The sequence below is a fragment of the Manihot esculenta genome, chromosome 17 (genome assembly GCF_001659605.2).
Source record: "Manihot esculenta cultivar AM560-2 chromosome 17, M.esculenta_v8, whole genome shotgun sequence".
Taxonomy (NCBI): domain Eukaryota; kingdom Viridiplantae; phylum Streptophyta; class Magnoliopsida; order Malpighiales; family Euphorbiaceae; genus Manihot; species Manihot esculenta.
This window is the reverse complement of record NC_035177.2, coordinates 29,915,904-29,986,877: the sequence shown is the minus strand read 5'-3', so window position 1 is coordinate 29,986,877 and position 70,974 is coordinate 29,915,904. Positions and strand designations below refer to the sequence as shown.

Sequence of the window (70,974 nt, the reverse complement as noted above, 5' to 3'; positions counted from 1 at the left end):
GCTCGTGGGGCGCAGGCTTCCGTCGAGGTTACTTGTCGATTTTCTCCTGAGCAGTAATGTCGTTTGGTTTCACGTCTGCCGTTTACAATTGCATGATTTTTTTTTTTGATGATTTCTATTAAATTAAATATGGAGAGATTTACTATTTAATTTTTAATAATAATATTATTATTATTTATAAATTAGTTTTTATATTTTTTAAAATTTATTAAAATATTTTTTTTATTTTTTTTATTAATGAAATAGTTTTTTTTATTAATTCCATTATTTTTTATATTAAAATTGTAGTAAATAAAAAGAGAAAATTTTTAAAATTCTAAACTACCTTTCTTATGATAAGTGAATTCACTCCAGGTGTTATATTTAATTTTATAATTCAATTAATAAAAATGATGATCTAAAATTCAAAGAAATAAGGTTTTACAATGGATTCTGTAAAACTGGAAAAAGGTTAAACATAAAGGAAAGTATTTCTCCTTTTATATGTTTCTTTTTGTCTGCTAGTGACGTGCTAACAGAACGTATATCATTGGACCACCTGTCTCTGCTACGTTGATACGGACGTACGAGAGAATTAGATCTCTGCCCCATGCGTAACGGTCTTTGATTTTCTCTGTACGCTGGGTCCACAAGGCAGATGGATGAATCTTATTTCTGGTTCCGGATTGGGCCGAAAGATAGGAACAAAACTGAACCCAAAGGGGATCGGTCCGAAAAGCAGTGAAGGCGAGGCCGGCCTGATTGAGAAATTCAGAGAGGTCCGATATCAAGACTCGAATGAGCCTAACCAGTTAGTACAGAGGATGTGTGGGCTTTCGGATGATGAGCCGTTATCGTGGGTTTGACCCCTGACTGGGTGAGAAATCCAGCCGTCATAAAAAAATAACAAATTTTATTTAATTTTATAATTTAATTAATAAAAAAAACAAATACTGAATCAATAGACAAACCATTATTTTAATTAGAGAGTGAGAATAAACTCAAATAATATGTAAAATCAACAATTACAATCAATGAAAAAATTCAAATACAAGAAACTTGCTTAAAATTTTTTAATCAATCACCCAAATCAAATCCAAAATTTAATTTACTTGCCTAGAGAAGTTATATACAGTAATAAGAAATGAGATTGATTGGAAACAGAGGAGAGAGATTGTAACCAGAAGCGATAAACAGCCCCACCCACCATAAAAGGGGAAGAAGAGAGCAATGGTGTGTTCATGAGTGCATAATCTCCAAACTCATCCATCAAAACCTCAATCGAAAACAATTCATGAAGATATTAGTGTATATTCATCCACAACATCGACAACAAGAGTAGGGAATACGATGGGCTGGCTAAGACGAAAGTCTATATCAAAGAAATCAATAGTGGATGAATCAGAGAAAAATGAAGGAGATATCGCAATTTGATGAATCTTAAATATTTTATTAATTAAAAAAATGTTAATATAATTAAAATAATAATTTTGTTAAGTTTTTTTAATATGACCTTAATTTTATTATTTATTGCAACTAAAATATAATTATAGAAACGGTTCAAATAAAATTTATTAATTATCTACGCTATCAAATACATTTATTTATATATGAGTCTATTAATTTAGAGTGATATGAAATGAATTTAATTATTATTAGATTAAATATTTACATTTATTTTATATACTTTAATTAATTATTTATAAATTTTGATATAAAATATTTAATATAATAATTATTAAACTCGTTTTTATACTGTATAACTTATACCATACTCACCTTTTTTTTAAAAAAAAAAAAGAAAATAAAAAACTCATCCTTCGATATGCGCAAGGATTACTCCGCATGGATGTTTTTCTGAATTTTGAAACTCAAGGATAAACATTAATTCTCACAAAATGTTTGGTCAATTATACCACTTTCTCTTATGTGGCAGCATGCCATTGGCCCAATCTCATGAATATACCACAGACTAGGAGTAGGACCAAACAAGAAATTCCCTATTCAATTTTTAGGGAAAGGGATGGAGAAAAGAATAGGGAAGAGTGACAGGGTTTTCAGAATTTACCAATATACTTTTTTTCACTCGTTGCCATTTTTTTGGGTTTCACAATTTCGTTACTGCTGGTTTTCTATCTCGTCTGATTGTCGTTTACTTTTTCCTGCCTTTGAATATAAGAGGGTTTTGTTTGTTCCTCTCCCTTTCGTCTCCTCCTCGCCGTTAAAGGAGGGAATGTTTTCTCTTGCGTTTGATCTGTTTCTTTTTGATGCTTTTATTTTCAGGTCTGTGGCGCTGCACTGGGAGGAAGGGAAAGAAAGGGAAATTCCCAAATTTTTAACCAAATTAACTTACAATTATCTCTAACCCAAAATTTTTCCTAATTTTTTTTGTATAAACAATAAATTTATATTTTATAAACATTAAAACTATTGTTTTAATATTTTTTAAAATTACGCTCAAATGATTGTTTAACTAAAAATTACGGATGGATTAAAAAAAAAAAACGGACTAATTAAATTCACGTATAACTAAATATCAACCAAAAATTTAAGAAGGTAATTGATCTTCACTCTGAATATTCTATATGCACAAGCTTTGACAAAACATTGTTCAATTGCAGCCACCAAATAAAAAAAATTGCCAGAAAATGGACAAGAAGTGCCGTCAAAGAAACAGGAAACTACGTTCTTTACTAAGGCCTGCAAAAAAATTTGCAAGGCATCGAATTCTTTCAACAGGACAAAAATGGTTATCATTGGCATCAAAACTAGTACTTTTGCTATACTATGCTCCTCTGCGATAAATATACCAAAATTCCTTCCCACTCTCTCCAAAATTGATTCCGTTTATGGTACAAATACATAAATGCCAATTTAAATCTTAACATTGAAGTAATCTGGATCAAAATGATGCAACCTCACGTACCCATCTTCACCTCCACTTGAGAAACTACAAAACCATAAGTAAAACATACATGAAAGCACTAAAACATTAGATTCTTGATAAATTCTAGATAAAGTTACCCTAAGAAAATTCTTTAATTTTGGTTAATATACGTTTTACTGCAGAATCTGCAATAACCTAACAATTCTATGACAGATATTCATCCAACAGCAGCCATGCAATTTCAAATAACGAATGAGATGATTCTGTGACATGTTTTCTTATCAACCAACCACTACTGCTCCAAAAAGAGCCACAAAAGCACTACAAATAATGAATGAAGTTCTTTCAGTAACAGAAGTGTTGGGATTAGAAGTAAAACTGGATCTCATAGTTTAGAGCATTGGTGGTTGTGCGAGACATGCAACACTTCCGTCAATTCATTCAAACTTTGTGTAATCACATAAGTTATTTAACAAGTCTACTGGCCCATATCACTTGGGTGAAGCAAGAAATACAAAAGCCACAGATCTCTCCGGCAAAAACAGTGGCGTCTTTTTTTACAGGTAAGATAGACCCACACACACAGATTCTTCCTCTTGCTCCCCTTCCCCAGAATTCTGTCATTGCTATTTTCCGCTATTACATAGTGCAAATATATTTTTTGACCTTACAAACACCAGTTAAAACTATTTTTAACCCTCCCCTAGGTGAAACATAGAATCAGGTGAGAAACAAATAGAAGAGATGAACACAGAAAACCAACATGGACATGGAATCCATCAAGGCATTTATACACCCAACCATTAGAAATTTACCAATATACATTTACAGATAGCACCTATCATGATTTAAGTTAAAGGACAATTGTTGATTAGCTGGATATATAAACCAGGGTGTAAGAAAGAATTACTCTTATGAGAATGGGTCTTGACTTGAAAAAATCAATTCTCCCACCCAGCTACTTTATCACAGTACCAGACAAGCCCATCAACATTTCCAAGTTTACCACAAGGAAAATTTATCCATTCAGGCCACAATTTTCAGGCATAAAAAAACTAATTTAGAAAAAAGAATCAAGGTATACCTAACGGGTTGCTCTGCAAAATTACCACTGATATTGGTATATTATTTCTGCCTACACTAGACCTGACACATTGACCTCCCCAACCATAATCAAAATATGTTGGCATACACAAGCAAACAAGAACACATAGGAAATCTTGAACTACCTCAACCTAATTTTCTGCATATGTCAACCATGAAATATATAGCCTCGCAGACAAGACATAGATGGGGAAAAACACTTCAAACTACCTAAGCATGCAATAGAGAACTATAATTATACAAATTTATCTTAAATTTGATAAACTATATATCAGGATCAGATTATGGTCTCCCTCAGAAAAAAGTACAAAAGAAAAATTCAATACCAATTCTATCTGATACTAAGATTGACCACACCAATTTATGGATTATAACATAATAGGATAACAGAAAAATATACCTTTTCCCATCCGGGTTGAAAGCCAAAGCATTTATAGGTCCAAAATGACCTTTTACACCTCCAATTTCTTCTTGAAGAATCTAAACAAGGAAATTCAAATAGCATAGACTTAACAAGTTGCAAATCACATATCTTCATCATAAAGAAACATCATTGGCATGAAAAGTTAACCTTGTCATAAAATTTAGCTTCAAACTTCCCAGCTCGGTGATCAGTGGTAGTGACTGCAGAAGCATGCTGACCACCTCCAAGCACAACCTGCAAAGCAAAAAAGGGTAGTTATTTACAGCAACATTTTGTGAAGGAGCAGAGAAAAGAAATGAAACAAAATGATGCACGAGACCTTCAATCAACCAATGATGTCATCTGCATAAATTTGTCTTCAGCCAATTCAATCATCAAACAACCCATTGACAAGTGGGTAACCACAAAGTGAATCCTAGACAAGGAGAAAATAGTCCACTAACCTTTGACACCTTAGGCCAAAGCACTCCAACCTATCGGCATCAGGTTTAGCCCCTTTCCCCTAACACTATATGTTAGTCCTCATCCACTAGACTAAATGCTTGATCAAGAAAAGCACTGAAAGAAAAGGATTTTTTTCTTCCTTTTCTTTTTTCCCCCTTGCGCATAGTAAAATCATGAAGAGTAGTCCGCAAACATAGGATGCCCACAGTAAGAACGCTGGAGGCTGATGATAAATCATCTTGCATCAGATTATGAATAGGTTGATTCCCAACTTTGATTTTCAAGCCACTTTATGCTAATAAGACTAATTCAATCTCCAAACTACAGAAGATGGAAATGTTGAGATCAACTTCACCTGAATACATATTCTGTGCTTCTATTTTTTGCTTGAATAGAATTCAAATTTCAAACACTAACAACATATGTACTAAATAGAACTCAACAACCAAACCATTTTTAATTCATGGGACAAGTTAGCATGCTCATCACAATCTTTAACCATACATAAAGGTCAAACTACTGACCAGATACAGCATGAGGGTCAAACTAAGTACAGCACAAGATTACAGAGAGAGAGAGAGAGAGAGAGAGAGAGAAAAGAGGGATGGCCTTTCCAATAAAAAAACTTTTAAGACTTCTCTGATCAGCATAATTCTCTGATGCATCACCTATGAGAAAATGATGAAAAGGATTGCAAATATTCTATTATAACATCAGTAAAATAGTCAATAGTGAACTTACATGATCAAGAAGAGGAGACAATGTAACAGCATTGACTGGACGTTCTGTCACATAGCTCTTGATAAGAGTCAATGTTCTGATGTCCCATAGCTAAAAATTTCAGATATACAATTAATATGAGAAGGGCAGTTGCATCCACATTGTTGAGAGAAATATCAGAAAGGACAGTAAGATATACAAAATTAATAAACATGCAGCTAGGTGGACATTATACCTTAGCAGACTTATCTAGAGAACCAGTAATGAAGTGTGAACCATCAGAAGACTTTGTAAGAGATGTTATTGCCTTCTTATGCCCAATTTCTCTATCTGACTCTTTCAGAAGCTTCCCTGTCTGCAAGTTTCACAGAAGAATAAAACTTTGAAATTACACTCAAACAAATCCTTAAGCTGCAAATTTAGCTGATACGCTTTCCATTTTTGAGCCTTACTAAATTAACTTGAAGCCTATTTCTTAGTTTATTTTGATAGAAAGCAATACTTTTTCAACTTTCCCTAGTTTTACAAATCAAGATTTCATAGTCTTCAACTTTATGAGCATAAGGTAATATACACCCTTTCTACCTGTGCTTGTTTGTTACAATAAAATTTCATTTCCCTGCCATCTAATGGAACCTCAGAAAACTTGCAATCTAGCCAATGATAGTGCGTAAAACCTATGTTACTTGGACCCAGATACGGATGTCAAAAATGGATACATATCCCTAAGTCTGACTTGTCAACTTTCTAAATAGAAAATACAGCGAGATGGATCTAAGTTTAAATATGGTCTTGAACGCATTATGTTATATAAAATTAAACTCGAATTAAAAATATAAAGTTATATAGTAATAGTTATAGTTTAAATGGATGATCAAAAAGAACAAAATAACTATATTTTATCTAAGTTACGTGCTCTTCATCTTGATAGAAAAGATTGCTCTTCTAACTATTGTATAAATATGTCACTCAAAGTATCCGAATGTATAAATATGTGTTAGACACATATTCCATCTCATATCCCATGAAGTGTCGTATTGACACGGGTACGGCATAGCAAAATGAAGAGTCAGATCATCAGAGCTTAAAACACAAGAAAAACTCAATATATTGTTCAAGTACCAGTTTTATAATTAGCAATAATAACAAGAATAACTAAGCCTTAAACTAAAACTAGTTGAGGTCAACTATATGGATCATTTTGCCATTCAGCTACAGAGACCAATTCTACATCAATATCCAAAAATTATAAATCTTTTGATACAACCCTCTCTATTTTCCACTCATTCCACCACTAATCACACCTCTATACCAGGGATTAGATACTCTATGTCAAACATGACCAAACCATATTAACATACCCTCTTATCCCCAATGTATGCAAGATGTATTATTCTTAACCTTATCCATTGTTGTAATACCAATTCTGTAATTACCAAATCTAAAAAAACTAATTATAAATCATTTGGTCTTTTTTAAGAATCCACAAAGCAATCAATTAAAAAGGCATTAATCTGCAGCTATCCTACACATTTTGGCAGTTCATTTTTGTCCCACCCCTACCCAGGCTACATCACTGCAAAAGTAAATTATGCACATAGGAAGCCAATTACCTCAGAATCCCATATGCGAATTACAGCATCCTCTCCAGCACTTATGATAGTCTTGTTCAGGGGTCCCCAAACAGCTCTGTTAATTCTTCCCTGAGGACCCTTGAGAATGAGCACAGATTCACCGGTCTCTGAAAATGATCCCAACAAAGTTAGATGGACAAACGCTATGTACAAAATTATCCTAGTATAAACAACAGAGCATCCTATCATCATTAAACAATTTCAGCATCTATATCATCATAAATAATCAGCATATTAACACATGTTTGTAAGAGTGCATGATGCCTCAGTCAGCCTGGATAAAAGAGAATCTCATAATTTATGTTGCACACAGTAACTCAATAACTTTATATTATACCCCTGCCGCCTCTTCAAACCAAGTCAGAATCCCACAAGACAGAGGGCTGTTGCTAAAATACTCATTATAAATCTCTAAAATCTACCAAAAAGCCTTGAATATGAAGTGCATTCTGGCTCACAAGTCAGCACTGGCAGTGCAGCTAATTGAACAATTGAAAGAAAATGTCACAAAATTCAGTTGGGAAGGAACAAAAAAACAGGGAAGAACTTGGCAATTGTTTCATAGGAAAGCCAAAGTTGAATAATAAAATTCGCACTTCAAGTAACAATGTATTATTCATAGGCTAAGAGATCATCCGCTTTGCAATTCAAGTTTATTGTTACCATGGTATGAACAACATGGACCACAGAAAATGAAGCACAGTCATCGCCATAAAATAAAAAGTATAGCGTATAATAAAACTTACGGTCACTGGGATCTCTTGCAATGCGTTTTACATGAATGGCAGAAGGCAATTCCATAAAGGGATCAGTAGTGATAACAGCAAGTTTATCACCAGCAGAGAAATCCACAGCCCTGGCAGGCGAGTCAAAGTTAAAGGAATACAACTGAGTTCCTGTTTGAACATCCCACAACTTTGCTGTCTGGTCTGCACTTCCAGTAATAAGGCGCATCGAATCTCCTAATTTTTTTTCCACAAAAAAAAAGTGTTTATTGGTGCTTGCAAAAGACAACAAGATGCACAATTTGCATAATTGATAAAAAAAATTCATAATTTCAAATATTTCGAAACAATAAAACATTATGTTAGTAAACTATGAGCAAAAAATCAACAAACCGGAAAAAAAAAAAAAGCAAAGGAAATCTTCAAAGAGAGACAGAGGAGACTTGCTTGAAACATCGCAGCACCAAACGGCGCCATTGTGGCCGCGGTAAGTACCCAAACGCTCGCCGTTGTCTGCGAACCAGACGGTGGGAGTGTGGTCTTTGGCGCAGGAGAACAAGAGATCACCTTCTCTGTTATACTTCAAAAACGTTAAGGGCCTTTCATGCCCTTTCATCAAAATTGGTCTCATCTTTATCTGATTCTGATACGCACTCCGAATCAGAAAATAGAAAATTTCTCTCGAGCTCCCCTTAACGAGCTCACTGACAGCTAAGCTAGGGTTTAAAAGAGGAGCAAAGAGTGAGAGCAGGATGATGGGTCTTTGCAAGCCCATTTAAAGGCTGAGGCCCATAAAATGTCTGTATGATATCATAATAAACTAGTGGGAAAATTTTCTCAAGTTTGATCAAAATCACAACTTAGAATATACTTCCTACGAAAAATGATAATCCGAATTATAATTCACTACTAAATTTTACATTCACGGATTATCTCCCTCTAACCATTTTAAGATGAGAATCTCTTTCTTTGAGTTTTCTTTTTCTCAACTATCAGCCCTTCTTCTGCTATCCACATTAGTTTATATGCATCTCAAAATAAAGGGAACCTCTCCTCTTAATCCAGCCATGGATATACCCTCCCTCCCACTGTAGAGTTGGCTGTAAACAGATTCTTTTGATTTTGGATTTTTCTCGTATATTTACTTTTTAGATAAGAAATTTTTCTTTAATTATTTAATGTTCTTGTTTTGTTGGGTAAATTGGAGGTCATCTGTAAATTTATTTCTTTAATCCGAATTTTCTTAATCATTTTCTTTCTGCTGTAATTGACGATTGAATTTAATGTTTTTCATTCTATTGGGTTGATATTATATTTTGTTAAATTGTGATAGAAATGATAAACTGAAATTTGGAATAACAAAGAGAGACAGAGAAGGGTGAGAAAGAACTATATAAATTAACAATTATGAAATTATGAATTATTTTGAACATTCTGTATGTCATCTAAACCCATTGATATCCACTTTACCTAGAACGTTAACGTTCTGTTTGACAATAATTTTGTCAGTGGTAACAATCCTAGGAGGCCTTCTTCTGTTTGTATTTCTTGGCCCAGACAATGTAGATGAACATGTTAACTACGCTGAGTCCTGCTAAGAGCCAGAAATAGTAATCAAGACGGCCCTTATTCAAGTTGTCAGGAATCCATCCTGTCTTGCCACCTACTGTTGTGAAGTATGTTACCATAGTCAGAATAAACGCGCTCAAGTAATTGCCCAAAGATGTCGTCAGCAGCGACAATGCACTGCATAAACTCCTCATGGCGTCTGGAGATTGTTCGTAGAAAAACTCAAGCTGCCCGATAAATGTAAAGACCTCTGCAGCACCTACTAACATATATTGGGGGATTTGCCAAAAGATACAAAGAGGAACAGTTGCATTCTCATCGACCACCCCAAGCTCTTTAGCGAGCTGCAGACGCCTGATCTCTACCACCGCAGCAGCAGACATGGACAAAACCGAAATGAAAAGGCCAATGCCCATCCGTTGCAAATCAGAGAAGCCCCTCTCTTTGCCTGTAAACTTCCTTGCAATCGGAACGATGAATCTATCATAGATCGGCACCCAGCAAATAACACTGATGACATCAAATGTTGACAAGGAGGCAGGAGGAATGGTGAAAGAACCAATTGTTGTATCCATCAGCATTCCTTGTTCCACAAACATTGTAGACATTTGGGCATAGACAGCAGAAAAAACAATTCCTGTGGCCCAGATTGGAAACATGCGGACCAAAATCTTCAATTCCTCCACCTGTGTGACAGTGCAAAGTCTCCACGGATTGGAAAAGTCCTCATTTTTGGCCTCGGTATCTGAAATTACAGCAGCTTTATCAAGGTACCTGCAAAGAAAAAGGTTTGTAACTTAAATTCTTTCTAGTATTAGCTAATGACTGTGCACTAAATAAACTTCCACACAAATAAAACAACATAATGTCTGACTAAAGATAATGATGCAGATTAGGTCCGAATGAACTCATTAATACAGGGCCAATCATTAGGGAGATGGATCAGATGATACACTTTCCTATATCTGTTACACAAGTCAGATTAATAAACCTATAAGCTGAGAATATTCTACGAGTATTATGTTTAATCTCCAATTTTCTACTAAGCCACACAGGAAAGAATTAACCAGATAAGATAACCTCAATGGAACATTGTGAAAAGACCTTTGAAAAATGAAGATCAAAGGAAAAAAAAATGGATCTAATATATATCCATTAAGGGCCAACGCGAACAACTATACAAGCACAACTTTGCATGATTATCTACCGCTACAAATTAAAATAAATAGAAAGTCTTCTGCAACTAACATGCACAATTGACTCTACTTCTATAGACTTTTAATCCTCACTTATTAAATGTTTGTCAATCTACGAATCCAAATTTAAATTAATGAACTGTGCAAAACATAGGGTAAATTGAAAGAATGAACAAAACTTAATAGGATACTCTTGAAGAATAGGATACTTCATTGCAGGCTTTTTCAAGCATGACTATAAATAAATAAAGCATTTAGACTTCAGAAAAAATCATTCTACGTGCTCTGCACAGAAATTCTAGAAAGCCCATCATCTAAAAGAGCTTAATGAGTTGAGATAAGTAGAATAACTAAGAAGTATGACGAAGAAGAAAATTACTTCAATTCATTACTATGCTCCAGTTTTCTGCTCCCTTCAATTGCCGAGCTTCCGTCTTGTGCTTCATATAGGAGACTACTATCTTTAGGAACCTCCAGATTCCTCTTATGGAATGATGCAACCAAAACCTGACACATCCTTGTAATAGGACTCCCCCCTGGTTTCTGAAATCTATAGAGGGGTGTGCCTGAAAAGAAGCTAGCAATAGCAATGCCCATAAATAATGCAGGAATTCCAAATCCCAGACCCCACCCAGCATTGTCTTGAATATACACCAGAAAACTACTTGATACAAGAGCGCCAATATTAATAGAGAAATAAAACCAGTTGAAGAAAGATCCCTTCTTCACCCTCTCCTTGGAATCAGTGTCATCAAATTGGTCAGCCCCAAAGGATGAAACGCATGGCTTGATGCCTCCTGTCCCAAGTGCAATCAGATAGAGCCCAAAGAAGAATACTGCATACTGAGCTGGACTAGCAGGAGGGCAAAGAGAACCCGTACACTCAGGTGGCTTTAATGCAGGAACTGACGCTGATAGAGTCAAGGTACACATTCCCTATATGCCAATTAACAACTATTAACCTACACTTCAAGATAGCATATAAAACACATCCGCATACTAGCAATCAATTCAGAAAACAAGAAAAGTAAACTTCATTGAACATAGTGAACATGTGCTAAGTCTATTACAATTCAAAAAGTTACCATAATTTCATCAAACTTCCATTAAAAGTTGGTTTAAAATCTCATAGGTTAATAGCACAGTCAACGAAATAAATGGAGTTTCCCCAATTAGAAAAGTTTGTAAAATACAACTTTTTTTAACATTTGCAACATCAATGCTCATTATGGCTCAACACAACTACTGAAATAAAGGAATTTGCATTTAATATGTTAGAATACCTTTAGGCCTCGCTTATTCTAGTATTCTACAGCTAAGGTTATAAAAAATTCTTAAAAATTGAATTAAATAGAAACAAACGCGAGGTTAGCTCCATCAGCTTGAGCAATGTAGTGCCACCAAGAGATAAGTGGCCAAGCAATTGAAACAAACTGTATAGTAGCCAAAATAAAACTAGAGAGTTTAGTTAATAACTTACAATTAAATAGATTGTGGAGAAACCAGCTATTGTCCAATATCTTCCCCAATAAGCATCTGCCAGCACAGCTCCAATGAGGGGTGTAATATAGCAAGTGCCTGACCAGGTGGTAACATTTCTAGCAGCAGACACATTTCCTTCATGCAACTTATTGGTAAGATAAGTAACAAGATTAGTCGAGATCCCATAATAAGCCAAACGTTCACAACATTCAGTACCTGTATGTCATGTGGCAAACATAAAAAAAAAATGATGGGATTGTGATTTCTATATAAGAGAGCAGTATGAAGACTGAAGAACAATAAAAACAGCACCCAAAATAAAAGGACAGGCTTTCCAATTTCCAGTCTTCTCCTTAAGGATAGGATTGCCATGGAGGTCAACCGAGCCATCACCCGTATAGAGCCCATTGCTTTTGTTCTGAAGATAATAATATGAAACATCAACATAAATGCCGTGGTGCAAGATAATTGGATCATCGAATGAAGTCATCATGCTTCTATTCATTAAAATTATGCAAATTCTCTTAACTTCTTCCAAAAAGGAAGTGATCAACTTATCAATCACAGAAGGAATTCAATGATAGAAACTAGAGAGAATTCCAGAACATGGAAACAAGACTAGATGGGCAAACCAACAAACAAAACTATCCATTGAAAAAACCCAGAAAGAAATTTCATAACTTGAGGTATTAATTACTCATTACAGCATGATCTTTTACCCAATTCTAAAATACCGAACCATAATGAATCCACAAAATTGACAAAAGATAATCAGCTACAAGAAAGAGAGAAAATAGAGACCTGTTCCAGGAGGCCGTCCTCCAGAAGAAACGTCTGCTCCTCCACCGAACCCATGTTCTGAATTGGGCACTTAGTTTCTTCTCTGTATTTAAAGATTCTCCGGTTGAATCAGACGGAAGAAATGAGAAGATACCGATGAAGTGTGGGCCAAGGGAAGTATAGATGACGTAATAATTTTGATACTCGAGATGGAAAGTATGACGAATTTTTCTTGGTGTGCGCAACGGCACATCCCTTTTGCGTCCACGTTAATTTCACTCTTCTAAATCTGAATACTTGTTTCCCGGCCGGCAACATTGGAAATCGTGATGCAGACATTATTAAAACGGTTTTTCTATTCATTAAAATACAGTTATTAATTTTTTTTTTATAAACACACATTAAATTTAGAGATATCACTGTATTATTATCAAATTATTATTTTTATATTAATACAATAAAAAAAAATTTTTTTTATAATTAATAATAAATAATCATATACCTTTTCCACTATAATTTTTATTTTATTTTTTTATTCATATTTAAAAAATATAATTTTTTTATTATATTTATCTTAAATATATTAAAATTAAAAAATAAAATAATTTTTTATAAAAAAAATTAATAGAACAAATTATGCATTTAGCTAAAAAATTAAAGGGGTAAATGATGGTAGTAGCAAATAAGGAGTGTAGTCTATGGGAACACATGGCAGTTGTGCATCAGCTGGAAAGCCCAAATAACTTGCAAACCCAAGAGATTGGGCTCGTAGAAAATGGATTGAGCCGAAAAACGTTGGGCTTTGAGCTTCAACTCGGGGCGGTTCATAACGCCGTTGAACAAACTGCAATTTGGCTCAGGAAACGAATCAAAGCGTAAAAGAAAGATTGAAGTCAGTACCTATAAGCAAACCAAAATTTGTTGTTCTCACTGATAAAATAAAATAAAATAAAACACTGAATCCATAATTTTTTAGCCTCCATTTGATAAATTTCATAAGAAATTCAATTATTTTTTAATAAATTTATTATTTTGAAATAAAATAATTTAATTTTTTTAATTCAAAATACTTTCATTTTAAAATATTTAATTCATCAATTTTTCTTTTGATATTCAGATTATTAATTTTGGATAAATTACTACTTAATACATATAATCTATAATTATATAATTTCATCTCTTTTATAATTATTTATATTTTATATTTTAATTTTTCTCTTTGTCCTTCCCTCTTTTGGTGGAGAGAGATAGAGGAGAAAACAAAATACAGATAGGAGAGAGACAATTAGAGTAAATTGAGGATGAAATTAAAATTAATTATAAAATTAAGTGATAAAATGATAAATAATTATAATATTCAATTATTAAATAATAATTTATATTTAAATAATAATATCAAAATGGACGGAAAATATCTAAGAGTACAATAGAAACAAAACTGATCAACTAAATAATTTAATTTTCAGATCAATTTTAATATATAATAATGAGATGTTTATGTTATTATTTGGTATGCAATTATTTTAATGAAAAGAATTAAATTTTTTTAAACATTTATATTCATGAAAGAATTTATTTATTTGAAATCAATTTAAATATAATAAAATTTAATTAAACTTTTTTATATTAGATAAATTAATAATAAAATTTAAATTAATTTAATTTATTCATCATTTTTATTATTTTTAAACAAAACATAAATATTTATTCTTATAAATAATAATTATTTATTCTTCTAAATAATAATTATTTTTATCACATTAATTATTATTAATATTTTTTAACATTTAAGTCTGAATTTTATATAATTTTTTACTATTATAAATATAAAAATAACTTTTAAATTAATAAAATAATATAATAAATATTTTAATATTAATTATAAATATATTAAATATTAATGGTTACTATTAAATTAAAATAATTTTTATAAAGGGAAATTATTAATTAAAAATTAAAAATAAAAGAAACAAATAAAGAGAATATTGATTTGCTAATTAAGTAATTTTGACGTAAATAATTTTAAATAAAATCATTTGTTGCAAAATTTTAATAACTTTAACAAATTTTATTTTTAATTCAAAATCAATTCTCATAAAAATTTAAGATAATTAAATTCTTATATTATTGATCTTTTCAAATATAAAAATTTAAAAATATATATTTTTAAAAAAAAATTAAAAAATTCAGCATTATTGGGTGATATCCTTTTGTATTTTTACATTATTAACAAAATTAGACTCTTATTCTAACTTTACCTGATAAATTATAATTTAACTTTTATGTTTAGTGAAATATATATTGATGAGTTAAGATTCAGAAGTCGCTAAATAAAGATATTTGTATAGTAATTTGATTTAAGGGGTAAATTAATGAATTGAAATTAATTTAATGGAGAATAAATATAAAAATTAAATGAGAGTTAATACATCGATAAGTTTGAGAGTTTAAGTATTTTTGAAAAAGATAAAAATTGTAACACTCCATTTGGTTATTTAATTAATCGAGCCGGAAATATCACATTTTTCAATAATTCTCTTATATTTTTTATTTAATTTATATCATATAATTTATTTTTTTTATTTTTACCAAAAATTCAGCAGAATTTCCTCTAAAATATGGGTTTAATTTCATAGTAATATCACATTTCTATAAATTTCGACCTTAACCTCTAAACTTCTTTTAACATTAACATAATTTCAATTCAAATCAAACACTTCATAAACTATCTTATTAATCATTACACAAAAACTTATATTAATAATTAATATTTACACCAAAAATTAAAATTTTTAAATATATCTAATTCACGAACATATACAACTTATCTCTAAATCTTTATATACATATCATATTTTCAAAATCAACTTTATATAAAATTTATAAAATATATAATAAGATAATTAATTATATAACTTTTGTTGAATTGATGCAGATCTTATCTACTGCTCTTTGGATGATTGGATCCACAACCTACACGAGAAAAAATAAATTCCTACGTGTTAAGCAAATTGCTTAGTGGTACTCAACTTTTTCTTTTTAAAATAAAATATTTAAATCAAAATTAATTTATTAACAATAAATCAAATAAATGACATTAAACTATATTACAAATAATTTAAAATAATTCTAAATTATATTATTATTTTATATATATACATATTTGAATTTCATAGTTTTTTTCAATAGAAAATTTTATTTTATCTTAATATATTTATTTTTTTTATTTTTATTTTTTTTAACCCTTGTAAATTTAAATGAGACTGTTAAGTCAGACAAGGGAACTATATTTGTAGCGTACAAAGTGTCAAATAACTGTATGACTCAATAGAGTTTTTAACGGTAGTGGTAAAATATATCAACGGTACCTGTAGGGTACCAATTGGTGTAACGCAAGATCTATATATGACATGTCACACTCTTAAATTAATTCACAATTTCCACCAAACTTACTATAAATAAACTTTAAATAATTTATATGTTTAAACATGGAAACAAAAATTTCAATATAGCATAACTTTCAATTATTCAAACTATAATAGTTTATCATATTATAATTATGTTTTTAAGTATTGTGATATGTAAACCTATTAATTTAATTCAACTACATAAATTACAAATTCATAATTTAATCATTAATTAATTAACTATTATTATTTTTATTATTATTATTATTATTTCTTAATCTAATATTTTTTATTTATTTATCACGATATATCATATTTCATTTTTTTTTAAAATTTTTATCCAATAATTTTCTTTCAACCCTAATTTAAACTAATTTACAACATTTAACATATAAAAAGTAATATTCTTTATTTAGACTAATAATTTTTTTTTCGTTACTATATCTTAGCCAAATTACATCCCTATCAAATAAAATATAGACATTCCACTTGTTCATAACTTGAATTTTGGTCAAATTACATATTAATTTCAAAATTTTCTATCTATTAAATTTATCATTTCTTCAAACTTTGTTCATGTAATATAACTAAAATATTATTCACTTGATCTAGTTCTGCTAAGGTATAAAATTTTCAAATAAAACATGATCAATAAATTTTTGAATGAGCACAAACCTTAAACCTTAAACCTTCCAAAATCTTTCGCAAATTTAAAATTTTTTAATCTTCATTTCATTTCCCTTTGAAATTTTCACTATTCCCTTTTATTTCTTTTTCATAAAAAATAAATAAATAAATCATATTAATAAAATATACTTTATAAATATTCACGTAAAATTGATAAGAAATATTTCTATATCAAAACTTTTAACATACCTTTAAATTTTTCTAACATTTTATTATTATTCACTCTCTCTTAATCTTAAATTTTTTCTTTGATTTCTCTTCTTTTTTTTCAAATTATATCTTGAAACATGATTGAGAGAAAATTAGTAATTGATTGAAAATGAAAATTTGAAAAAACTTTAGTATAAAAAAAAAATAGAGAAATGAGATTTGGTCTTGTTTCAGGGCAAAAATAGAAAAATTTAAGATGATGTTCTTTTTCTAATATTTTATTTTCTTCCTTCCTTTCTTTATTTATTTATTTATAAAATTTATTTATTTAAGTGGTTTCAATTTTTTTTTATATAATTTTTTCTCTTTTTTTATTATTTATGTTTTTATTTTTATTTTTTATGAGATGTTACAAAGATAGTGAATTCAATTTGTAACAGCCCGACCCTTTCACCGGCACTGTTACCTTTTATGTAATAGCCCGACCCTCTCACCGGCACTGTTACCGTTCACGGCCCAGGACTATCCCTCGCCTGGCCTCGGACTTTCCACTGGCGTCGTGAACAGCTTTTAACATCCATTCACTCTCATGGGTTCCTGGCATGATTTGTCCCCTTGGGTTCTCGCATCGCATCCTTCCCCCAAGTGGATTTGGCCCAAATTTCCCTTTGAAAATTAGGTCGCCTCCCCCACTACTCGAACCCTTGACCTCCCACTTTAAGGGAATAATCTGGTGAGAGTGAGTACCAATTGTTCCATCAAGGGTTCGAGTAGTGGGGGAGGCGACCTAATTTCCAAAGGGAAATTTGGGCCAAATCCACATGGGGAGGGATGCGATGCGAGAACCCAAGGGGACAAATCATGTCAGGAACCCGTGAGGGTGAATGGATGTTAAAAACTGTTCACGACGCCAGTGGAAAGTCCGAGGTGGCAAGAGGTCAGGCGAGGGATAGCCCTGGGCCGTGAACAGTAACAGTGCCGATGAGAGGGCCGGGCCGTTACACAATTAGTTAAAAATATTCTCTTTTCATGGTATGCTAAGGGGTATATATTATGGTGACACTGATATTTCTTGTGATACATTTTATTAAGTATGATTGGAAGGCTTTTCAAGATATTTATCACACAATTCATTTAATATTGAGCAGTCAACTAATAAATGCAGAGTCGACTAACTCATATTTTAAAAACACGTTACATCGATATTGTTGATCGCACGGGCTTTTAATATTAGTTGTCGCATTAGTTTTAAAAAATACATATTTTCACTTCAAATTTGGACAATATTACGAATATCCATGTTGGCATATCATAGGTTAGATTTTCTATTGCCCCGACACACCATCTTAACAATCCCTTTTATTCACATGTTATTAAATATACATATTAATCCTTATACTTTTAAATTTAATTTTTAAAATTTTATCTAACGAATAAAATAATTTTTATTTTAAAATTTATATTTTTTAATTAAAATAAATTCTTATATTTTAACAAATTGATAGAAAATATTATAATTACTAATCATGCTTATATTTATAAATTAATCTATATATTTATTAAATTTTAATATTTTACATGTTAAAAATAATTAAAAAATTAAAAAAAAATTGTCATGACAATAGAGCTTGAATTTCAAAATGGTTGAAAAACTATTTGAAATTTTTTTTAAAAAAAAAACTTTGAAATTGTACAATTAAACTTTAGTTTGATTGTTAAATATTATTGAATAATATTATTTTATAGATTTGACCATTGAATTTGATAATGAAGTGGAGACATGTTTTAATTTAAGCAGCATAAAATGAAATTTTCTATTCATAAAAAAAAAAAATTCAACAACAATCAATTAATATCATTCATTTTTTTAGAACGTAGACTATCTGATTTACTATTGACAAAAAAAAGTCAAATTTACCTTGAATTGTATGATGAGAATTAAAAATATTAAAATTTTATTCATCAATATAAATTTAATTCTAAACTTTTATAATAAATTTAAATAAAATAAAATAATATAAGTAGAGTATAATTCACATTTTAAAATATAAAAATTAATATAATTTAAGAAATAAATTTTAACATTTTGTGATTTATTATTTGAAAAAAAAAATATTTCGCATTTTTATTTTGTTTTCTTTTAAATAAGAATGGTTGATCCTAAAAAAAAACTCAAAATAAAAGAAGGTTAACGTGTAACAGCCGACGTCGGAAAGCAACGGTATAGATTCGCCGCGTCCTCAATTTCAGGGCGGTGCGTTTCCATCCGTCGCCGTTCTATTTTTTCCGCCTCCTGGAAAGACCTTTCTTTAGTTCTTATTGAAGCTTTGACTTTGTTAACGATAATCTTTTTTCCCAAATATACCACCGCCTGTTTATACTTAATTACATAACTATCCCCTCAAAGTTGAAATTGTAATGGCACCGCCACAAGTGTATTGTTTATCCGAATTTTAATAAAATGATAAATTTAATAAACATTATATATCCTTACTTCAAGGTTTAACCTGGTGGAAAGTGTATCCTATAATCTTAAAAAGTTTAAGATTCGACTCTCTCAATTCCTATTTCAAAAAAAAAAAATAAACATTATATATCCGTATTATGAAAATAATTAGATGATTAATTTTAAAAAATATATTAAAATATATTTAAAATTTTAAAAAATCTACCGGTTACTTTTTCTTAGTTATTTATATGAAATTAAGTAATTAATTAATAAATTTTTTCATATTACATAAATTTTTTATATTATAAAGATTAAATAGTAAATTTTTTAAAAATTGATTTCTTTCTCTTACAAAAATCTTAATATCAAAGAAAGAAGCAACTTTCGTTTGTTCACATTCCAACTGTCTTCTGTTGTTTATGCTTTTTTATTGGTTGAAAGTAGGGGCGGGTAGTATTCGGTTCAAATCGAAAAAATCGATCGAATTGAATTGATTTAAAATTTTGATTTAATTTTTTATACATTTCGGTTCGGTTCGGATTTTAATTTCAAAAATTTCGGTTACTTCAGTTAGGTTCGATTTTGATAAAAAAAAAATCAAAAAAACTGAATCGAACCGATTAGTGATAATAATATATTTTTTCAATAATATAGAGAAATTAAATCATATTAAGATTAAAATATTTTAATTAAATTTTAAAATATTAAAAATAAAGTGTAAAAAATAAAAAAAAATTATTAAAAATGGAAACCGATCAAACCGAATCGAATCAAACTGAATCAGACCGGTTCGATTCGGTTTCTGACCATAATCGATTCGATTCGGTTTTTATAAACACTAAAATTTTGATTTTTGATTTATTCAGTTCGGTTCGGTTCGGTTTTAAACCGAACCGACTGAATGCTCAACCCTAGTTGAAAGGAGCTTCCTAGTAGAGCCGTAGATAAAATGCGAATCCTTAAATTCCAATTTGTCTAGTTCCTTAATTGTTCCATGAGAGGAACATATTCTTCAACCTTTGTCTAGAAAAAGGCACAAACGTGAAATGCAATGTAACAACACACAAATGCAAATATTTTTTTTTTCCAACAATATTAAATCTTAATATATAATGTGTCTATTGAAATAGCATATTTTCCTTTTCTTTATTTATTTTAATTACATGGTATTTTTGCTTGCATTTATAGATAAAATTAATTAATGCATTTGAATTGAAACTTATATTCATGTAAAAAAAAATTCTAATAATGACAATAATAATATAATTCAAACTTTTGACTTTTAGATATAAATAAATACATAATTACGAAATATAAAAAAATAATTTGAAAATAATCCGCCAAATAGAAAATAATTTGAGTAGTTCTTAATTTATTTTAAAGTGTAAAAAGCTAGTGAGGTTTTGAGTTTAAATCTATTAACTACTAAAATATTTAACTTAATAGTCATGCTCTCACTTTTTTCTCTTTCTTAAACCTAACTCTTTATTTTTCTTTTTTATGGAAAACGATCTGCGTCAATTGACTATCAATAAAGAAGAAGATATTGTTGTCCCTATTAAGAGATCCAGTGATTTCTGTATGGTAAAAATGTTTTTCACATACAATTCAATCAATCTTCAGAACATACAGATCTTTTTTGCAGATTTATGGCATCCTTTAGAGGGAGATAATGATGCTACTGAGAGGATGTTTCTAACCACACCCCTGCGAATGTTAATTTGACAAATAACAGTGAAGCAGCTCATTCTGTCAAAGGTCGAGATAGCCGAAAGTAATGATCGTCCTATGTTGAAACTGCCGAGGACTCGCCGAGGACTCGGCAATCTTTAGACAGTTAATGCACTGAAATATTTGGTTACTAGTTATTAGTTACAAGCAGAACACTTTATTTTTTATGAAAATAAAAATTTTAGCTCTTTGTCACTGTTTGCTATTTGCGACATAATTTTTGCCTTTTAATGACTGCATTCTTATGGACTGTTTGCAAGTGAATCAATCTCTTCACTCTCCATATTTAGATATTTCTGAACAGGTTTGATTTTGAATGATTGTGAATATTTATTAGATCTTATAACTGATATTTCTGTTAGATGGATTCACCATCATATCACTATAATTTGCTCATATTTTGGTTAGAAAATCTATTAGACATGATCGTCTCTCTGTTTGGAATGATATATCTCTTTATTTAATGAAATTTTATTAATACAATCAATAATTATGCTTTAAAAAAAAAATTAATAACGAGGTGTCCCGTATCGTGAATGAAGAAAAAATCAAAGATATATATCGCCTCTCTTAAAAAACAAAAGACACGAGTTACTCATAAGCTCTACCAATTCAAGATAAAAGCATATATTCTCCAAATTAATATGGTCATACCCAATAATTTATATTTTGTTTGGTTATATTGTCAATTAAATACAAGTAAAAATTAGCAAATTAGACCAATAAAATCTTATTAGAAATTTGAAACAGTTTCATCAAACCCTTAGTTTAATATACATTTCCTATAAGAAAAAGAATTGAATTTTACTAATATAATTTAATTTATTTTTACTCGTAAAAAAAATTATTTGTTTAGAATTAATTTAAATATAATTAAATTCTTTTGAATAAAATAAATTAATAATAAATTTAAATTGATTTAATTTATTTATTATTCTTATTATTTTTAAAATAAACATGAATATTTATTTTTATAAATAACATTAATTAAAAATCATTGTTAAAATTTTTATAATATTTAATTTTTAAATTTTACATAATTTTTCACCATTAATAATTATAAATTAATATTATTTGTTAATTAATAAAATAATATAATAAAATTTTTAATATTAATTATAAATGCATTAAAAATTAATAGTCAATATTAAATTAAATTAATTTTTCAAAGAGTAGTTATTAATTAAACAAATAATAAATAAATTTAAAATTAAAAAAAGGGATAAAAAGGAAAAAATAGAAAAAGAGCTCTACAAGTTAATTAAGTAATTTTGATCCAAATAATTTTAAATAAAATAATTTTTTACAAAATCTTAATTATTTTAGTAAGATTTATTTTTTAATTTAAATTTAATTTTAACAATAATTAAAAATAATTAAATTATTACACTATTAGTTTTATTAAACATAAAAATTTAATAATTTTTTTTTAAATTCTTTCAAAATTAACTATTCTAAGGCTTACAAAATATAATGCTAGAGAGACTGATCGGTAAGAAATAAAATGAGATGATATAAAAAATTTTTACTTATGAATTTTAAGTTCTGTTTGTAGAAAATAATTTGTATTTATAAAATATTTTTCATTAAAAATATTTTTTATTTAATAAAAAATATTATTCAATCAAATAATATATTTTTATTATTTAATTATAATATAAAAATAAAATATATTAACAATCTTTTGAAAAGAATGTTGTTTTATTAGAAAATATTTTTTGCCTTGTCTAGTTTTTTTTAGTGATTTAAAATTTCATAAATTTTCTTTTGTAAAATCATTAATATCTATTATGTTTATTTTTTGAATAAATATATATATATATTTATTAATTTAAAATTATTTTTAAAAAAAATTATAGCTGTAAACAAAATATTTTTATTTGCCAATTAATATAATTATATAAGAATTATATGTATATTTTTACTCGCTTAATTATATAAGTTACGATTATTATTATTATTAATGGACTTGGCTAAAATCAGCAAAATTATAAAAAAAAAGTGATAAATTAAAAAAAAAAAAGAGTAAATTGGGATTTTTTTTTCTTATAGTTATGAGGCCTGTATTTATTTGATTTGGTTCTATTATACTTATTTTGGAGTAGAATTAAAAAAAAAAACTATATTCTATTAATTTTAAATAATATAAATAGAATGCAAAACATTTTAGAGGATGAGAGATTTTAAAAAGCTTATTTTTTTATATTATTATTATTAATAAATTGATTCTTTTTTTTTTTTTATAAAACTCATTAAAACATCTCAAAATTTTCATTTTATTAGATATTTACCTCTTATTTGAAATAAAAAAATTTTTACAAATATTTATTTTGATTTAATTTTTCCTATTAATTTTCTTGTTTAAAATAAAAAAAATTATTTTTTCATTTATAAAATTTTTATTTAAAAAATATGAAAATATACATAATTGTATAAAAATTTATTTAATTTTTTTTATATAAGATGATTCATATTAGAGAGAGGGTAAATATTTTTCATCAATTTTATGAGTACCATTTTGCATATTTCACTAACGCTGTTTTGAAAAATAATTTTTAATTATGTTATATAATAAAAAATAAAACTAAAATGTGATTCATCAATCTGAAAAAAAAAAAAGTTGAAGTGATTCGCGTCTATAGACGGTCACTTCAATTCTAAAGTCAGTAACTCTTTAGAAAAGATAAGTGTAATATATTATTTTGAGTTTAGAATGATCGGGTATATTTTTATTTTTATTCATATTTACTTTTATATTTTATGAAATTAGTTATTAAGTCTCGTGAAAATTCGATGGATATCAACTAATAAATAGAGAATTATGCAATTATATGTGTAGTGAGAATTTGTTAAATTATATTCGATAACTTATAAATAAATTTTTTATGAATATTTAGCCATTCAAAAAACGGTGAGTTATGGTGTAGAACAAACACTATGGTGTTCGAATATTTTTTCTATACGTAAAACTGTGTATTAATTTATCATATTCTTATTACGTTATACAATTAATAACTTATTTTATTTAATTATTATGTGGCACGGTTATTATTAATATTTTTATTATTTATTTTTAAAAATATATTAAAATATTTTTATTGTAAAATTTATATTTTTTAGAGTATTAATGGCTAAGTAGATAAAGTGATAAAATTGTTTAATGAAATAAAAATTTAAAGGTATTTTAATAGTTTTTAAAATTCCAAAGATCTAACTTTTTCATAATAACATTATCTAAAGACTTTTTAATATAATTAAAGTGTATTTTAAAATTATTTACCTTGGAATTAATATACTTTTTTTTTTGTCAACCCGGAATTAATCTACTTAGCTAAAATGGTTAGCTCTTAAGCTGATTTAACATTCTATAATTATGAATCTAGAATTGCAGTAGAAAACAAAAATCAAAAACTGAAAAATCCAGAAGTTAGAGAAATTGAAACACAAAAGGCTGATTTAACCTTTTTTGAGTTTAAAGGAATGAATTTTAATATTAGATATCTTCTTTTACAATTTCGTCAAAATAGAAAAAATCAACGCAAATGATCAATAGGCTGATTGTTCAGAGTCCCACAAGATTTATATAGATGAAAAAACTCTGTCAAGAGTTATGAATTAATTAGAGATTCTGAATTTCTAATTTCACCCAATGAAGTAATAAAATTTCCATAATTTTATGTGAAATTAAATATTAAAAAAAGGAAAAAAAATATAAATAGTGAGCTTCGAGATCATATACATGGAGGTAGTATTGGATTATAATTATCTGGGGGAGGCTTACCACAGTTTCTCTGTGGACTTTTGGCTCTCCCCAATTAACTGTCGAACCGCCTTATTATCAGATTATTATTTTTTATTACTTTTAGTCAATTAATAAAGAATTAATGAGAAAAAATATTTTATTTTATTTTTTATAATTAAATTATTTCATTGGCGAAGAATTAAATTAGGACTTATTCCATTTGTAGTCTTGGTCTTCAAGTTCAGTAGCTTTACCTTTCATTCATAAATAAATCGGAATTTTTCAAGTTCAGTAGCGTTGATGGTCCTTTTTGACTATTTCCAAAGCTCCTTTATGAAAAATTCTTAACAATTTTCCCGCAAATTGAAGCTAACAAGTTTCTTCCATGCTTTATTTATAATTTTACATCAACCCGCCAATTGATTTAACAGGTAAAAAAATATTAATTTTTTAAGGCATGGAGGTTCGTAAAAAGTAAGAAGCATCGTCAAAGATTGTGTTGAAACTTGCCTTAATAAAGCCACAGAAATTTACATGGACGCTATGGAATTGAAAATCTTTTTTCTGTTTCGGTGGGTAAGATCAGTGGGTTCTGCAATGCCAAAGCAAAGCAAAACCTGTAGCCACAAGGTAAACCAGAGATTATTTTGTGAACCCCAAAGGTGGGCCAGCGGTTGGTTTCACAAGAGCCATTTCATTAAATCAGACGGTCTGTAATGGGTATTTGACCTTTCCATGATGTTGCCATTTGTCGAAAAGTAAACACACAAACCTTTTCAATAACGTGGTCAGGTCAAAGTATGTCTCCTCTTTCAATTCCAGAAAAGGGAACTGTAAGAATAGTTTCCTGTTCCTTTCTTCTTCTCACACGTCAAAGAAAAATCATTTCTTTATTATTTGCTATCCCCCACTATAAATACCCATCACTGGTATTCATCCTCTGTCTCCAATCAAACCAAATTCACTTTCTTGTTCTTTAAATTCTATTTTCCTGCTCTTTTTTCTTTGTCAGAAGACATAACCATGGTGCTCTCAAAAATAGCTTCACAGTCTGATGTCTCCGTCCACTCCACCTTCGCCTCTCGCTATGTCCGGGAGTCGCTTCCAAGGTAATTAATTGTAATGGTGGTTTTTGTTTATTGTGCGTGTTTTTTTTTGTGAGGTCTTGTGGTCGGAATTAATGGTGGTGCGTTGATGTGTAGGTACAAGATGGCGGAGAACTCCATACCCAAGGAGGCTGCATTCCAGATCATAAACGACGAGCTGATGCTGGATGGGAAGCCGAGATTAAACTTGGCTTCCTTTGTGACTACTTGGATGGAGCCTGAATGTGATAAGCTTATGATGGACGCTATGAACAAGAACTATGTTGATATGGATGAGTACCCAGTCACCACTGAGCTTCAGGTATCTCTCTTTGCAGAAACACAGAGACAGGAACCCACAATTTTTTAATAGAAGAAATTTTGATTTGGTTAATCTGTATGTGCAGAATCGGTGTGTGAACATGATAGCACATCTGTTCAATGCTCCGCTGGGAGACTCAGAGGCGGCAGTGGGCGTCGGAACGGTGGGATCTTCAGAGGCGATAATGCTTGCAGGACTTGCCTTCAAGAGAAAGTGGCAGAACAAGCGCAAGGCTGAAGGAAAACCATATGACAAGCCCAACATTGTCACTGGTGCAAATGTTCAGGTCTGCTGGGAGAAATTTGCCAGGTACTTCGAGGTTGAGCTCAAGGAGGTGAAGCTAAGGGAAGGCTACTACGTGATGGACCCTGAAAAAGCTGTGGAAATGGTGGATGAGAACACTATCTGTGTAGCTGCCATCTTGGGTTCCACCCTCAATGGCGAATTCGAAGACGTTAAGCTTCTGAATGATCTGTTGGTAGAGAAGAACAAAGTCACTGGGTGGGATACTCCCATTCATGTGGATGCAGCTAGTGGTGGATTCATTGCACCATTCTTGTGGCCAGAACTTGAATGGGACTTCAGGCTTCCATTGGTGAAGAGCATCAACGTTAGCGGCCACAAATACGGGCTTGTCTATGCCGGAGTTGGGTGGGTCATATGGAGGAGCAAAGAAGATTTGCCTGAAGAGCTCATCTTCCACATTAACTACCTTGGAACTGATCAACCCACTTTCACTCTCAATTTCTCCAAAGGTAAGCAAATTATTAAATTAGTCAACATGATCAACACTCGCATAAATTTTTTTTCCAACAATTCACTAAATTGAGCTTGTAATTTGCAGGTTCTAGCCAAATCATTGCTCAGTACTATCAACTGATCCGCCTGGGCTACGAGGGATACCGAAACGTGATGGAGAATTGTCACCAAAACGCTCAAGTCCTGAAACAGGGACTAGAGGAAACAGGACGATTCAACATTGTTTCAAAGGACATTGGAGTTCCTCTGGTGGCATTTTCACTCAAGGACAATAGCCAACACAATGAATTTGAGATAGCTGAAACGCTACGGCGTTTTGGGTGGATTGTTCCTGCCTACACTATGCCGGCGGATGCTCAGCATGTGACGGTGCTCCGAGTGGTTATCAGAGAAGATTTCTCAAGGACTCTGGCGGAGCGCCTTGTGCTTGATATTGTAAAGGTGCTTAATGAGCTGGATTCGCTGCCGGCGAAAATCAATGCTAAAATGGCAGTAGTAGCTGAACAGAAGAATGGTAAGCTGATAAAGAAAACTGCGATTGAGACCCAGAGGGAAATCACCACCTACTGGAAAAATTTTGTCATGGCCAATAAGAATAACAAGAACACTATCTGCTAATAACTAGCTTAAAGCCTTCCAATTTAGAATTTACTCTAAATTCTAAATTTGATCCTATTTCTGAGTCTTCTAAAGTTATGGCAACCCTGTAACAGTGTTTTTTTTTTAATTGTTATTATTATCTCTTTTTGCTGGAAAGAGAGGATGTCATTTGAATTTTTTTTGGAAAGACTGAATTAATCAGTCATCCATTGTTATTGTTGTTATTAATATATATTTCCATTTAATAGAATTATTGTTATATTATTCACAATCATGGATTATTGAGTTTAAATATCAAAATTAAATGAATTAAAATATAAAATCATAAATATAGAGGCGAAAGTTGGCTTGTGGGTAGATGGAGAACTAGGATTTTATTTTTGCTATTTCAATGTGCTTGGTTTTGAAAGTGGAGAAACAGCTATTTCTTTCAAAGTTTATAGAAACTAAATAAATAATATATTATAAATCTACACCTTATAAATTTATATATTTTAAGTTATAAAACATTAATACTATTATAATTTTAAAAAAATTTCAAGGCCAAACTGAAATAACTTTAAAATGTAATTGTTTTGAAGTATAATCGTTTTGAACCAAAATCATTTTGAATAAAAACTAATTCGGATTGGGAAGCTCTATAATTTCAGAAAAAATCAAACCAAAACCAAATCGAGGCTAGCTCTATGCATGAATTTGGGTGTGAAAATTTGGGTATTGGGAAATGAGGACTACTTTGCAATTTGCATAGGCCTCTAGTTTCCTTAGTTATGGTCAGTCCATGAGTCCCCAAGGGCCTGGAGTGGGCAGCCCACAACCTAACCCAAAATACCCAAAATATTCTAAATTTGTTTAATATTTGAACTATGATGATTATTATTTATTTATTATTTTTTTTTTTGGAAAGAATTGATACCAACATACAGAAAATCAGAAAGATAATTATTTAAAAAACTTTACTTCAACTTAACTAAACTATAAATTATAAAATTTTCTCAAATATTAGTAAAATTTACCTTATTAATCAGGAAAAATGTAAAAGGCACGTAGAGGGAGTAGTGATTCTGTAAATTGTTGTGAGATCTTGTCAATGCTTTTCTGTGCTTATAAGTAGAAGTTTATTACAATGCCTTATTGGTCGTTTGTTGTTGCTTGGTACTCTCTCTATTGTGCTTTGGCTATTTGTTGTCCATAGTACTTGTAGCCATTCATCACCCTCTCTAAAAACTCTCATCATTATGTACTGCATGGTATAAAAATTATTCCCTCTACTATTTATTACAAGACCCCACTCTCAAAATTTTAAATTCATATAATTTATCATTGATTTTTTTTTTAAAAAAAAATAACATTTAGAAGGAGCGGTATATCTAAGATAATTTAATAATACTCGCAAAATTATTAATTAAAATATTACCAATTAAAACCATATTAATTAAATGGGCCTGGGTTGGAGATTTCCAAGCCTACAGCCCGATCCATTGTAGCCAAAAGTCCAATACATTGATTGATTTCTCAATTAATCTTTGGCACAAAACACCACAAACACGCATCACAATCTTCCTCCGCCGTCCGATAAACTTCAATCAAGTTAATGCACACAAACTACAATGTGTACAACACACATCTAGACAAACCTTTAGATTCAAACCCATGAAAAAAGGGTGGTGGTGGTCCACATCACCTTCTTTATACTGGGCCCCCACCAGCATGCCAAGATTTGGACCCACCATCAAGAAAAATACACCACCTCTCCTCCCTCGCCAGTCGCCACCCGCCAGCCAAAAAAAATACACCCTGTCCCCACCGTTAAAAATTTTATATCGACAGTTTGAAAATAATATCAATATCATTAAATCACAATTCCTTATTGATTATGCCATGCATCTCCCAATCAATATGATTTTAAGTAAAATCTTTCTCTTTAAAATTGAAGAAATAATATTTTATTTTTTAATAAGTTTGTTAGGCAAAATTATGAAACAGATAGGTTGAATTTAAATAAAAAAAAATTGTAATGAAAGGTAACTGATGTGACCCCACCAAGGGGAAGAATGTGGAAACGGTTGGTACCCACATATTAAGAAGGTAAAAGCTTAAAAGAAAGGAAAAGCTGAAATTTGAATTGTTTGTACTCAGCAGTAAGCATACATCTTTGTTCCTATTCTCTTTTTTTTTTTTTTTTCATCTTTACATGCACCAAACAACAACAAACAGGAAAGCATCATAACATCTGATATTATTTGGCCCCTTCACATCATAACCCTTCCATATACAAACCCATGAAAATTAATAAAGGTTTCCTGTGACCCCATTTTTCCATATCCCAAGACACACACCCACCCTTTAATTATTATTTTTTCTTTTATTTTTTGTTTACTTCGTTGACTGGCTACTCTTCTTCTTCGTCTTCTACAAATCATAGATTTATTTCCTTTTCTTTTTCACCAACTCTCCATATATATCATTTGCTATTTGCCCCCCAACATTTTCGTATATGGGTCGTCAAGACTTTTATCTCTGAGCTTCTTGGTTACTTAATTACTCCATGGCTTATTCTTCTTCTAGGTACTTTCATGGGTCTTCTTCCCTAGGTGGTTGCTGGGATCTTCAAAACCTTGGACTTCTCAACGCAGACACCATGTCTTTAGGTAGCTTTGATCGTCTTTTTCTTTTTTCTTTCCCCTTTCCGTTGTCTTTACACTGTTCGTGTCTGTTAAGGGTTCTTGTTCCTTGGTGGATAAATGTAGAAAATCTCATTGGTGTGAATTTATTTGCAGTTATGGATGGAGTTTCGCCGTTTTTCTCGTCTCTGGAGTCTGATTTCTCTACTGGGTATTTAGAAGATGCTTTGCTCGAATTCAGCGAACGTTCTAAACGGCGACGCTTGCTGTTGTACACTGATGACCATACCAAAATATCAGATGACCATCATTTTGCGAAGGTAATTCAGAAGTTCTGAATTCAGAGTAATTAAGGGTTTTAATTCTCTTTTTCTAATTAATCATTGGTTCTGATTATTCTGTACAGAGCTACTGGAATGAAAACTGCGAGTGGGAAATGTCTGAGAATTTGAGTTGCATGCGTCACCTTACCAGTAGTATTCATGGAGTTTCAGGTGATTTTCTAGATGATAGTTTATTATTTTTTTCTTCTTAATGCAAGTCTTGTCTGAATGTGTGTTCTGATGAATTATATGGATTTTAAATATAGAAGAACCCATAAGCACTTCTCTTAGCAATATGAGCGAAGAGGAAGCAAATGTTATCACAGAGATGAAAACACCAGAAGAAGAAATAGCAGCAACCCCTGAAATTCTCGATTCTTCATCTTCTTCCTTCAAAAACTCGGCCAAAAGAAAGTCCATATTCGAAAACGACAACCTGCAAGATCATTCTGGTAAACTTTCTCCCATGATTATCATTAATTAGTTTGTAAAATATGATTATATTATGTCTCAATTATCGTTAATTTATGAGTACATTTTCAGGTGAGGATAAGAGAAAGAAGAGGATGATAACAAGGGTGGTGTATCCATTTGCACTAGTGAAACCAGGAGGAGTTGAAGGTGACATGACCATAAACGATATCAATGAGAGGATATTAATGCCACCGACAAGGCCGGTGAGGCATCCGGTGGGTGATTTTGCTTGTAGGCCATGCGTATCAGCTGACGGACCAGGCCTTTCAGGGAAAGCTGTGGTGGCCCTTACAAGAATCCACACACAAGGAAGAGGCACAATCACCATTATCAGAACCAAAGGTTAAAGCTAGCTAGATGAGGATCTATAAACATATATAATTTTATATAGATATGCATGTGTACTCAACTACTCATTGCTACTCTGCTTAGTTCATGCTTTTGTCTGTTTGAAATTGTATAGAGAAAAAGAAAAAGATTTCATGCGTGTAAAATGGTTACTTTTACAGAGTTATAGTTAAAGATTGCTGAATGCTGAACCCAACAAGATCATTTTCCATAATCTGAACTCAAATGGAAGTGTGTAGGATAAAAAAGAAAGAATGGAAAAAGAGAGTTCAGAGAGAGTTGAGAAAGTTAAAAGAAAAGAAAAGAAAGGAAAAGAAAAGAAAAGAAAATAGAGAATATACAAAATCAAAAGTGGCAATGTTTCTCTGACAGAGACATCAGTCCTTGCCATGCCAATGTTTTGCTATTCCTATTTGGCATGCTTACTGTTGTACAATGGTCCTGATAAGCTTAGAGTTTGGCCAAAAAATTAAAGGGATGACTCCTGGAAGAAGCCTCAGGCCTGCCATGAAATCACTTCAACAATAAGGCTGGCAGTATCTGTGTATCTCAGCTTGAAGTGAGTTCTTCAGTTATACATATGGATATCTGATTAAACACTTAATTAATAATTAATATCATGATTGATTACATGATCCCTCTTCTCAAATGCCCATCCTTAATTCAATCTTCCACTCCCTTAATTTACTAAAATGGTTCATCTTTAATTAAGAATATAAAATCATTTTAATTATACTTTCAAAAAGCTAATCTGTATTAAAGAAAAAATGTAAATATATATTTATCCTATATGTACATGGTGACATAATTACAGGGTAGAAAATTAGCTAACCATGCACGTTCATGGCGAATTCTATGTACTACATGTGGATATACAGTACATGACTTCTGTGTCAAGTCCTGGATACCCATCAAAGAGTTCAAATTCTATCTACCATAATAGTGTAGATAGGTTGCAGAACAGCAGAGTTTAATAGATGTATAGCTCCTAAAACTCATAGATTGTTTCAATCATTCATCAAATATGAATATTATTATTATTATTATTATAGTGGCGGTTAGCTAAAATTCTTCAAGTGCTGTAATGTCCTGTCTGCATAGGTCAACACCCACCATGTTCAAAACTCACTTACTCCAACAAAATATCAAACACCTGGGGTCCCCATATCAGACCTAACCTGCCCCAGCAATCTATGATGAGTGATTGCATCCTAGATCACCACCCTTCAATACCCTTTGACCGAATCTTGTCAGGAAAATGTGTGGTGTTGATTGAGGCAGATCAACACAGCTTGGAAGACGGGCAACCTTAGCTGGAAGGCAAAAGTTGAGCGAGGCATGTGCCTACGTCTACGTGGTTGAAAACTTGGGTGGGGTAACCCTACACTTTCTTAAGTGAAAACGGCAATACAATTGTCATAAACATTTTATTTGAGTGAATAAATTAAAGATTTTATTTTTATAAATAAAATAAATATTTACTAAAAATATTTTATTCGAATAATATAATATACGTGATTATAAAAAAAAATTGAATGGGGTATGACAAAGATTATAAGGGGGTTTTTGTACTTTTGTCTCTTTGTTGAGACAATGATTATTGCTGTTTAGGTGAAGAAGCTTTTGACCTTTTATGGCATGTTGGTTTTCATTGCAAAAAATCTGACCAGGGGTAGGCCCCTATTTTGATAATTGTTAATTGTTTGCTTAATTTAAATTTCAAACTTTTCTTTATTACTTAATTATTTTTTTATCCAATCATAAATGTATATTAAAATCATTCTCCAAATTATAAAATTTCAACTTTAAAAACTTTTTTTAATTCTTATAAAATCAATGTCTAAACACTAAACTATAATTTGCAATAACATTATAAATCTAAGGTGATTAAAGCATAACTAATTTGATAGTGATGTCTTATTCAAATCATATTTCCTCTTTTCATTTACTTAATTTCTTAATTAAAAATTATAGCATATGACATTTAATTTTGAACTAAAGATAATAAATAAATAAATTATATAAAGTAAAAAAAAAATATTTTACTGAGAAATGTAATGGGTCTCCTGTTGGACACACGATAATATATGCACTTTTTTATTATTTATTTATTTAAATAGACTACAAAATTTTTAAAAGGAAAAACCTAGATATACGAGAGAATAACTTGTCTTTGCTTTTGGCTTTTCCAAATCCCAGATGGAGAGAATTGGATTCTCTTTCTGATTTTCATTTTGGGTATTGGGATTTCCAATCCTTGATTTAATTACAAGTAATCTTTACCTTTGAGGGAAAAAAAATTAATTATAAATAAATTTTGGTGTATAAAATATTATAAGTTGTTAGTTTAGTTGCCAAATGATGCCAAAAAGGTCGAAACGTGGTGTGATTGTGAGGCACGTGCTTTAAGTTTGGTGTTATTTGGGCTAAACTCGATACCAACTTAGGCCTGTGTTCAGGTCATTGCCATGAGCCCATGTCCAGCCAATGTATGCATGGCAAGCTTCTTTTTTTTTTTTTTTTTTTTTTTTTCCCTAAATCATTATCCATAACAAACAAAGACTATTAATAATTAATAAAATTTGGCAATAAGTGAAGCCCATCAACAGAACACAACAATAATGTATATGAATAAATGAAAGCATCCTAGTTGTAGTACAAAGGCCAAAGGCCAAAACCATCATTGACAATTAGCTTAAATAGGGTGATTGCTAGCCACGTACTTGTTAAGTTACTAGTTAACTACAAAATATAAGCTAATAATGAAGAAAAATTCTTACTCAATTTATAGTAAATTATAAATATATTTTTATAAGTGACCTCTACTATAATTTTAATATATATAATATATTTTAATTGATTGATATTAATATGTGTCAATATTCACCTATCAGCTTCCATTCTTTATTGATTCCTAATGATGACATATTCTTTACTATTTATTGTTCATTTTGATTAAGTAAGAGGATAATTGGTTGCACAAGTTATCCTTCCTCGTATGCTTGGTATTCGGATCGCTAAGTCTCCCTTTTATCAAGCCAAATGTGATCGTCGCCATAATCTCCAAAATTCTATAAATATAAAATTTCTTATCAGTTAATTAGTAATTTTAGATTCTACAGAAAAATAATAACTTACCTTATTTTCTAACAATATAAATATATTTTTAGTATATTTAAAGTATGCAATTCTAAACATTCATACTTTTTCTATTTGATATCATACTCACTCATAATTTTATTATATTGATTTAAGTGTCGAAATAACTGTCAACTCATATTTTTCTTTTATAGAGTGCCAACTCATAAAAAATATGACTTTTAAGTGTCATTAGATAATTTACCTTGTTCTAGGATTGCTCTAACCCCATAGCCAACATAAATTTCTCCAAACCTAGCTATTTCTATATCTCATTATAGGTGGCAGAGAAAGGGGCAAAACCATAATATGTATATATACATATGGGAAATATTTACTTAGACTCTGGTCCATCATGTACCAAACCAATTGTAAGGCACAAACAAATGAGTCTTCTATGAAAAAAAAAATTGGATCCTCATATTTATATCTTCAAATTGACTTGGTTTATGATCAACGAACCAAGTCGATTTAAGAATTTTTCCATTTATATTTATAAGGGTGACACACTCACTATGTCAGTTATCGATATGAGTTCGAGTGTCTTAAATATGAAGATTGAGGCAACATAATAGTAATGTACACACACGTGGTTTGTTGTGTTAGTAATATTTCATACAACCAATTTTTTTGTTGTAACTAAATATTATCTTTCATGTATATTTAAAAATTCAATATATTTTAATATAAAACAATTATTTACTTTTAATGTTCATTCAATTAAATATCGAGTAAAACTAAAATCCATAAAACTATACTACTATGTAAAGAAAATTTTAATGTGATTATAATTATGAGATTCTTATTGCATTTAAGTAATAACTCTAAATATTCCTGATCAATATTCTTATCATTGTTTAGATAATAATTAGAGCTATTGAGACAGATATATATTACGTTCTTTCCTTTTAGAGTAAACAACTAAAATCTCATAGATTAACATGTATGAGATATCTAAAATTAATATGTACGTGCTTATTTTATAAATAAGTAAATAAATATATTGAATTGACCCATCTGAAAAATTTATATGGAGAATAACATGTATTTATGGATTACTTAGGTGATAGTTATGTAAATAATTTTTTGATTTGAAATCAATAAATCAACTTATATAGGGACTTTTAATTGGAGATAAATTGGATATAGAGGTAACCGTATGAAATAAAGGTATTTATGTGATTGAAATAAATTTTTTCACGCTAAGTTTCTTATGGAATGTTCCATTTATTTTCTGTTAGTATTAATTATGAAATTTTTGTATAAGGTGTAATGAAATTAGCAAATTAGATTTGAAATTTCATTTAATAGGTCAATGACTAATAATGAGAACTAATATGATTTAACATTACAGATACACTCTGTCTATTAATTATTAAATAAAGACATTTATAATAAGGAAATATTAATTATAGTGAAAAAATATATATTGAAAAGTTAAGTCAAACTATTATTGACATTCAAAGTATTTGGATGGTCTTAACATGTTGCTAGATAATATTCTTGATTTTTAAATTAATTAATTAGTTAATTATATTTATTGTCAATATATTTAAAATCTAATAAATTACATATATAAAAATATCATAAAAAAAATAAAATGAGAAGTTAATTCGAGTATAACTTAATTGCATATAAGTTTTATAACATCATGATAAAATTGTAATTCGAAAGGACTACAATGTTAACTTAATTAATTAAATAGAAACTTAATTAAAATTGTTTAAAATTTATATGGTATATTTATTAAAGTTATGAGATATAATTATAATTTATTAATTTAATTTAATTAATTAATTAAATAAATATTATTATACTGAAATCCTAAATTTAAATATAAAAAAGATTTCTTATGAAAGCTTGTTGAGCCACAATAATTCAGAAAAATAATTAAAAGAAATAATTAAAAGTTAGGGTTCAAAGTTTTTTCTCCTTGAATTTATATTTGTTTCCAAAAAATAATATTTTTTGAAAAAATATTTATGAAGAAAATAATTTATTTTTATTTTTTAATTTAAAAAATAAAATATATTAATAAATGAATAAAAATATAAATAAAATTTTAAAGTTTAGAAAATGACTCTCTTTAAAAAAATAAAATAATTTTCTTTAAAGAGATATAAATTTTTTTAATTAAAAAAATATTTTTTATTAATTAATTTTTTACCAATTTTAACATATACAAAATATTTTCTAGCAAATAAACGAAGGTTGATTTTGAGTGTATTTTGAAAACGTATAAAATAAATATATATATATATATATTTATTTATGTATGGGTAAATCAATAAAAAGTTGAAAACTTGAGAGTGTTTTGTCACTACTTTTCATAAAATTGTAAACTTGTTTTAATTTTTATTTTAATGGTTTTCAATTATTATTGTGTCCTTTTTTATAAAAACAAAAGTAAAGAGAATAATAAAAGAAAAAATATTCTCAATATTCCTCTATTTATTTATTTTTAATAACATGAAAAGTTTAATTTTAAAATACTTCATTAGTAATAAATATCTTAAAACATTTATATTTTAATAAATAAATATTTATATTTGAATTAAAATAAAAATTATTTTTTAAATGAAGGGATATATATATATATATATATATATATATGTATTTTAAATTCAGAAAAAAGTCTATCCCTTCTTTTCTTAAACTAATTAATGAAATATAATATTTTTAATTTCAAAATTAAACATTTCATTTTATTTAAAAAAGAGAATAAATCAAAAAATGTTAGAGAATAATTTTCCTTCATTATTTTCTTTATTTTTGTTTGAATAATAATAATAATAATGATAATGATAATAATAATGATAATGATAATGCTACAGGGGAATTGATGATGTGGCTAGAATAAAATTATATTGTTATTGGTCCATTTATAAGATAAATAAAGTAAAGTGATTGGCACTTACAACGGTCACTTTGATACTTAAGTTAGTGAGTTAAAGAGGAGGGTAAATATAATATTTAGAACATAAGAATTGTGGTGTGAGAGAATAATGTATTTTTTCTCTGTGATCGTATTTTCTTTATATTGTAAGAATGTAGGGATAAATATAATATTTTTTAATAATTCGATATGATGTGGTTGATTCGTTGGTAAAAGATTTTCACCAGCTAATTGATCGAGAATTCTATAATTGTAGACATAAAAGGGATTTGCTGAATTATAACCGTTAATGGTAATTTTCTTAAGAGTCTTGCCTTGAAGTTGAGAAGACGAGTCTATCTAATATGAGGTTGACTTATTTTTGAGATCAACTTGAAACACCCGAATCCTCTTTTCTACATGTGAAATTACATATAAATTTATGAAATATTTGTCATGTAATTCATCTTATGGTGATAGTGTAACAGTTTACTGTCTACTTACATGAATCTTATATAATATAAAATAAATAATAATAATTAAAAATAAATATAAATAAATAATTGAACAAAATATTTATAATTATTTCAAAATAAATGAAATAAAAAATAAGGTAGAGGTATATAACAGATCCACATTTTAATTTAAGTAAAATACATCTTCTTTAGTGTAATATTTTTAATCCAATTAAGCTATCTATTTAGGCTTTATCTATTAAATTGGCTATAGTAATTTTCAATATTAAAATTAAAGAGCATAATTGCTATTTTAAAAAAAATAAAAATTATAGAAGACATTGCTTAAAAAATTTAAATAATTTATCGTGCTTTAATTTTAAATAAATTTTATTTTTATTCATCTGATTTTGTTTATTTTATTTTAAAATTTTCAATTGTAATAATAATCAAATTATTTGATGTAGATGAATACACCACATGCCATGTTACTTAAATGGATTATATATTTCTTATAATGTTAAAATAATAGTTTGATGGTAAATTAAAATTATTTTAAAAAAATAAAAGTTATTTTTATTGATTTCTCCAGGAGATCAACATATGAAATGAGAAGCTAGTAAAATGGGAATCTTAGTTAATAAACCAAGAGATCCATGGAAATTTGCATCTGAGGCATTATAAACGTAATAATCGAGAGTAATTAATTTTAAATTTTATAAAAAAATTTATATCGAATTCAAAAAATGTAAAAAAAATTTAATTTTTATTTAAAAAGTTCATTAAAATATATAATAGTTTTTTTAAAAAAAAATTTTGAGTTGGATGATTTTTAAAAATATGACGACAACCACAATTTGATCGCAAAGTTTTAACTCTAAATTCTATCATTTTATATTTTAATTATTTTTAAACTTTTTTCATAATTTTTTAAATTATAGTTTTTTACTGTGATAAATACTTTTTTATTACCAATGCTTTTGAATTTTTAAAAGTTTATAAAATTTTTTTATTTCTAATTCTTTTGAATTTCGTCAAATTAAATAATATTAATTAAATTTATTTTTAAATAATATTAATTAAATTTATTTTTAAATAATATTAATTAAATTTATTTTTTTTTTTAAAACAAGAGCGAATCCCAAAAACATCCAAATCAAGCTCTTTCTTTCTATAGTGTTTTGGCATGGCATGGAAGTATACTCACATTTTAATTTAAGTGATGTGCATCTTCGTTAATCCAATTTTAGCTATCTATTTTGGCTTTATATATTAAATTGGTTATAATAATTATCAATATTAAAATTGACTTAAAAAATTATTAAAATTAAAGATCATAATTGCTAAATTTTGTTAAAAAATAAAAAATGTAGGAGGCTTAATGCTTAAACAAATATAAATATTTTCCTGTACTTTAATTTTAAATAAAGTTTATTTTCATTCATTTTGATTTTTTATTTTTATTTATTTGATTTTTAAATATTCAATTGTAATAATCAAATTATTTGATGTACGTGAATTAACTACATGCCATATGTTATTTAAATGGATTTATGGATTCTTTTTAAAAATGGATTAATGCAATCTATATTTCTTATTAAAAAAATAGTTTTATGAATTAAAAAATAATAATTCATTTTAAACATTTTGGTTAGAAATAATTTAACTAGATAAAATTAAAATTAATGCAATAATTTTGATTAAAATGAAATATTAGAAGTAATAATTTTTTTTTTATTATTAATACGATATAATAATCATTTAAAATAAATTATGAGTAGTACACGCAAAAAATAGGCAAATTTTACTATTTTTTGCTCAATTTCTCATGGAGTTAAATTCTCATCAGTACCAGTTAAAGTAATAACTCCCGGCCTCTGATTTCCATATAAAGGACACGCCGAATATAAATACGCTCTTTAACTTCTATTCTAATAGATTAAATATCTTTCATAAGGAATCGTAATAAGATGTGACGATTTCTTTCATAAGAAATCGTAATAAGATGCGACGATTTTTTTCAGGAAATCTCCAGCGAAAAATACACACTATTCCTTCTTTTCTATCGAATCGATCATAACCACTACCTAGTGACTATAAAACTACTTGATTATAATTTGATCAGAATATTATTACATATGCTTTGATGTAATGGTCACGTTTATATCACTTGGAAGTGTTACAATTTTAATTATTCAAACCTAATAATTAAACGTGGAATATGAATTATTAAAATTAAAAATGCGCATTATAAGTCTAAGAACTGGAGATCGGTGGGTGTAGTGGCCTAATTTGTCTTGAGCTGGATTGACGGTGACTATATATTATTTAATTTTTATTAGGCTTCCATTACTATTTTTATAACTTATCCTCACCAAGGATAAATTCTGCACATAAAAATTGTTTTTAATTTATAATAATATAATTATTATGTATAAAAATTTTAAATGGATCAACAAAGTTAATATATTAATAGAGAAAATTCCAAATATATACAATAATTTCATTTAAATGGAATTCTAATTACATAAACTATACTTGAATTTCTTTTCAAAAAAAAAAAAAACTATGCTTGAATTTTAATTTAAAATTTTCTTCTAAGTTAGTTGTGTGTATATATATATTTTATTAAATTTAATAACTTATAAATTGTACAATTTTCATAGATTGCGAGACATGTATGTTACTTAAATAACTTGGTTCCCAAAAAGGATAATTAAATATTAAAATGGGTAGGGCACATAATCTTTCGATGTCTACAATCCAAAAAGACGGCTAAGGTGTCTGAAATAAAGATACTCGGACTAATATTCTTGGATGATTGAATAAAACTTTAATGTTCGTTTAATTGCAAACATAATTTATGTCGAGATAGTATGATTCCAGTCGACTTAATATTAAATAAGTTAGATTGTTCATTTTTAATAAACCGTCTAAAAAGTTTATAAAAATATCATTGTCCATTTTAAAGTCGACTTAATATTAAATAAGTCGATTATTATTTTTAATAAACCGTCTAAAAAGTTTATAAAATTATCATTGTCCATTTTGAAGGAACTTATCATAAGAATAACTTGTACAGAATCAAGTATATATATCCCTTCGAGGAGAGTTTCACTTTATTTTCTATAATATCTTAATTTTCATTCCAACTCCAACTTTAATATCTCTAAAAAAGCCATACATCTATGTTATTATACTCATTTATTAAATCAAACTCATATACTATCACTGCAAATTTCGGTTCACTTCATCCAGTGAAATTTCGAATTTCACAAACATCAAAACTTAAAAAGACTAATTTGATGTTAATATTACAATTCTTATATGAAATTTTAATTATATATTATATTAGGAATTCTTTTACGAATGGTATACTGTACGTAATTTCTTAAATTTACTCAAATTTACTTATTATAACAGACTAAAATCGTGATTAATTTTGAAGAGAAAATTTTTTTTAATATAAATTTTATAAATTTAATTTATAAATTTTATATAATTTAATTTAAAAATAATATAATATGAATATTAGAATTTAAAATAAATATTATTGTTAAAATGTTTTTACATAAATTAACTATATAACTAATGGAGTTAAAAAAAATTGGAATTTGAGACCTAGTTCAATTGGCGGATATCCTACTGTTTTCACCCCTCGTCGTCACTGTTCGGCTGTTCCAAGTCTAATTGTTTGACATTGAACAGCGGCCACAGCCACTCGTCACTCGTAACATACCAAAGTGGTGGGCCTCTCATTTTGAGTTCCCAGACGCTTTCGCTCGTCGATATATACATTTTCTCGTACCTCTGTCCCCTATCATATGCGTGCAAGAAAAATAGAGTCCAGTTCCCGATTCTAACTCTAATTTATTAATATCTAAACTAATATAAGACTCTGTATATGGAAGAAGTGGAGCTCGGGGCTGCAACAGGTTCACCGGCGACCATGAATGAGGTGGTTGTGGACTCCACCAGTACCGGTTTCACTCAACGTGGTTACCAGTACCAACCCAAGGTGGATACTCTTATTTCTTCATAAATAATGTGCTGTGCATTTTCATTCTCTCCGTTATCGATTTTTCTTGGAAATTTTGTATATTTGACGAGTATGGTTTACTGGGTTGTTATAATTTCTCCTGAAATTGAGTTTCATCGGAATGAATTGTATAAAGCAGGAGAGCGGTCGATGGGGGACATTAGTACTAGCTTACAAGACATTGGGAGTTGTGTTTGGAGGGCTTGTGACATCACCGTTGTATGTGTACCCATCAATGCCTTTGAACTCTCCAACGGAGGAGGACTATTTGGGAGTCTATAGCATCATGTTTTGGACTCTCACTCTCATTGGTGTAGTCAAATATAGCGGCATAGCTCTTAAGGCTGATGATCATGGCGAAGGTATACATTCACTTTTTTTTTTTTTTCCCATTATCTCTATTATTTGTATATCTTCTTGAAGTTTTCTATTGGTTTAGCGGATAAAATTTTTCAGTGAAGCTAGTAATTTGTATCTTTTTCTTTTCAACTTTTTTCGACTCTAAAGCGTTATAGGAACTACAAACATGGAGAAAAGAAAAACGTTCGACTAAAATCCCCTTAGAGGGAACCTGTGTTATAGATTTTTTCTTTTTTGAAGCTGTAGATCACACGAAGGGGTAGAATCATATCCCAGCAAGCAAACATTTTTGTTTGTTTGGATTCTATGTTAATTAGGACGTGTTCTGTAAATTACAGTCTGCCTGAAATGGCCAGCTTTTGCTTCCTAGACTGTTGAATAGATCTTTTATCTGCAATCTTAGAAATTTGCTAGTTGATTTCTTCCTTCTTTTTTGCTTTAGAACAATACAAGTGGGGAGCTGAAGTCCTGCCTACCTGTCCTTTGTGCGCGTTCTCTTGTAGAGAAACCTTATATATTATTGGGTCTCACTTGGAAAATGAATTTCGATATTTTGGTGTGCACATATGGAGTTTGAAACAAAAAATTAACGATTTTATTATTCTAGAGTTGGAATTTGCATAAAATCTTTATCACTTGCTGAATTCAGGAACTGTGCAGGTACAAATATAATATTACTCAGATCTAAATGGATTCTGATCATCTGGCCACAAAAATATGTGCTTACAGTTTCGCGTTAATGATTTGTTTAATCTCCTAGCTTTTCAGTGCCTTAGGTTGGCATGCAAGAGGGCTTAATTCTTTCCCTGTGCAACTATAAAAACTGCTGAATGCATGTGTTTTCTTCAATTCAATTCTTAATTCATGAGACAGGAAGCTAAACTAGTTGCTAGAAGCAAAGTATCCTGAAGTTATGATAACTGATACCACTTCAGGTGGAACATTTGCCTTGTACTCCCTGCTCTGCAGAAATATAAATATTGGAATCCTTTCTTCCAAACATGTAAAATCAAATGCAAGTTTCTCAATCTCTGCCTTGCAAGGAGGCACTGAGAATAAGTGTAGGCTTGGGAAATTTTTTGAAAGCAGCATTGTTTCCAGAAGGTTGCTACTTTTCATTGCTATGTTGGGAACATGTATGCTAATTGGAGATGGGATACTTACGCCTGCAATCTCAGGTTTGTCGGATTGTTCTTTTTTAAAATGTTTTTATCATTTCAATTTCGCCTTTTTATGGATTGTTTTCTATAATTCAGTGTTGTCTGCAATGGATGGAATAAGAGCACCATTTCCTGCTGTCAAGAAATGTAAGTATTCATGCATGCTGAAATTTATTATTATTATTATTATTATTATTTCAAATTGGGATTGTTTTCTATGAGATTAGAAGTTCACTGGTACCTGATACTGCAGCTTTGGTGGAAGCTCTCTCTGCGATCGTTCTGGTTGTTCTGTTTCTATTACAAAAGTTTGGCACCTCACGAGTTAGTTTTCTCTTTTCCCCTATTATGGGTGCATGGACCCTATGTACCCCACTAGTGGGGATTTATAGCATTATACGACATTATCCTAGCATTTTCAAAGCTATATCACCACACTACATAGTTAACTATTTTTGGAGAAATGGAAAGAATGGGTGGCTGTCGCTTGGTGGCACTATTCTCTGTATTACAGGTGAGCTTGTTACTTGAATTTATGTTGGTTCTAAACCAGCAGTTCAATCCTTTTTCGTTTATACCATATTAATGCATCCCTCTTGAGCACATCAGCAGGTAAGCTTCAGACAATTTATAGTGGTGTCCTTTTCTTATTTGGAAAATCTGGAGAAGGCCGTAACTTGTCTAAAGCTGGATATACTCCCTATCTCAGCCGTTCAAATAGTTTAGACTTTAGACCCTATGTAAACTTCCAGAATATGTTCCAAAAATACATTCTTCTGATACAAGTCAGGTTCAAATTTTTCATTAATTTTGGAGAGCCCAAACACATAATTTCTCACCTTTTTTGCTAAAAGCATTTCACCTTATTAACCTTATGTTTATCCTATTACCCTCTTAACTTATAAAAAATAACTTAATCCTTGCAAAATTTTCACTCGCTTCTATGTAACAGGTTATTCAATTTTATTGCTTCTACAACACAAGCATTAAGTTATTCCATAATTAAAAGTTGAAAAGAAAAGCTGATATGCATCCACTCTCACATTGTAAGGATTAAGTTATTCACAATTTCAAACTTGAAGGGATTAATAGGGTGAAGATAAAGTTGAAGAATGAAAAAACTTTTTATAACAAGGACAAAATTATGCATTCAGCCTTTTAGTGATGAGATCACAGGTCTGGCCTTTGATTAGATGGTCTACACTTGCTCGCATTGCCAGCTAATGTAAAAGAAAATGATGTCGGAAGTGTGAAATTTACAAGCATTATAGTATGTCCTTTCCTTTCAATTTTAAGATGCTGAAACAGATATGTGCACTTCTTTAAGTGGTTCTTTCTGTGACAGGCTCAGAGGCAATGTTTGCAGACCTTGGTCATTTTAACAGGACTTCTATTCAGGTTAGCTGTTAACTTCCAATATTATTATTTCTGGTTTATTGAATTCGTATAACGAGGCTTCCTCACAAATTCTTTCCTACCAGCTGGCTTTTCTATTTACAATATATCCATCACTTGTTCTGACATATGCGGGGCAAACAGCATACCTTATTAGGAACCCTAATGATCACAAAGATGGATTTTATAAGTTTATACCTGGAACAATTTATTGGCCGATCTTTGTGATTGCCACATTGGCTGCAATTGTGGCAAGCCAGTCACTTATATCAGCCACCTTTTCTGTCATCAAGCAATCTGTTGTACTGGACTATTTCCCTCGGGTTAAGGTGGTGCATACATCTTCTAAAAAAGAGGGTGAAGTTTACTCCCCAGAAGTCAATTACATCCTAATGATCCTTTGCGTTGCTGTTATACTTATTTTTGGAGATGGACAAGACATTGGAAATGCTTTCGGTTAGTACCACTTTCTTAATAATTCATTTAACAACCATTGAATTCTTTCATTTATCTTTAATGTTGTCACAAGTAGCGGCATATTCTATGATGACTTTCTTTGTTTGTTTTTTTTTTTTTTTTTTTTTTTAATTTACTTTATTTGCTTTGTTGCTTTTATCAGTAGATGAAGCATTACCCGTTCATCCAGTGGTAGTTCTTTACAAAGTAGGATTTAATTGTGCTAAAAGTAAACTTAGAATTTCTCGCAATTAGTGGTTGGATTGTTTAACATCTCAGCTACACAAATTATAGACTGAAAAAAAAAAAAAGGATAGAATAGGATGCAGTGCTTAATGTCACACATTGTTATCATATTTAAATAAAAAGCAGCATATTGACAATGAATCTTACAAGAGCATATTGTTATCATATTTAAGTAAACTTCTATTGCTGGTACAACCTTCTAATTCATTTATTACACCTTGCCTTCAGGTGTTGTTGTTAGCCTGGTAATGCTTATTACCACGCTATTACTGACACTAGTCATGATCATAATATGGAGGACTCCACCATTGCTGGTTGCACTTTACTTTTTTGTATTTTTTACAATGGAAGGTGTTTATGTCAGCGCAGTTTTAACTAAAATACCTGAGGGTGGTTGGATTCCATTTGCCATATCTTTTTTTCTTGCTTTTATCATGTTTGGCTGGTTCTATGGGAGGCAGAGAAAGATAGATTACGAGTTAACTCACAAGATAGACATGGAAAGACTTGGACTACTATTGTCCACTCCAGGCGTTCAGCGAGTTCCCGGATTGTGTTTCTTTTACACCAACATTCAAGATGGTCTGACTCCTATGCTTGGACATTATGTTAAAAACATGAAATCTCTTCACAAAGTAACTATTTTCACCACACTTCGATACTTGTTGGTTCCAAAGGTTGCTACGCATGAGAGGATTGTTATCAACAAATTGGGACTCAAAGGAATTTATGGGTGTGTGATTCAATATGGCTATGCAGATTTTCTAAATCTTAAAGGAGATGACTTTGTAAGCGAAGTTACCAACAGCTTGCGGGAGCATATACAAAACTGTAGAATCTCTTTACCATCTGATCCTCAAGAGGTTCATGAAGAGATTTCTGCCTTTGAAGAGGCAAAGCTGGCTGGTGTAGTTCACATTCGTGGGAAGACAAGATTTTATATAGGTGACAACTGCAGCTGGTTTGACAGAATGATGCTTGCATTTTATGAAGTCTTGCACAGCAATTGTAGATCTGCACTGCCAGCTCTCGGTGTGCCACCAACACAGCGTATCGAGGTTGGAATGCTATATGAAGCTTGAAATGATAGGTTATCATGGACATTATACGTTTCTATATGAGTTGTACACACACAGAAAACATCATGGAAGAGGGGAATTACTCAAAACGCACTAAAAAGGGTGATCACATGTATAAAGCATTCCCTAGTTGTAGGATCGCAAGGGTTGATAACTTGATGTACACAACTTAAGGCAAAGAGGTTGTTTCGTGGCTTGTATTTGTGACCTTCAAGTCACAAGTTGAGGTAAGTTAATCATTATAAAGTTACCCTCTTAGACAAAGTGCAATAGGGCATTTACTTTTTGTAAGTGGTCTTTTCTTTGCAGTTGTGAGTCGTAATAAATATAACACTTGGTTTATTATTGCTCTCCACTAAAAATTTGCAAGTAGATATAAATTCTGATGAATCAGATTATTCTACCTTAAGCCAATGATTGAGATTGGAAAAAAGAAGTGATGTGAGAAGTACTTGCAGTTGGTAACACCCTGAACAAAATGGTTGATTCAAAAGAATCTGGGGGTCTCACCTACCAGTTTCATTTCCTTTCCTCCTTGGATAGTTTTGCCAGGTCTGCTACATGTCCATTGGCTTTTGAAAGGAAGAATTTGGCAAAATTTTCAATTGCTCAAGTTCAGAGAACTAGGTTTTGGAGAGCAAACAACATGTCAGCCTTAGCTGAGAAAGTGAAAGCTACACTTAATGGTGAAATAAGAACATCTTTATTTGACCCTAAAAACCCTACAAACCACCATTCCACCAGTGAAGGCGACCCATAAACAGTTTCACTATAGTGTAGAAATCCGACTTCCCAAATGGTTTGAGAATAGGTAAAAACCTACAAATATCGTTAACCTGGATTTGAACTATCTGCTGCATTATTTTCGACGCCCCAGTATATTCCAGTTGGAAAGTTCTCTCGTGAAAATCTAGTGAACAGCATGATCTCTGCTAAACTTATTCAATGGTATGTACCATAAGATTAATTCCTCAACATTCTCCTATTATCAGAAACAAGGATGCTGGCATGCCTTATCATAATTGGAGGCAAAGGTACATAAGTGAGTTAAGCTAAATACCATAGGAACATCAAAATTCATGTTTGCATATTACATCTACAATGGGGATAATTCACGATGCAAATTTAAGGAGCCAAGTGAAAAGAAAGCCTACTTGGTGAGTCAATTCTTATAACGTGATTGTCTTCATCACCAGATTCGTCACTGGAATCATCCAAGGCATGGCTCTCATTTGCGTCTGTCCTCTTTGGTGGTGGAGCAAGAACATACCGTGAAAACCTTCGCACTTGAAGGTTCTTGCTTAAAGTAGTAGATCCTTCTGATCTGACAGAAACTACAGGACGACCTTGAAGTGATGCAGTTCTTGAGAATGGCATGCTATGGGATCGATTGACTAGACTGCTTGAAGAACGTTGGCTACGCCATTCCCAGTCAACCTTGTGAAATGAAAATATAAAGCAGTAAATTCAAAAGATTTAAGATTCACAATATTTTATTTCCATCTTTCATAGGGTTCATCTCAATGGGTACTTGAATGACATTAGCTAAATTTCTGACTAGAGTAGAACCTTTTTACTTTGTCCCACAAGTAAATTCATATAAATCATTAAAATCTGAAAAAAATAGGTAGGTTGAAAAAATCCAGTGTGGGGTGCTTCCAAACAAATCCCAGCAGACAGAAAAAATAAATTAACCATACCATGCTGCCAAAAATGCTCAGCTGCATTGCTCTTGCAGGCAAGCTACTTACTACTCCACTTATAAGATTCCGTTGGTGCAGTTTTGACTTGTAAAAATTTTCAGGCCAACTCATAAGACCATGCTCTCTGCTTAGAGGTTTATGGGGATGATCACCTGTATGTGGTACCAAAGAAGATGACCTTCTCAGCAGAGCCCTATCTGCCTCAAAAGCTGCCATGTCAAAAGTTATCATTCTCACTTTCTCATCAACTTGATACCAGGATCTTTGATGAGATAAGCTGGCTGTCTCGGCACCTGCATTTGTAAGTATAATTACTCGAGTTTTATCTTTTAGTCATCATGGTTCCCTGCCAAACAACTTAGCTGGTAGCTCAACATTACTAAATCAAAATGTATCTACTAAGTAGTTGGTTTTGCTCTATTGTCAAAATAGCAACAAGTAATTGGAACAGTGACTAAACCTAATATAGCAACTCGTCAAGTTGTTTTTAGCATAAGAATTGGAAATGATTTCTATTATTTTTTTCCCCTTTGTATCTTTATGTTTCCAAAGGAGTTGTCTGAGAACATGTGCAGATTATTCTTGTTAATTATTATATCCCTAGCCATGTATCCTTTCTTTTCCTTAAAATATCTAGGACTCTTTTAACAAATTAGGATCAGAAGTCATATATAATTTATTTCACTGAAAAAGAGAACTTGAATTAACGGTAATGTAAACAGTAAACCTAGTGTGAATTTTAAAGGAAGCAACTAGAGTCTAGAGGTAATAATTTTTGAGCCACCTGAAAAATCAAGCCCAAACAGTCCAAAAGATAGGGTTAAATCCTGATCACTGTAATGTTTTAATTTTGCTATCCTATTCTCCTCTTCCTTGTTTCATTTCTTCTATTCACAAACTACCAAATGAAATTTTTTTTTTTAAAAATCAAGACAAACAACATATTACAAAATCTTTACCAGTAATCATCCACTAGGTAACATCAACTTGGATGTATATGATATGAATGTATATATGCAGCAGCAGCATTATATGACCCTGCTATCCAGCAGTAAAATAGTGTATCATAATTATCAATAATTGTGAAATGTAAGAGATATGGGACCAAAATGTAAAAAAAGAATTATATTCAGGATTCATTTTTTTAAGAAAAAAAAATTAGAGTTCAGCCCTTCAATACCATCAATTTCTTCATTTTGGATGCTATGAATTCCATTTGCATTTCCAAAGCTCTGATTTCTCCGTGGAGGCAATAGTGCAGCAGGTGATGTAATCAATTCTTCTTGAAAACCATGGGTTCTTACACGTCCTTCTAAGAGAAAGCCAATTGAATTATTAGGTATTTCAAGTATTTCTCCCCCTAAGTGTGTATATATCATTGACCTTTCTGAAACAAGAGTTCTCAAATCTTGCATAGACATTTCTTCAAATACTTGAGGAAGCAAAATTTTGGCGAGTATGATAGCACTTTCCTGAAAGAGAAAGGAAACAAGAAAACAGAGCTCTCAGAAATAGCTTGAACAATAACAATAGACCAAAATTTTGTGTCTGATGTATATTTATTCATTTTTGCCTTGACATATTATTACACATACATATGTATTATTACACAAAAGAACTTGTTTACTCCTCTCATGACCACTCTTTTCTTTCAGCTAATAAAAGTTTGGAAAACTAAAGCATCTCTAGATGAGGAAGTCTTTATCCCCTGGTTGGTGTCTCCTTGTCGTGAACATAATGAGTCTGGTTGTCATTTGCTTTTGCATTGTGAAAGGGCTTGGATAATTTGGAACAACCATTTTGGTCTTTTGAGTAGAATTGGCTCTATGCAGAATCTTTTTGTTGGCTTCAGGGGAGATTTCGCCTAGCTTATGAAATTTAGCTTATAAGCACTTTTAAGTTTTAAGCTGTTAAGTGTTTGGTATAGGTACTTATAAGTGTTAGATGAAAGTTGAGCACATTTATTATGAAAATGACTAAAAAGGATATAAATTAGATTATCATTAAATGCGGGTATAATTGTAATTTTAAATTTTTAATAAGGATATTGTAGTAATTTAATTGGCCAAACTAGCTTATAAGCACCAAAATAAAAAGTTGGGGAGTACCGGCTTATTTTTTTGGTGTTTATAAGTTTATTACATTACTATAAACAAACGCGTTATTTAACTTTTAGAGCTTATAAGCTGGTCAAACCAGCTTATAAGCTGAGCCAAACACCCTCTAAAGTGACAAGGACTTGGCTGGTAAAACAGATGCAAAAAAAACCTGTGTAATTATGTTGTATTTGCAGTAATATAAAAATTTAGATGGAAATAAATTCTCAGCTTTTTCAAAAACCAGTTTCTGTCCTTCAATTTTCTGCGGGAAAAGGTGGTCTTTTTACTTTTTCATGGGCTTCAGCTTTAGTGATTTTTCAAGGGATGGCTTTAGAAGTTATCCCAGTTTAGTTGTATAATGTCTCAAGAGCTGTTTCTGTTCTTTTTTCTATGTTTGCTGATTTAGGCTCCTCGCTGTATTTCCTTTCTATCTTTATTTCAAAGAAAAAAGATTTTTTTTTTTCCTATTCAAAGAACAGTACCTTCCACATGAAGTCTTCCACATTGGCATCTGACTCTGCTGCTGAAAGTATTTTCTCACTTTTAACAAAAAAGCAGAGAACCACAGAATCTGTTATCATGTCACAGATGTAAGGCTTCCTAGCTAACACTTCGTATATGCCTAGTGTGCTCCCATGTGTAAAAGTTGGGTGCAGAGAGTGCCTGTTCCTTGTGTTGTTACTCCACTGACAAACAACAATTAACATTTATGACTTGCTCCAGCTCCAATGCGAACAAATTGTGTAGTTGTAACTAGAAAAAGAGGGAAAGTAAAATGAAGAAAGAAAGAAAATTCTTATAGCCTAGCCTAACTTGTGCATTTACCTTGACAACACCATTAGAAATAAGCCAAACTCCAGTTGATTTGGAGCCTTGTTTGTAAAGGCGTGAACCACGTGGCTTCATTGTTCTTTTGGTGGAACCTACAAGCGGTTCACATACTGTAGGAGGAAGGGCCCCCAACAAAGGATGGTTGCTAATCAGATCGGTTATTTTGGGAATATTTACTAAAGGAGGATCCCTTAGAAGCCTTTTCAAGTCTGCCTACAACAAAACGTGAAATGAATTTTTTTGGTTAAATATTCAAGTAAGTGCAAATTAATGGCTAAATAGTGCAGATTCTAAATACAAAACATAGGTACCTGGACTGCATCATGAAGATGAAGCATCTCCTTTTCTTCCAACAATCCAACCATCCCCAGACTTTGAACATAATTGATTAAATGTCTCAGCACCGAATGAGTTACTTGTCTAGTTTTCAGAACACGCAAAACCTGAAAATTTGCTAAAATTATTAGCTCATATTATGAATTATAAGAGATATTCGAAATTGCTCCAATTAGCTAGAATATAGGGGCAAAACGAAAGTATGAACATTATATTCCAGATGGACTATACCAATTAATTTCAAAAGGAATCCAGTCGACATGGACAAAATACAAGCTAGTTAAGTTCACAAACCTCAGGAAATGTACCACGAACATCTTCTAAGAATTCTCTCGCTTCTTTTCCTTCTGCCTCACTTTCATTAATAACCTTAGAAGCAAGTTCATTGTCACCTAAGAAGTGCATGAAAGAAATCAAACATCTCAAAAAATTGTTAATAAAGAATAAAATCCAATGTTTTCAGTGAAGAGAAAGATTATCCCACTGACAGCTATTGAAAGCATAATATATTCACTATCCTCATTACCACAACAACATTTTAAGTTAATGACAGAAAATTTTTGACAGATAAGAGGATGTCTTCCAGAGACCAAAAAGTTATTGCAGATCAAGTGTGACAACAAAGCAGGACTCTTCTAGCCAATGCCCTCAAAATTCAAATAGCACTTCTCATAACAAATGCTCTAACTACAAAAGTAGTGAGTTGCATCTAATAGCAAAACTAGAATCATCCAAAATTTGAAGCATAATACGTGACTAGAAGGAAAGGTGTCAAAAGTTGACCATAATAATCATGGGAGATCAATTTTTTCTTACAGCAATTAACTTCTGTAAGCAGTGGCAGTTGTAAGAACAAATGCCGAACACACCTACAATGTGTCATAACAACATATTCATTGCATAGTTCCCAATTGCATGAAATGTTTTACAACTATATCTTAGGAACGATACAGAAATCTGCCTACTCCATTTAAAGGAGAATAGAAAGTTCAAAAGAGAATTTTTTTTTTTTCATTTGAAACCTAATAGCATAAATCAAGGAAATGTTTACCTAAAAAGTCATGCAGTTGCCATCGTGCAATTCTGTGGGCACGGAGAAATGCAGCACAAATATAGCAAGCAGATTCCAATCTCCCTATGATGAAATAAGTAATCAGTTTCCGTGGGCAAGACCTGTAATAACTTGGGAAATGAACATTAGCTTTTAAGCCTTTCCAATCACACAAAGGCCCAATAGCCAAGTCAATTGCTTCATCTATGGATTGCATCAAAATATTTGCAGTGATTTGCGTTATTCTTCCCTCATCGAGCATTCTCCAGTAAGCAGATTGGACACCTCATACAAGAAAAGAAGTCCCAATCAGTAAATTGTTCATACAGGTAAAGGAATTTTCAAGTCCCAAAAAAAACAGCAAAGTACCTGAAAAGTGGAGCAGTTCTGTCTTTAAATACAAGAGATATTTTAGCTGCTAGTGTCATTTGAAGAAAACATTTAATGCAATAGAAGTTCTAGGCTGTTAGTGAAACATTAAGGCCCAAGCAGATGTTTGCTCAATAAAGAAAAAATTGTGGCAGCAGTGCTCGGGCAGCACTGGTGGTGCTGCACGATCATTTGTTACAGCTTTTAGGTCTATGTAATTTAGATAGAAATTTTGGAAATGGATATTTTGGTTATTTTAATTATTTAGGATATTTTTGATATTTGATTTTGTTATTAGGGTTAAGGTTATTGTATTACTCTAGATAAGTATTATTAAGAGCTCTTCAACATTACTGTTGTATTTGTAGATTGAGAAAAAAATAAAATTGGAGAGCATCATTCTCGTCTTTTGTTGTCCAACTTCTTTTGCATTTTTATACTCTACAGTGGTGATAGCAGGGTAGCATGGTGGTGCAAGTGGTGATGGTGGTGGCAGCAATGCAGGTGGTGTGGGGACGGTGGAGGCACTATAGGAAGGGGAACAGAAATGCTAAAAAAAAAAAAACTTAGATTAATAGTTAAAATAAGTATCCATATGCTTGTAAAATGTGGGGCTAAAAGGATGAGGTAAATTTCTTGGCTCTAGACAATATGCACATTTACAGAAATATAGACAGCACGTGAATATGCAGAAATAGATAGCCAGCATGGGAAATTTTCAATCTGATTGAATTCTTAATCTTCCTCAAAATGTTCCTGATCACATTTTTAAATTGTTCTATACTTTTCTCACTTTCAATACTATCAAACAATTCTCTTTCAATTTATGCTGCAATTGCAAGGCATTCAAAGATTTGTTTAGGGTCTAAAGAAGGCTAGAAAGATAAATAGGCAAGTATAGACACACACAAATTAAAACCTAAAAGAAAGCACAGGCAAACACATCAAAGGTATGTAAATATTTCAGAAGCTTCTATTAGGAGAAATGGAGGCACATGCGCAGATCTGCCAATGCCAATTCAATTTTCATTATATTGAGGAACGTATAAAAATTATTTTGGACTCAGCACTAAAGTCATTTATCTGGTCAAAGATCCCAATCATGGAGAGAGGAAAAATGTAAACAAAAAAGGAAAAAAGAAAAAGACATACCATTTAGAAGGCGTACACGAATATCCTCCAAATTTGTTGGGTCTAGATTATTTTCAGATTCAGTAGCATTTTTAGGGTCTACACATCCCTCCAAATTATCTAAGCTTGCAATATATCTTTTAACATTTGGCCAGTCAGCAGGTCCAAGTTCCTCATCATCTCCAAGGTCACCAAAGGCTGCTAGTGCTTTGTTCAACATTTCATACTTTGTATATTCCAATATACGTCTCTGTAGAAGAAGAAAAAAATCTCAAAATGGTTGAACGAAGTAGTTAGTGCTATAAAAGACATCATAGCTTGCACAATTTACTGGTAAATATACAAGGATATTCTAATTTACAATCTAAGAGATAGTCCTCTTGCCATTCATCGAAGATAACTTTCAATGCCTCAATGACTTGCATAATTCTTGTAGGAAAATGTTCTCAGTAAAATAACACAGTTAAGAAAACATGTAAGATATTTTCAAATCATAAATGCTGGTGTTTATGCAATTTTTTATGTAAAACAAAACCAAACGTGCCATCTTAACGTTTCTGCACAGTAGAATACTTCATCTATAGAATTGGAAAAATATCACATAGATACCAACATAAAACTCACCTTGGCAGCTGATAGCTTATCCATATCTAGAAGACACAAAATAAACTGTGTAGCTGATCCATTCACAATAAGTGTCAAAAATACAATTCCACCGGTGAAGAAAACAAACTGTGAAAAATGGTGAAGAAAACATCAATTAGTTAATAAGCATGGTTAATGGGGAGGTAGATAATGCATTCCCATTTAGTTGGAAATTCTTTTATTATCATCAGATCTAAAAATCCTTACACATTCCAGTTGGAGAAATTTTAAATAAAAAAATTATTGCAAGAACTCACCAGAGTTCCCATTTCAGACGTGAGACATGTTGAGCTGTCACTAGTGCGCTGACACAAAATTCAGTGAAATAATCATGAGGTGCCAAATAGACATCGTTAAGTTTGGGTCTGGCTTAAATCAACCCAAAAGCTAGCTTAAGGAGGAGTGCTTAGGGCCAAGTGTACATTATAGAATTCAGACCCCTCTGTCTAGAATTTCATTGGAGCTTAAAATGTTTAAGGGAGTGTGAAATATTTAAGGGAGACCCACATCGGAGGGAGGCTCTTATACTATATTAATTTTAGATCATAATTGATCTAGCATGCTTGTCTTAAGGTCACCATTTGCATTTACATCTACAAGTATCATTCTCCATAACTAGCCACATAAAAGAAAATGAGACCAAAAAACATAGGCCCAATTAAATAATTTCATAGCATGGCACAAATACGATGTTAAAGTAAAATCTATATGAATGAAAGAAAAATGTAACCACTTGAAACAACCACATTCCATAGAAAAGTGAATAATCTCATCAACCTGTGGACTGCCTAATCCATGATTACTTGCCTTAACAGATAGTGAGAGTGATAACGCAACAGCTCCCCGTAAACCTGACCAAACAAGAATAGTTGCTTCCTTCCAATCTAAACCATAGCCGAAATATTGTAAAAATGGATACAATACTCCAACTACAACTAACCGAGATACTTGCACATAAATGTATAGAAGAAATAGGTAGCCCCATGAATTTCCTGGAACAGAAATCACAAGTGTCATCTGATACCTTAAGAAAGCAAGTTTCTTCACATTCATTAAACAGAGAGAGAAACCATGTGACCGTAGAACTTTCATCACTTCGACGCTACAGATAAAGGAAACTTGAAAAAATTGCATCAAAGTGCCAAAGTTGTTGCTATCTTTCCACATGAAGCACAAGATGGACAAAAAGAAGGGCATTAACATAGGTCCAAACATAAATCATAGTTAAGAAATTCAGTTTTCAGAAATAATTTCTAATTGACATTTGATAAACATATTCAATTACATTCTCATTTGGCATTTTCTTGTAATCCGTGGATTTTATGATGATCACGCTTATATCTAGAGAAGACTTGAGGGTCTTTAACTGTCATCGTTAATATTTTTAAATCATATACCTATTCACTTGGTACTCTTTTTCTTCCCTTTGCCAGCTGTCCGGAGGCATCTAGAAAATCTAGCATTTTTTCTCCGGACAGAGGAGCATAATATTACACGGAAATATTCCCTGGCTGGTCGTTATCCTGTTCCTTTTATTTTCTTCAAGTCTCCTTGTTATATGTTATTTGAATTTTGTAATTGAAGATCGAGAAAAGAGAGGAGGGGAAATGCTTATTGCTGGATTATTGAAAGAACATAGCTATTTGGCTATTCTTATTCAAAACAAATTACTCTTTATTCTTGTTTGCAATTGATATTTTATTTATAACTCTATCACAACTATCCAGATTAAATTACATATTTACATTCTGAATTCCCTCTCTTTGTCCATTATTACCATTCAGGTAGTTAAGAGGTTAAGAGGATCATGAAAGGTTTCCCTTGGTTTGGAATGAGGAGACCAAGATACATTACCAAATTGGGATGCTTGTTGAAGGTTAAGTCCAAGGGGTCAGTCTTGGCAATTATCCAAAAAAAATTGCTTAAGGAGGAAAATTTTATAAGGTGATAGGAAATAAGTAAGGATATGGCAAAATGGACGGAATTAAAAGTTGCTTTGTTTGTCATGTTCCAGATCTATCACAGTTTCCCTTTGCTAATCAAGTATGAAATCTACAGTTAGATCTAAGGTTAAGACTTTTGTTTGGTCAATAAGACTTAATAAAATTTACAAATATTGTTACCAAGGCATTTTCATCTGGCTTTTATGTTCTCTATCCTTGTACTATTAATAAGAATCAAAGCATCTATTTTTGCTTTATTTTGTTACTTGGACCAAAACAATGGAGCACTGGGTTTGTGCATGAACTTAGGACAATCTCTAGTTGAATCCTTTCAAGTGATTCAGAATTAGGGAATAGGGAGGAATAGTTATTTAGAATTGAGTGAGCTTTGCAGTGCTGGGAAGTGTTCTCTTGGAATTTAAAGCTGGGAGTTTCAAGAACTATCTTTTGTCAGAGCATTCACTTAGGAATAATGGCTTCTTCCTAACAGTCTAAACTTAGTTTCTTTGATAAAGCTTTCCAAGCAAATACTCATAATAGATTTGAACAGTCCCTTTGATTTTTTATTTGCTATTTTTACAAAAAAATTATTTGTTTACTTTTGTCTTTCCCCTTTTCAATACAATTCTCTTCTTTTATCCCAAATATATATACATTAGTTAAACATTTTCTAAAAATTAATTTGAGAACAAGAAAATAAACTTCAATTATATTTGGGTCCCTGATGGACTTAACATCAAGGTGCATCTCAGCTCGATGATGAGCGGTAAGTTGTCAAAATGGTCTAAAGACCTTAATGACTGTAGGTTTCTGCATGTCATGAAGAGGCCTCAGCCCTTTCACTCGATAACATATGTTCTAGGTAGCCCATGAACATGGTTCATTATAGTTATGAACATAGTTCAATGAAAACATAATTGATCTAAAAGGCCTCCAACCATTTATGCTTAGTATACACACAAATAGATCATGGTAATTTAAAAAGCGATTAGTACCGTGGTTGTGAAAAATATTTTCACTGCTAAGAACACCTTCAGCTATGACAACACCACTGTAAAGCAAAAGAGGAAAAAAAAAATCGATGAATCAACATACTGGGAGGTATCAAAATATTTCAAACAGATAATTTAGTTTTGCTTTTCATTTTTATTTGCTGTTAGCCGGTGAAATGCCTATAACACATTGAATATATAACATTGAACTGAGACGAAGATACAACAACAATGTGCAACATAATTGATAGGTTGAAGAGGATATACATAACTCTCTACTTTCTGATCACTTGCTCCCAATGAATGTTCAAAGTTGTGACATTTTCATAAAACGTAAAGCCGCTCTACTACAGCTCAAGCATATTTATTTCAACAAAAATTTAAAAAAATATACATAAAAATGAATTAACTAGAGTGTTAATTGAAGTATATGATATGCATACCAACTCCCAACCAAATCAACTGTTAACTTTTATGTATCAAAGCATAGATGCAAACGAACAAGCTGAGTGACTCAGATAAGACAGCAAAGAAATAATGCAAGTCTTCATTTTTCCCTATGCTAAATGTAACAAGTCAATTTGTCCTTGATAAGTCCACCAACTGCCAAGTTGCATCAGACTAGATCTTAAAGATGGATCCTCCTCATCTTTTCAATAGGTAAAATTTGAACTTAAGACCCAACTATCATCCCACTTCAGCATTAGAGGCAAGAACTACTAACAAATGGCAATATCTTTAATTGAACTTTGAGTCACTACGTACTATAACATTTTGTTAAGGCTAAAAGTCCATCCTAAGCTGGAGTATGAGCCAAATGCTTAAGATGGCGCCTGCCTCCTGGGTTTTCTTGATTCTGAAAAAGTGAAACATCTAAGATAAAATCACAATTTCTTTCAATGTTATGTTGATTGGAACAAAAAGGGAGACTTTTTCCCTCTTCCTGACTTGATTCAAACCCCACTTGTTTTCTTTCTTACCTGATCTAGTCATATAGGTCTTAATGTCTGAAGCACAATGATGCTTCCATATGGACAGCAAATGTGCCCCTAGGGGTAAAGCCTCAGCTTGAGCAGGAAACATATCTTATCTGACTTTTCACATACATGTTTATTAATTCTTTTTTCTATTTAGCGCTTTTCCCCTCTTAATTAACAATATCGTCATTAATAACTAAACAATAATACATTACAACATAATTTTGAATTTAGCCTTGGCATATGTGATATGTTATAAGTTATAGAAAGTAAATATGTTAATATAGGAAGTAAATATTGATAGATGGGTCAGTTGCTTAATCCTAGGGATTGTATAATCATAGACTTGATTTTCCTTCCTATTTAGATACCCTCTCTCATGTATAAATAGATTGTAATCTCTATTGTGAAATACAACAAATATTATCCTTCTACATGGTATCAGAGCTTTTCTCGTCGAGATTTAATTTTTCTCTCCCGTCAAAGTTTTTTTCAAGAAAAAAAAAAAAAAAAATTTTTTTTTGGAGACTTAGGGCTCTGTTTATTTGGGTTACCCATAACGGGTAATATTTGGATCTCACCATCGCTGGAGTCGCCACATCGTTCCCTTGTCAGATCTGAGGTTTATTTGCCGTTCGGGTTTTGGGGGAGGTGTTTTTATCGGTACTGTTCATCGAACTGTTCACGGGGTACTGTTTATCGGTACTATTCACGAGTACTGTTCATCGGTACTGTTCACGAGTACTGTTCATCGACACTGTTCACGAGTACTGTTCACGTGGTACTGTTCACGCCGGGTACTGTTTTCTGATTCTGTGTTTCTTTTGTTGCTGTCGTTTTGGGTTTGTTGTCATGGTTGAAGTGAAAACTACCACCGTAACTGATGTGATTCCTATGATGACTAAAATCACGGAACACAAATTGAATGGATCTTCCAATCAAGGAATTTTGATATCTGCAGATGAGTATGCACAATTCGTCCAATACCAGGCATCTCTAAAATCCTCTAATTCCTCCTCCATCACTGCAATTGCCGAGTCAGGTAACTCTACTACATGTCTTGTGTCTTCATCCTCAAAATGGGTTATTGATTCTGGTGCTACCGATCATATGTCAGGTAATTCTACCCTTTTGTCCAATCTTGAGTCTCGTACATGGCCTTCTTATGTTACTCTTGCTGATGGCACTAAATCTTCTGTCATTGGTTCTGGTCATGTCAACTTAACCCCTTCTCTTTCTGTATCCTCTGTGTTATGTCTCCCTAAGTTCGCATTTAATTTGCTTTCCGTTAGTAAACTCACTCGTGCATTGAATTGTTGTGTCTCATTCTTTCCTGATCACTGTGTTTTTCAGGATCTTTCGACGAAGTAGATTATTGGTAGAGGGAGTGAGTCAGAGGGTCTTTACGTCTTGGATAAGCAACTACCTCGATCTCCTCGATCTCTGGTATGCTCCACGCGTTTAACACCTTTTGATGTTCATTGTCGTTTGGGGCATCCTTCTCTCTCAGTTTTAAAGAAGTTATATCCACAGTTTCATTCTTTGTCTACTCTAGATTGTGAGTCTTGTCAATTTGCCAAACTTCATCGTTTACCTACACTGCCTCGAGTCAATAAACGGGCTTCGTCCCCCTTTGAGTTAGTACATTCAGATGTTTGGGGTCCTTGTCCTGTTGTGTCTAAGTCTGGCTTTAAGTATTTTGTTACTTTTGTTGATGATTTCTCTCGTACTACTTGGTTATTTTTAATGAAGAGTCGTTCAGAATTATTTTTTTTTTTTTGTGCATTTTATGCTGAAATCCAAACCCAATTCAATACTTCCATCCGTATATTGTAAAGTGATAATGCTAAAGAGTATCTCTCTGGGGAATTTCAATCTTATTTGTTACAAAAAGGGATTCTTCATCAGTCATCTTGTGTTGCCACTCCTTCACAAAATGGAGTTGCTGAAAGAAAAAATCGACATCTTCTTGAAGTAGCCAGAGCTCTCTTATTCCAAATGAAGGTACCTAAATGTTTTTGGGCTGATGCTGTCTCCACTGCTTGTTTTTTGATCAATCGCATGCCTTCCTCCATCCTTCATGGTGATATCCCTTATAACATTTTGTTTCCCACTAAATCTTTGTTTCCTATTGAGCCACGTATGTTTGGTTGTACATGTTTTGTTCGTGATGTTCGTCCACAGGTTACTAAATTGGATCCTAAATCACTCAAATGTGTCTTCCTTGGCTACTCTCGACGTCAGAAAGGGTATCGTTGTTTTTCTCCTGATCTGAATCGGTATCTTGTGTCTGCGGATGTAACATTCTTTGAGTCCACTCCATTTTTTCCGCCATCATCTGTTTATAACACCGAGGGGGAGGAAGATGACCTCTTGTTATACATTGTTCGCTCTTTGTCTCCTCAGACTACTCCTACACCTTTCGCTCATGTGCCAGGTCGCCCTCCCATCTTTCATGTGTATTCCAGACGCTTAGAGGACTCTGACTCCGTTCCGCTACCTGCTTCTTCGTCGACAGATCCTGCTCCCACTGATCCTTCACCGTCTGATTTGGATTTGCCCATTGCTCTTCGCAAAGGTAAACGTACTTGCACTTATCCTATTTCATCTTGTGTCTCTTATGATCAATTATCCTCCTCTTCTCGTTGTTTTGTCACTGCTTTAGATTCTATTTCAATTCCCAAAACTGTTATTGAGGCTTTGTCCCATCTTGGTTGGCGTGCTGCAATGGAAGAGGAAATGATGGCCCTTGACACTAATGGTACTTGGGAATTGATGTCCTTGCCCCCAGGAAAGCGGGCTATTGGGTGCAAATGGGTGTTTGCAGTAAAAGTAAACCCTGATGGATCTATTGCTCGCCTCAAGGCCCGTTTAGTGGCCAAAGGTTATGCACAAACTTATGGAGTTGACTATTCTGATACATTCTCTCCAGTTGCCAAGCTCGCATCTGTCCGATTGTTTATTTCCTTGGCGGCTACTCATGATTGGCCCTTGCATCAACTGGATATTAAAAATGCTTTTCTTCATGGTGATCTTCAGGAGGAGGTTTATATTGAGCAACCACCTGGTTTTGTTGCTCAGGGGGAGTTAGGTAAGGTTTGTAGACTTCGAAAATCCCTTTATGGCTTGAAACAGAGTCCTCGAGCATGGTTTGGCAGGTTTAGTGAGGTGGTCCAACAGTTTGGAATGAAGATGAGTAAGTGTGATCACTCAGTGTTTTATAGAAATTCTGATAGTGGAGTAATTCTGCTTGTAGTATATGTGGATGATATCGTTATTACAGGAAGTGACATTGCTAGCATCACATCCCTAAAAGAATTTCTTAAAACACAGTTTCATACAAAGGATTTGGGTTCCTTGAAATATTTCTTGGGAATTGAAGTTATGCGGTGTAAGAAAGGCATCTTCTTATCTCAAAGAAAATATGTTCTTGATTTGTTGGCAGAAACAGGAAAATTGGGTGCTAAGCCTTGTAGTACCCCAATGACCCCTAACCTTCAACTTACCACAGAAGACAGTGAGCCATTTGCAGATCCTGGAAGGTACAGAAGATTAGTTGGTAAGCTGAATTATTTGACTGTGACTCGTCCTGATATTGCATATTCAGTGAGTGTGGTAAGTCAGTTTATGTCCTCTCCTACTGTTGCCCAGTGGGATGCTCTGGGACAGATTCTTTGTTACCTTAAAGGGGCCCCAGGGCGAGGTCTATTCTATGGTAACCATGGGCACTCAAATATTGAATGCTTTTCTGATGCTGATTGGGCAGGCTCGAAAGTTGATAGGAGGTCAACTACTGGGTATTGTGTTTTTGTGGGAGGTAACTTGGTCTCATGGAAAAGTAAGAAGCAAAATGTGGTCTCCCGTTCTAGTGCTGAATCTGAATATCGAGCCATGGCACAAGCCGTTTGTGAAATCTTGTGGGTACGTCAACTGTTGGAAGAAGTTGGGTTTTCAAATTCGGTGCCTGCTAAGTTGTGGTGTGATAATCAAGCAGCTATCCACATTGCCTCCAATCCAGTATTTCACGAGAGGACCAAACACATCGAGATTGATTGTCATTTTGTTCGTGAAAAGGTTCAACAAAAGATAATATCAACATAACATATCCGAACTGGAGAACAATTAGGAGATATTTTCACTAAATCTCTAAATGGGACTCGAGTCGATTATATATGTAACAAGTTGGGCATGATTAACATTTATGATCCAACTTGAGGGGGAGTGTTATAAGTTATAGAAAGTAAATATGTTAATATAGGAAGTAAATATTGATAGATGGGTCAGTTGCTTAATCCTAGAGATTGTATAATCATAGACTTGATTTTCCTTCCTATTTAGATACCCTCTCTCATGTATAAATAGATTGTAATCTCTATTGTGAAATACAACAAATATTATCCTTCTACATGATAGAACAACAAACAACAGTGAAATAATGACAACTTAATTGCTTACCTCAAGATGAAAATTAATGTATTTGCAATATATGCAACCATTTCCCTGGGAAAAAATGCAAATGAATTAGCGAACCACTACACAATCATTGAAAAATTAAAACACATTAGTAAGAAAACACTGCTGTGTTTGTGCATCACAGAAGTGCACAGCTAAGATTTTAAGTCTAGTCAAGCATATTTCTCAGATATTTACAGCTGCCCCAGCTGAACTAAATTAAATTATATTAACAGCAGTAGACAATACGTGTCCCTCAAACAAGCGTTAAAATGAGGGGCATAAACCTTTTTTTATCCTTGCCAAAGCCTATCACTCTCAAACAAACTTTTGAACATCAGAAGCCCTACCTTGATGCCTGCCCCTCTTTTTTTCTCATACTAGAGTCTTCATTCCTCCGCAACAAATATAAAATCTCTTCTTTTTTTTCTATTATCCCTCATGCTTGAAATATTACTGTTAGATTTGTGGCTACCTCATGGCTTAATTCCTTCAAGGAGATTTCATTTCTCTACAGTCTATGCAGCCTCTCTTTTTAACAGTCTTATCCAACTAATTATCCTCAGAATTAAAGCTGTTACTATAGTGCAATAATGTGTCTGTGAGTGTGTGAACTTTTCGCACGCATGAGGAAAGATTTCTAGTTCCTAATGAGTTAAAATAAATTCCTCAGATATTCAGGATAACACCTTCTACTTCTCATTCTTTTCCCCAAAAAAAGGGGAACAAATAGCTATCCTTTCTCTTCCACCTTTTTCATTTTATTGATATAAAAGATTCTGCTAGTTTTCCTTTCACCTTTTCTGTCCATAACACGAGCTACTACATCAATTAAAACATAGGCATTTGATGTACCAGAAGTGATGCAAGCTTTGTTGACCATCACCCTTGAAAGCAGCCCTAGCAGCTGCAGAGTAAAACCTGTACAAAGTGTAATGTCTCATGATGTCACTTCTTCAAGTTGCAAAGTAGCTATTGATACCTTATCAACTTACATTCCCAAAGTCATCACTGCCAAAACACCAGAAACACCAGCACCCTCTTGCGCCTATCACATAACAATGAATATAAAGTTTGTCAAACACTAAAGAAGTAATGTGATTTATAATAAAAACATAGCAATTTGTAAAACCATTTGTATGAACTTTTTTTTTTCAACTGGATTTCAATGAAGCTTGAGACAAACCCTGTAATGCACTAACCAGTAATTTAGCTGGGGCAATTCGAATGGATTCCAGGATTTATTTCCCAAATTTGCCAAATAACTTTTTAATTTTCATCAATTGGACATGGCAAAAGAACAAAATATAAAGCTATTCCTCAGTTGGAGAAGAACGTACAGTAAAGTAAGCAATGTAGCTCACAGCAAGTGTCAATGCAATTTCTATCACTGTGTCATTGAAAATATATCCAAGCCACAGAACAGATGCAATTCCAAAGGCAAGACCAATGCCTACACTGGACCAAGGAAAGAATCTCATAACCAGAGAAAAGAGTCTTATCAATATTGACTAGAAGTAATGGATACCTACGCTCCAAGACAGACTTCTACCAGAAATTTGGCTATCCCACCCCAGCTGGAGCTTTCTCCAATGACCATTCGATAAAATAACTGATAGACCACAATTGCCGTCCTGGATATATAAAATGAAGGGCAATCAGACGAGACCACAAACATTAAAGTAACATGATAGGACTGAATTTATCTTGGGAAATAAACATGGAGACCTTCTTGTACTGATTTCATTTTCACCTACTCAGAATCTCAACTAATCTACAGCCTTTTGGATAAAATAAACAAAGAAAGATCAGTAAAAAAAATACCCATCATTCATCAAGGACTCTCCTTCAATAATTGTACTCAATTTTTTGCTTGCACCAAGATCTTTCAACAAAGCAACAACAGCCACAGGGTCAGTAGCACTCAGAAGTCCGCCCAGCAACAATGATGTTTTCCAGCTCCAGTTATATGGAAAAGCAAGCTGCAGCATAACGTTGCTGATGCAAATTTTATAACAACAGCATTATTGCTTATATTATAGTTTCTAGTCTCCTGGGATACCTTCAGAGCAGATCCAAGACAGAATGTTGAGATAAGCACTCCTGGACCAGCAAGTAGAAGCATTTGTGCCATACATCTCTATAGAAGAATTGGTAAAAGCATTGTTCACTCAAAATTACAAGAAAACTCTAATCTTTCACTTAATGACTTGATAAAGTTACACTTGCCTCAGGAGGACATTGGATAAAGTTTTATTGATTTTCCTATCAAGGGTTTAAAATCATAATGCAGAGTCAAACAAGTAATATGATGCCAAAAGAAAACTAACTATAAACCAAAAGAGAGGAACTTCAGATAAATTTGCTGTCTAACATAATGGAGAAAGCCAATGAAATGAAAGAGAGTATAGAAACCAAGCAACCATGAAGCTAGGAAAAGTAAAGCTTTTAGCTCATAGAAGGATAATTCAGCTTTCCCAAGATGCATGTGCCTTATTTCAAAAGCAATAAATCCAACACAAATTAGCAGCTCTCCATACTAAATCTACACATTTGACCCCCAAACCATTCTGAACTGTTTCCACCTTCATCAACTGCCCATTGTGCAGAACTTTTCCATTAAGCAGGTGATCATGACCACTAGCAGAGGATGACTATTTCCCATTTCAATAAACCAAAGAAGAAAAAGAAACGACGTTTCTGTAACAGTGGTATGGTGATACTGAATGTGCAAGTTTGCAATCAACCAGTTACTTGCACATTAAAGGATGATGGAAAGTTAGAGATACAAAAGGTGATACAGATTAAGGAAATAAGTTTCCCTTTCCCCATCTTGGCAACATTTGGATTCCTTGTTCAGTGAATGTTTTGTTTTCAAGTCCAAATTTTTCAGGGTGATTTGATATTAATCTTCAAATATTCAATGGAGAATAGAGAAAAATACCTTGATTTGGTGCATTTCCATTGAAAAAGAACTCTCAAAAAGAAGAGCAGGAAGGAAAACAGCCAATAAAAGGTCAGGATCAATATGTGCCCCTTCACATGAACGACAGCATTTTTATTTTTACAGCCAAACATGTTTGCAAAACAAAAGGAAAGGAAAAAGCCCAGATGAACTTACAAATGCGAATGCTGTCCCCAATCTTTCCCAATCGATGACTTGTACCATATTCTGCATATAAATTCTTCCTTTAGATTCATGATTAACCAAGTTATCTTTGATTGTAAACATAGAAATGATTACTCAACATGAACATGACAGGAATTACTAAGAGAAATAATATTTGACACGACATAAATTCAGCTAACCCCAAACACACACAAGCATCAAATCCTACTTAACTATTATTATTGTTTAGAAATGTTCTTGCATGTTTTTACAAAGGATTTTATTTGGAGCTCTGAAATTAAAGAAAATAAATGCATGTTTACTCTTGGAAAACAATTTCCTGTTTTCCTCTAAAAAATTTCAGTTTTCAGTTTCAGTAGAGAAAGAGGAAAAACTAGGAAAACATTTTCTCATGTCAATAATAGAAAACATTTTTCTAATTCATGAAAAAAATTGTCCGTACCTTTCATAATTAAAAGGATAATCATTATAAAATACATCTAAAAACTTATTCTTACTTTTAAAAATTTTTTAATTTGTGTTATTCATTTATTTTACAATAACATAATTATTTTTGTTATTCTATATTAATATCTTCATAAATAATTATTCAATTTTAATTATGAAAATATTATAGTACAATTTTGGTTGTAGAAAATTATTATTTTCCATCTAGAAAACGTAACTTTTTGTTATAAAGGAAAATATTTTTCTGAACCATGTAAGCTCTTAGTTAAATTTTGAAAAACTATAAAACTAGTTCTCTAGTTCTCATTTTGAAAAACTGAGATATGTGAATATGAATATTCTGTTAGGTTTCTTAAAAAAACAAGAAAAAGTACTCTAGATTTCCACTCATACAAAAAGAAAGAGTTTTTATTATTTTTATGAGGATTGCTTTTTCACACTTTGTGATTGTTCTTGTTGCACATAATCTATAGCTGAATATTGGAATTATAGGCTGCTTGGAAAATCAATTAAACTGTCAATCTGCTGAAGTTGATTATTTTCTTGGTTTCTTTATTTCCTTTAATAACTTAACTCTTTGAGTTTTATCCCATTAGATGATTCATAATTGAAAATTTTCAAAGTTAAATAATTTAAATACAAGACATAGTGAATATAAAGAAAAAACTAATTCAGCAACAAAAACATTATGTTGAGAAGCATTTCTATGGAAGAAAAGGAGGGAAAATAGAAAGTAAAAATCAAGAAATGCAAAACTGGAAGGTAAAATCCAAGCGTCTCAATGTATAAATTGATCACAAGTGCTTCAGAAGACCAGCCATCAATTGGATTCAGATTTTAAAACAAAGCCTCTATTGGAAAGTGTAATCAACATAATCTAGCATAAAGTTTATCCAATTTTGAGCTTCAACAAAGATATTTAAAAAAGGTAAAAAAATGGAAGAGAATTAGGGTTGTTGAAACCAAATGCTACATTAAAATTAATATTTCAAAGTAAACAACTAGAGAAGAAGGAAAATGGAGATGAGTAAACCTAAGGATCCAAGAGCAATGCCAATGACGAGCAGAGCAACAGTGTAAGGAACTCTAGTTCCACGCAGTAAATGCCTGGAAGCAATCCCAAGAACCAAACATAACCCAAAGAAAATGACGGCGTCTGCTGGATTAGCATTCTCAGAAGAAGAAGAAGAAGTCTTCTGAGCCAAAATTCTATACGGAAACTGGCCCTCAATCAGGGTGGCCATTTAGTTCTCAGTGGAAAAGAGGCTCTCCTCACGGTGGGAGAAGAGACTAAAGGAGCTGAGAATTGAGCTCAGTTCTGGGTCGATAATGGAGTATTGGGTTGTGGAAGGAGAGCAGAGTGTTACATAATAAGACACAGAAAAACAAAGAATATCTGCAGTTTTGAAGTTGCCTTTGCAGTATCTGCTACCTTTTTTTGGCTGTTCAACCTTCAAGCCATGACATTGACACTTGGCACCGCCACAATTGCATCTGTTCTTTTTTAAAATTTTTCCTTATTTTTTATTTTAATTAATACGAAAATATACATATTTTTCTCAACTCCACCAATAAATAAAATTTTAAATTTAAAAAATATATTTTTATTTATAAAAATTAAATCTTTACTTTAAAAAAATAGTAAAAATTATAATAAATTTGCATTAAAAAAACAGAAAACATATAATTTTTATTATTTTTTATTTTTATTCAGTTGAAAGAAAATTAAAAAATAAAAGTATTTTTTTCTTATTTGGAAATAATGAAAATTAAACTAAATTGGTAACTTTATCCTATATACTTCTAATAAGAACTTAAAAGAAAAGGGTAATTTGTAATTGTAATTGGAAAAGGCAACTTTGCTTGATGCTTTTTATTTTCTTTTTCTTTTATTTTCCTCATTTTTTTTCAATTAAACACTTCCTATATTTTCCATACATCCAAACAGAGGTAACGGTAGAATAGTACGGAAAAGCAAGTGGGAAATTATATGGAATAGTATTTGGTAATTATATTATAAGTAGTTTTTAATATTATTATCTAATACACAAATTATATATAAAATTAATTAAAATATATAATAAATATACAATTTATAAATAAAATATTTTTATATTTATTTTCTTATAAACTCAATTTTTCCATGTCTTTTTGCAGTGGCTGCCATGTGAAATAATTTATATTTAAACTTTATTTATCAAACAAAAGTTTAGAACAAATCCCTTTTTTTTTTTCGAGAAATTCATGAATCAAGGTTGTTTTAATATTTTTAATTACAAGAGAATAAATAAATAAGTATTACGTTATTTTTATCTAATATTTAAAATAAAAACTATACATTTTTTAGATGTATTTTAAAAATATTAATTAGTAAATTTTTAAAATATTTTACTATATTCTTTTTTATTTTTTTGAACTGGGTTTTACTATATTCTTTAAAAGCAAAATATCAAGTAATGAGTTTTCATGGTAAATGTAAACTTCCTTTCGTTTTCTTTCCGTTTTTGAGATATTGGCTGTGTGCTATATTGCAGTACAATATTTTATTATTTCCAGCTGTAAATGCTAGCTGGCTAATAATTCAGCAATTAATTGAGTTTTATATATATATATATATATTAATTGAGTATTTCATGAAGCATGAATTTCACATCTTAAACGAACCACCTATTTACTTTTGGATTTCTTTCTTCTTTCGTCAAATTTTTTAAGTAGAAAATCATGATCTTTTGTGATTTTTTAAATAAATTTTATTGTGATGTTCTTACATTCAAAAAATAGAGTTTTCAATATGTGCATAAGTTTGAGTGTAAAGAAGATGTATTTCTCCTTTTATTTTTTTTTCTTTATCTGTTAGTAGTGCCTAACGGCCTCACAGTGCTATTTATTTTTGTCATGCAAGCTCATACGTACGAAAACGTCAAATGTCTGCTCGATGTTAAATGACCATTTAATTTCTCCAACACGTATATAGACAGGACTGCGAGGTAATTGGATCTACTGTATTTTCTCCTATTACTGTTTAAAATCGAACTCGTGGAGAGCATATTGGGGTCGGCCCATCAAACAGGTTTCGTGGATTTCGGACCGATACTACTCTCGCGAGCCTAGCCCATACAGAGATAATAAAACTCAACAGTCTGAAACTCAGCCATCATCACAATGATACTCACTTTGTGTTTATTTATACAGAGAGAAATCAGAGATTACTCATGAAAACAAGAGAAGGAAAAAAACATGATTTTTTCCCTTTTATATGGACAGATATGGCATACCAGATTGCAGAACCAGCAGAAATCAAAGAGTTATAATAACAGCGTTATTATCAAAGAGGGCAAAAATGGAAAAAATAAAAAATAAGAGGGAGGTAAAAAAGAATGAAAAAAGAAAAATTATTAAATTATTATTAAAAAAATTAAATATGTTAATTTAAAGTTAAATAAATTAAGTAAAGCGTGTTACTATTTGTCAAATTCTAATGAATGAGGACTTATTTGATTTTTTAAATTATAGTTTAAGGTTAAATTTTGAGATTTCTTATTTTAAACATTTTTTATATAATTTAAAAATAAATTTAATTTTTTAGTTAAAACTCTTTCTCCCAAATAGCTATTATTTTAAAAATTCATATTTTGTCTACCAAAACTTCCTTTGGAAAAGTGTTAATGGAATGAGAACACAATCCATATAGGCTCTATTTGTTAAAAAATATATATATTTAAAAAATATTTTTTAATGATACAATTTATTTTTATTATTTAATTTTAATTTTAAAAATAAAATTTATTAATAAATTTATATATAATATGAATCACAATACGTGAAAAATTATTATTTTTTAAATAAGAAGTTATTTTCTTTAAAAAAAAGTATTTTTTATTTAATTAAAAAAATATTTTCTATTAATAAAAATTGAACTCATTATTAAATTAATTAATTAATTAATTAGATTTAAAATTAAATTAAATTAAATAAATTGAATATAAAATTTTAAAAATTTATAAAAATTAAATTAAATCA

General features: G+C 31.2%; 7 protein-coding genes across 23 annotated transcripts in view; 3 read left to right on the top strand and 4 right to left on the bottom strand.

Moving 5' to 3' along the window:
* The window catches only part of LOC110604531 (NADH dehydrogenase [ubiquinone] 1 beta subcomplex subunit 7-like), a 3,176-nt gene extending 3,125 nt beyond the window's left edge, over positions 1-51 (bottom strand). The window contains exon 1 of the mRNA XM_043952253.1: positions 1-51. This exon is cut by the window's left edge and continues 444 nt beyond it. The gene's annotated coding sequence lies outside the window, so the exon portion shown is untranslated.
* Positions 52-2,644: 2,593 nt separating this feature from the next.
* LOC110605538 (eukaryotic translation initiation factor 3 subunit I) lies at positions 2,645-8,707 on the bottom strand. 4 transcript variants are annotated; one of them, XR_002486405.2, is made up of 9 exons: positions 8,365-8,707; positions 7,939-8,154; positions 7,172-7,299; positions 5,794-5,913; positions 5,580-5,669; positions 4,838-5,061; positions 4,542-4,628; positions 4,371-4,450; positions 2,645-2,929 (listed from the first exon to the last, which is right to left on the bottom strand). XR_002486405.2 is itself a non-coding variant. In XM_021744160.2 (8 exons), the coding sequence occupies exons 1-8, from the start codon at positions 8,690-8,692 to the stop codon at positions 2,854-2,856; spliced, it is 1,125 nt and encodes a 374-aa protein (XP_021599852.1). In that variant the 5' UTR covers positions 8,693-8,707; the 3' UTR covers positions 2,645-2,853. The 4 variants fall into 4 exon arrangements, 2 of the variants coding, with proteins under 2 accessions (XP_021599852.1, XP_021599853.1); XM_021744160.2 differs by lacking the exon at positions 4,838-5,061; XR_006349194.1 differs by lacking the exons at positions 2,645-2,929; positions 4,371-4,450 and having other exon boundaries at positions 4,714-5,061.
* Positions 8,708-9,296: 589 nt separating this feature from the next.
* On the bottom strand, positions 9,297-13,268 carry LOC110605560 (protein NRT1/ PTR FAMILY 8.3). The gene is made up of 5 exons (XM_021744181.2): positions 12,966-13,268; positions 12,477-12,582; positions 12,163-12,380; positions 11,062-11,618; positions 9,297-10,260 (listed from the first exon to the last, which is right to left on the bottom strand). Exons 1-5 carry the CDS (start codon positions 13,017-13,019, stop codon positions 9,438-9,440), a joined length of 1,758 nt encoding a protein of 585 aa, XP_021599873.1. The 5' UTR covers positions 13,020-13,268; the 3' UTR covers positions 9,297-9,437.
* A 12,781-nt stretch (positions 13,269-26,049) lies between these two features.
* On the top strand, positions 26,050-28,017 carry LOC110604540 (glutamate decarboxylase 4). Its single transcript, XM_021742744.2, has 4 exons — positions 26,050-26,219; positions 26,313-26,517; positions 26,603-27,272; positions 27,362-28,017. The coding sequence occupies exons 1-4, from the start codon at positions 26,134-26,136 to the stop codon at positions 27,892-27,894; spliced, it is 1,494 nt and encodes a 497-aa protein (XP_021598436.1). The 5' UTR covers positions 26,050-26,133; the 3' UTR covers positions 27,895-28,017.
* Positions 28,018-30,248: 2,231 nt separating this feature from the next.
* Positions 30,249-31,844, top strand: LOC110604981. 2 transcript variants are annotated; one of them, XM_021743261.2, is made up of 5 exons: positions 30,249-30,527; positions 30,657-30,820; positions 30,907-30,994; positions 31,093-31,275; positions 31,367-31,844. In XM_021743261.2, the coding sequence occupies exons 1-5, from the start codon at positions 30,425-30,427 to the stop codon at positions 31,642-31,644; spliced, it is 816 nt and encodes a 271-aa protein (XP_021598953.1). In that variant the 5' UTR covers positions 30,249-30,424; the 3' UTR covers positions 31,645-31,844. The 2 variants fall into 2 exon arrangements, with proteins under 2 accessions (XP_021598953.1, XP_021598952.1); XM_021743260.2 differs by having other exon boundaries at positions 30,262-30,527; positions 31,090-31,275.
* Positions 31,845-41,811: 9,967 nt separating this feature from the next.
* Positions 41,812-47,190, top strand: LOC110604746 (probable potassium transporter 17). 3 transcript variants are annotated; one of them, XM_021743033.2, is made up of 8 exons: positions 41,812-42,131; positions 42,289-42,514; positions 43,448-43,690; positions 43,769-43,819; positions 43,926-44,186; positions 45,018-45,070; positions 45,154-45,523; positions 45,998-47,190. In XM_021743033.2, the coding sequence occupies exons 1-8, from the start codon at positions 42,018-42,020 to the stop codon at positions 46,849-46,851; spliced, it is 2,172 nt and encodes a 723-aa protein (XP_021598725.1). In that variant the 5' UTR covers positions 41,812-42,017; the 3' UTR covers positions 46,852-47,190. The 3 variants fall into 3 exon arrangements, with proteins under 3 accessions (XP_021598725.1, XP_021598726.1, XP_021598727.1); XM_021743034.2 differs by having other exon boundaries at positions 41,813-42,131; positions 42,292-42,514; XM_021743035.2 differs by lacking the exon at positions 41,812-42,131 and having other exon boundaries at positions 42,381-42,514; positions 42,955-43,690.
* A 596-nt stretch (positions 47,191-47,786) lies between these two features.
* Positions 47,787-68,384, bottom strand: LOC110604744 (sodium/hydrogen exchanger 8). 11 transcript variants are annotated; one of them, XM_043952710.1, is made up of 23 exons: positions 67,988-68,379; positions 66,499-66,549; positions 66,322-66,413; positions 65,440-65,517; positions 65,202-65,359; positions 64,910-65,011; positions 64,718-64,835; positions 64,373-64,425; positions 64,233-64,298; positions 63,381-63,425; positions 57,952-58,007; positions 55,821-56,170; positions 55,271-55,318; positions 54,993-55,100; positions 54,390-54,618; positions 52,869-53,153; positions 52,112-52,209; positions 51,793-51,924; positions 51,476-51,694; positions 51,133-51,336; positions 49,732-50,023; positions 48,549-48,844; positions 47,787-48,285 (listed from the first exon to the last, which is right to left on the bottom strand). In XM_043952710.1, exons 1-23 carry the CDS (start codon positions 68,196-68,198, stop codon positions 47,974-47,976), a joined length of 3,603 nt encoding a protein of 1,200 aa, XP_043808645.1. In that variant the 5' UTR covers positions 68,199-68,379; the 3' UTR covers positions 47,787-47,973. The 11 variants fall into 11 exon arrangements, with proteins under 11 accessions (XP_043808645.1, XP_021598719.1, XP_043808646.1 ...); XM_021743027.2 differs by having other exon boundaries at positions 55,821-56,005; positions 67,988-68,378; XM_043952716.1 differs by lacking the exon at positions 47,787-48,285 and adding an exon at positions 49,511-49,589 and having other exon boundaries at positions 48,708-48,844; positions 67,988-68,384.
* Between the last annotated feature and the right edge of the window lie 2,590 nt (positions 68,385-70,974).

Bases quoted from the DNA above. Each gene is read 5' to 3' on its own strand.
- LOC110605560 (XM_021744181.2), bottom strand. From the start codon at position 13,019: ATGGGTTCGGTGGAGGAGCAGACGTTTCTTCTGGAGGACGGCCTCCTG. The intron at 12,583-12,965 runs GTCTCTATTTTC...TATTATCTTCAG, and splicing joins AGGACGGCCTCCTGGAACAG to AACAAAAGCAATGGGCTCTA. The intron at 12,381-12,476 runs GTGCTGTTTTTA...CATGACATACAG, and splicing joins AGCCTGTCCTTTTATTTTGG to GTACTGAATGTTGTGAACGT.
- LOC110605538 (XM_021744160.2), bottom strand. From the start codon at position 8,692: ATGGGCTTGCAAAGACCCATCATCCTGCTCTCACTCTTTGCTCCTCTT. The intron at 8,155-8,364 runs GCAAGTCTCCTC...AAAAAAAATTAG, and splicing joins TTGGTGCTGCGATGTTTCAA to GAGATTCGATGCGCCTTATT. The intron at 2,930-4,370 runs GTATATTTTTCT...ATGGTTTTGTAG, and splicing joins TTCAACCCGGATGGGAAAAG to TTTCTCAAGTGGAGGTGAAG.
- LOC110604744 (XM_043952710.1), bottom strand. From the start codon at position 68,198: ATGGCCACCCTGATTGAGGGCCAGTTTCCGTATAGAATTTTGGCTCAG. The intron at 65,518-66,321 runs GTATTTTTCTCT...ATTCTTCTATAG, and splicing joins TGGAAATGCACCAAATCAAG to AGATGTATGGCACAAATGCT. The intron at 51,925-52,111 runs GTTTGTGAACTT...GCAAATTTTCAG, and splicing joins TTCGTGGTACATTTCCTGAG to GTTTTGCGTGTTCTGAAAAC.
- LOC110604746 (XM_021743033.2), top strand. From the start codon at position 42,018: ATGGAAGAAGTGGAGCTCGGGGCTGCAACAGGTTCACCGGCGACCATG. The intron at 42,132-42,288 runs GTGGATACTCTT...AATTGTATAAAG, and splicing joins GTTACCAGTACCAACCCAAG to CAGGAGAGCGGTCGATGGGG. The intron at 45,071-45,153 runs GTTAGCTGTTAA...CTTTCCTACCAG, and splicing joins TTAACAGGACTTCTATTCAG to CTGGCTTTTCTATTTACAAT.
- LOC110604981 (XM_021743260.2), top strand. From the start codon at position 30,425: ATGGCTTATTCTTCTTCTAGGTACTTTCATGGGTCTTCTTCCCTAGGT. The intron at 30,528-30,656 runs GTAGCTTTGATC...ATTTATTTGCAG, and splicing joins CGCAGACACCATGTCTTTAG to TTATGGATGGAGTTTCGCCG. The intron at 31,276-31,366 runs GTAAACTTTCTC...GTACATTTTCAG, and splicing joins CAACCTGCAAGATCATTCTG to GTGAGGATAAGAGAAAGAAG.
- LOC110604540 (XM_021742744.2), top strand. From the start codon at position 26,134: ATGGTGCTCTCAAAAATAGCTTCACAGTCTGATGTCTCCGTCCACTCC. The intron at 26,518-26,602 runs GTATCTCTCTTT...CTGTATGTGCAG, and splicing joins CAGTCACCACTGAGCTTCAG to AATCGGTGTGTGAACATGAT. The intron at 27,273-27,361 runs GTAAGCAAATTA...TGTAATTTGCAG, and splicing joins CACTCTCAATTTCTCCAAAG to GTTCTAGCCAAATCATTGCT.